General features: G+C 42.5%; 5 protein-coding genes across 11 annotated transcripts in view; 1 reads left to right on the top strand and 4 right to left on the bottom strand.

The window, feature by feature from the left end:
* Positions 1-17,641: 17,641 nt before the first annotated feature.
* Positions 17,642-19,681, bottom strand: tcap (titin-cap (telethonin)). The gene is made up of 2 exons (XM_071468083.1): positions 19,367-19,681; positions 17,642-19,095 (listed from the first exon to the last, which is right to left on the bottom strand). Exons 1-2 carry the CDS (start codon positions 19,513-19,515, stop codon positions 18,705-18,707), a joined length of 540 nt encoding a protein of 179 aa, XP_071324184.1. The 5' UTR covers positions 19,516-19,681; the 3' UTR covers positions 17,642-18,704.
* Positions 19,682-23,335: 3,654 nt separating this feature from the next.
* mreg (melanoregulin) lies at positions 23,336-26,901 on the bottom strand. Of its 2 annotated transcripts, none has more exons than XM_071468065.1 (6): positions 26,726-26,901; positions 26,244-26,559; positions 25,929-26,091; positions 25,501-25,591; positions 25,249-25,412; positions 23,336-24,233 (listed from the first exon to the last, which is right to left on the bottom strand). In XM_071468065.1, the coding sequence occupies exons 2-6, from the start codon at positions 26,336-26,338 to the stop codon at positions 24,024-24,026; spliced, it is 723 nt and encodes a 240-aa protein (XP_071324166.1). In that variant the 5' UTR covers positions 26,339-26,559; positions 26,726-26,901; the 3' UTR covers positions 23,336-24,023. The 2 variants fall into 2 exon arrangements, with proteins under 2 accessions (XP_071324166.1, XP_071324170.1); XM_071468069.1 differs by having other exon boundaries at positions 26,244-26,525; positions 26,726-26,880.
* Positions 26,902-27,564: 663 nt separating this feature from the next.
* Positions 27,565-37,459, bottom strand: stard3 (StAR related lipid transfer domain containing 3). 3 transcript variants are annotated; one of them, XM_071468040.1, is made up of 15 exons: positions 37,315-37,459; positions 35,335-35,576; positions 35,173-35,250; positions 34,764-34,841; positions 34,586-34,639; positions 34,130-34,247; positions 33,941-34,042; positions 33,785-33,840; positions 33,601-33,693; positions 32,153-32,215; positions 30,459-30,554; positions 30,291-30,370; positions 30,057-30,161; positions 29,823-29,916; positions 27,565-29,538 (listed from the first exon to the last, which is right to left on the bottom strand). In XM_071468040.1, exons 2-15 carry the CDS (start codon positions 35,545-35,547, stop codon positions 29,410-29,412), a joined length of 1,359 nt encoding a protein of 452 aa, XP_071324141.1. In that variant the 5' UTR covers positions 35,548-35,576; positions 37,315-37,459; the 3' UTR covers positions 27,565-29,409. The 3 variants fall into 3 exon arrangements, with proteins under 3 accessions (XP_071324141.1, XP_071324148.1, XP_071324157.1); XM_071468047.1 differs by having other exon boundaries at positions 37,055-37,321; XM_071468056.1 differs by lacking the exon at positions 37,315-37,459 and adding an exon at positions 37,147-37,298.
* Positions 37,460-39,201: 1,742 nt separating this feature from the next.
* ppp1r1b (protein phosphatase 1, regulatory (inhibitor) subunit 1B) lies at positions 39,202-58,540 on the bottom strand. 2 transcript variants are annotated; one of them, XM_071468027.1, is made up of 5 exons: positions 58,074-58,540; positions 46,135-46,218; positions 44,868-44,943; positions 43,448-43,576; positions 39,202-41,418 (listed from the first exon to the last, which is right to left on the bottom strand). In XM_071468027.1, exons 1-5 carry the CDS (start codon positions 58,185-58,187, stop codon positions 41,246-41,248), a joined length of 576 nt encoding a protein of 191 aa, XP_071324128.1. In that variant the 5' UTR covers positions 58,188-58,540; the 3' UTR covers positions 39,202-41,245. The 2 variants fall into 2 exon arrangements, with proteins under 2 accessions (XP_071324128.1, XP_071324124.1); XM_071468023.1 differs by having other exon boundaries at positions 41,234-41,418; positions 46,129-46,218; positions 58,074-58,534.
* An 11,514-nt stretch (positions 58,541-70,054) lies between these two features.
* Positions 70,055-71,025, top strand: part of neurod2 (neuronal differentiation 2) — a 4,119-nt gene continuing 3,148 nt past the window's right edge. For 2 of the 3 annotated variants that reach the window (XM_071468011.1, XM_071467994.1), the window contains exon 1: positions 70,440-71,025. This exon is cut by the window's right edge. The gene's annotated coding sequence lies outside the window, so the exon portion shown is untranslated. Of the gene's footprint in view, positions 70,182-70,439 lie in introns of those variants that run through there. The other variant, XM_071467987.1, reaches the window with a different exon arrangement.

Raw genomic sequence — 71,025 nt, 5'->3', positions numbered from 1 at the left:
GCATCTCAGAAAAACACCATGAATAAATAAAGCTCATTAGATAAATAGACTTTAACAGCCGAGAACAACTTTAGAGTCTGTTTTAGACACAACACGTGTCAAGCACACATTTAAAAAGTACTGCAGATTTAAAGGTCCCATATTGTATAAAGTGAGTTTTCCATGTCTTTTTTGATTATAAAGCAGGTCTAGGTTCCATATTAATACTGTGAAAGTATCAAAGTGATCAAACCACAGAGAAATGCACACAGCCTGTATTCAGAAACTGAGCCTTAAAACAAGCCATCAGGACCTCTGTAACTTTGTGATGTCACCACAAAGCAGACACTGCACTAAGCCATGCCCCAAGTCCAGCCACCTGGACCCACCATATAGCCATGCAGGATCTGGTTTCTCTTAGTGTTTACCTGAAATCTGCTATATTTCTATCAGATCACTCAGAAAACAGTCAGCCAATCAGAAGAGAGGCTCAGAGTCTCTCTACTGATTGGCTGACTGACATGTTGTTACTAGAACTCCAGAGAGAAGCCTGAGAGAGGAGACGCAAAACTACACTGACATGGTTTTTGGTTCCTAAAACCACAAATATATCTTCTTATGGATCTCAACACTTCAAATAAAACAAAAGTGTAAAATATGGGACCTTTAAACATGTTGACATGGTAACTACACTACAAAATGGCAAAGAGTAATTAGCATGAAAGCCTAAATTATTATCCGTCCTTACAGTGCTCTATATTTAAAGCTTCAGTGTCATGTTTTCTTTGGAAGCAGAACAACATGTGATAAAGAATTTAAATTAACAGGCCAATGATTTCACACACTGAAATATAAAGATTTTATATGGAGAGGAGGTCAAATGCTAAAGCTTTGTTGCAGAACACAGTCACTCTGGTGGAGAGAACTGCTATTATAATAATTTACTGCAGTTCTTTCTGAACCATTTCCTTTCTTTCAAAGCCTGTGATGTAATCCTCGGGGAAAAAAAGAAAACTGTTGTGGTATTGTTACCATGCACCAGCGAATGCTTGTTGGAAACAATAAGTATGCATGCTATTTTTAGAGGGAAGATAGTGAAATACTCCGTTCTTAACTTGTTGCACTAAAATTCAGTTTAAAGGGTGTAGAGCACGCACATCCAAAAAATAAATAAATAAACGTTCACAGATGCTGGATTAAAAATCAAATCAAAGGCATGAATCAGACAGAAGACCTATGATCATTGATCTCTGGTAGATCAAAACATTGCTTTATTAAAATAGCTGGGAGCTATTAGCACGGTGTGCAGATCTTTTGTCCAATTCTTTCCTAGGGTTTATAGATGTGTATTGTGTTGCTGTTATCATGCCCTGTTGGAAGTTTGCCTGGTTCCAGACATACACACATCTCAGATTTTTTTTGATCTGGGTGTTTTTTTTCTAATTAGAGCTTTGAAGGCATCTTACTGTGCCACAGCCAGAAAGATAAGCAACGATAAAAAGGCCCAGAAAAATGGTAACAAGTATAGAAGTTGACTTGCAGACATAACAAACCTAAAATGTCTATGATTAACATAACAAATGCAGCTGCTACCACTAACTATACTTGTATCAATTGAAAATGATATAGGCGGTATGGGTTATGTTACTCACAAGTTCACTAAGACTGCAGTCATAGAAACATAGCAGCTAGCCTCCACTGCTAGCCTAAGCAGAACACTGACCACATCACTGTGAACAAATCTGGCAACACTGATATTTTGCCTTTAACAAGCAGTCAAGCAGAATCTGCCTTAGTCACAGTTAAATCAGTGTTTGTCTGCAGAAGCCAAGGTGCAAAATGTTACTTGACTGTTTGCCTGTATGGACTACATATACACATTTATATATATATATATATATATATATATATATATATATATATATATATATATATATATATATAACACATGCAGTCATACAGTCACTGCACAACTAATAAATAGGAGACAACCAACTTATAATTTCTGTACATATTCAACTATTCTGCATGAACTACATTTGTGACACAAACCGAAGCTGCTGGAGTGAAATGCTTATATGCGAAACCATCACACCTTTACTTATCTCATATTGCACTAAAACAACTATTATTAGCACTGGCACTAAACATTCAGCACTAGTGCAAAAATCACATCACATGAAGTCCCTGTTTCTTTATGAGCTGATTCAATCAGGAGAATGCATTCAAACTACAGCATTGTTCTCTGATTCCCCTGTGTACGTCTCTCTCTCTCTCAGACAAAAGTCTCTTCTCTTTACTCGGCTCAGAGCCACTTAAATTACTCACCATCTTGTCTAAAGTTAAGCTTAAAGTTGCAGTTTTCACACTTGTGAGGCACTACAAGTCGCCCACTACCACTGAGCATATGCCAAAGAGTTTGCATGGAGCATCATCCATGTGTGCACAATCTGCTGTGGACACATGCATCATTATGGCGCCTCTCTTCACTAACTGCATGATCTTTGGATCATATTCTTTGAAGATGGAAGACATGTACTATTATAAGCTCACAAGTTGGACTACCTGATGAGAAGACACTGATATGATGAGTAAGACTTCACCAGCAAAGGTGGAGGTGTAGTTAATTATAATAAGTGTATGAAGAAGGCTAATGTTGCAGTGGCAGCGCAGGAACAACACGTTCACATGTTAACCCTTCACCCCAATCAACATGTGTGCAGTTGTGCAGGTTTGGTGTGTTTCAGCCTCTCCAACCATAAAGCTACTGTACATTTGCTTGTCAAGAAGCGTCATCACTGACCTTTTACAACAGAGCCCTCGCAGAAAATAATGAACCTTGCACTGCCTCTGAAATCATGACAGAAATAATGGTGATTAAACCAGCAGTGGCATTCAGGAAGTTATTCTGCTCTCCCATGAAGCTTGGCTTTGACTGAAAAAACCCAATAAATCACGGTGACGGGCTCATGCTCTGCTTTACTTTTCCACTGGAAAACTTTGACACAACCCAGGTTTGTCACCCCAGGCGACACCGTGGAGCGTTTGTTGTTCCCTCAGTATTTTTGATTAGAGGGCAAGATACACAAAAGATCTGTTTTCGATGCTGACACAGGTCCCACAAGGACGGAGTGGCCTTTCCCCGTCCCATTCAATCTGTTTCTAATGGGACGTGTTGTATTCAAAGGAGGATGCAGTAACAGTGCATGCAATGGAGTCGGTATCTCACATCTCACACAGGTGAGTGGATGTAAACACTCTCCTGTCTCTCTCTTCCTTTGCTCCACACACATGCATGCATGCTCACACACACACACAAGAAAGTGACATGACTTGCATATCACTTCAGAAAGTGTCACATTATAGCATATTTTGCTTTCATTCACTTGAACGCAGCCTGTTAAAGTAATTTCACTTATGTTGCCCCTAAAACACAATGTTCTCTAAAATGCGTTGTTGTCTTAAAGCAGTTCTATAAATTTTTATAGAACTGCTTTAAGACGACTTCGGTCCATTAAAACTGGTGGAATCTCTGAAAAACAAAAACTAAAAAAAACACTGTAAGCACACACAGACACCCATGCACAGACGCACACATACAGACAAACATACACACACCTTTGCTCCCCATCGCCCCAGGCAAATTGCGTCACATCCAATTCAGCGGGGAACCAATACTCCTTGCATTCAGACTCATGAAATTTTAAATAAATCTATTATGTGCAGGCAAATGAACAACAAACGACAAAATTGCCTCATTCTTTCCATTACCCACAACACCATGAAGATGAAAAGCTGGCGATTATGCACATACATACAATTGCGCACACACACACACACACACACACACACACAGAAACAGAAACACTTAACTCAATTAACACATTTCAAACCATCCACAAAATGATACACCTACATCATTTCACACTTGAAATGTGTTTGTGTGCTGCACATACTCCCAGCGTGAACGCGAGCATCATTTGCCAATGCGACTGCTGTTGATTTCATAACAATGCTGTGCCGTCAGCTATAACCCGGCGGCGTTCTTCAGTTTTTGGGTGATGTGATGTGTCACTGTGCTTTTTCACCTGCCCAGTCCTGAACTCCGCCTGTCAGTATGTCAGTGTGTTCTTATTCCAGCAGCTGTGTCCCGTTCTCTCCTGCTGCTTTTTGTCTGTCTGAACTTTCAAAATAATTTCTCTTTTTTCCATACACTGTGAACCTGCACTGCCACTGAATTCATACAAACTCACCTAATAATGGATGAAAGTAAAGTGAAATGGAAATGTGGCTCTGGGATTTAAAAGGACAAACAACTGAGCAGTGAAAACAGGAAACAAAAGCCTTACAGTTCAAGGAAATTAATTACCCTTCTTTTTATTTGCTTCTTAACAAATGTGGACACTTATTTATTTGTGTGCTTTGAAAAGTACAATGTTAATAAATATAATCTCAAGTAAGTAGTGGTTTGACACGTTTAAAAGGGGGGGAGGGGGGGTCCTAATGTTAATAAAAAAATACATACATAAATAAATAATTTTCTATGAGTCATTACAAACAATATGCAAATTAATAGTTAGTATTCACAGGTTTAGCTCTCACATGTGCTATTCAGTGTAACAAGCCTAATCACATTCGGAAGGAACAGATGTCTGCAATAACATGAGACAAGCAGAGAGAAAGCCAGTGGTAGTGGGATCTTTAGCAGCACAGGTGGCCCCACAGTCTGAATCTGCGCTACAGCTTATCTGCATTGAGAGCAAAAGAAGCAGGTCCATCGGTCTGTGAGTCACTGTTATTAAGAGTGACGTGCGCTTTCCCCACTGCCCGATCTCTCATTGAGGAAATCATAAACTATTCTAAATTCAATTATCTAATGAGCCTCCAACCTGGAGGAAAGTTTCAGATGGAGCATAATAATGCTGAGGCTCATTGTCTGTGCAGGCCTTCGGCAGTGAGGTTAAATCTAATACTCATGAGGGACGGCGAGTCAGAGTCATATGTTGCACTAAACAATCATTCATCTCCTTTCCTGTGTTTAACCGAGGAGCACGTCTGGGTCAATTCTGCATCTGGATACGCACAGAGATCCAGTCAGAGTGAGGAGACAGCTCGGCACTGGGGATCGGATCAAAACAGAAGGAGGGAGCTTGGCACAGGTTGTGTCTGATTAAGTCAGCGTTCAGAGAAAAAGCACCGGAGAGAGGGAGCTGAGACACAATGACACCAGCTTGGCTGTCTTAGATGGAGACGGTCACCATGGGACTAATCAAGTCCACAACAAACAAAAAGCAAACACTCAACAGAATGGGGAGCTCATTCTTTCTAAGGCAAATGGCATTAATATGGTTTTCTCTAATGGCCATGTCCTCTCAAGGGGACGGTCGGTGTCTCATGCCATTGATTTCCACTGACAATCACTTATATTGACTATAAAGTGGTGCACTGTCCTGCAGCATCATTACAAACCCTTCCCATCGCCTACGACACACCTCCCCCAACCACTTACATTTAAATGGCAAATGCAAGATAATTGGTGTCTGTGGCTAACCAGTTTATTATGTATTAATAAACTTAGAGTGTGCTTAGAGACGTGTTAATTGGCTCGAGATGGTGGTAGGCACTTTTCAAAGCTTGCCCACAGCCGGAGGAGGTGGTGGTGGTGGTGGGGAGTGTCTGTCAGTCAGCCCTGCTCCTCAGGGAGAAGAGAGAAAGAAGAGAGTGAGAGGAGATATATTCAAAGGCTTATCTCACAATGCTTGTCTGGCTGTCTGTCTGCTTCATCCGTACACAGCGGAGAGAGGACCACCAAAGAGAGGATCACATCCACCCTCTCCGCCCCGTCCTTCACTCTCTTTCAGCTCTGTCATGTCACTCTTGTGCTCTTGTCGTCTCCAAATATCTCTTTTCATCTCTACATTACTGGTGAGAAGGCTCCAAACTTCTGCTTCCCTGAAGGGATCAAGATGACACGGGATGGCCCCGGATGAGAAAGCACAGAGCCTCTCTGACCGTCCAGTCGTCCTTATCACACATTTACTAATCACCTGCCACAGGGGTCCAATCAGAGGGATTTACAACACAGCCAGACACTCACACTGGACTGCAACACATGAGCACTTGTTTTCCAAAAACTTAAAATATCTGTCATTGTACGGTGGCTTTTATGAAGCTGTGAACGGTTCACATTTATCAGTGACACACAGCAAGAGGAAGAGGACGACTTTAAACCTTGAAAAAAAAAAAAAAAAAAAGATTGATCACGCTCTTCACTGACATTATCTAAACAAACCTCAACACACCAGGCACATGCACACATAGCCGCACATGATCGTGAGCACACACACACACACACACTGCTATCACCACATAAGGGCTGCAGGGTGGTGTTGCCATAGGAACGGGGAAAGGTAATGGCCATGTTCTTGAGCTGATGCCGCAGGGGGGTGGTGGGCAAAAGAGGGGTGTGTGTGTGTGTGTGTGTATGCATGTGAGGGGCGGGGGGGTGGGGCGTGAAAGTGAGTCAGACTTATGAACTAATGATAAGAGCTTCAACTTCAAATTTGCCATCTTACTGTCACCATCCGCCGACTGATGGCGGCAACAATTCCAGAGAACCCCAGCGTACTAATAGGATAACATTCAAAGAAACGCAATAAGTTCGAAGGAACAGCGATAGCATGCTGTTTGCTTTTAATGCAGCCAGCTAATGTGGTTAATGCTTTTAGCTTTGATGTAGAGAGAACTCCTGGGCGTCTGGATGCACAGCCTTCCCTCACCACCCCTGGGGTATGAATAAATGATCCCTAATGCAATGAGGTAACCCTTTAACCAACACTGATGACCATTTCTGTGTGTGTGTGTGTGTGTGTGTGTGTGTGTGTGAGAGATTAAATATTACTGAGAAGTGCAAATAATTTAATCATACCTCAGCAGCTCAGTCCCTATAGAGAGCTATTCAAGTGTCAGGAAGCTCCAGGGTCACGTTCATATTTGACATAAGGTATATCAGCTATGCTGATGTGCCTCGTGAAATGTTCTAATAATATTCTACAGTGAGTTCGTAACATGACCTTTAGTGACCATGCTGTACTTCATGGCAGAGCAATATGGATGAAATCAACATCATGATCAATAAGATTCAGTATTTTCTTGTCATCATTTTGGACATCAGATAATTTTACAAAATGCAAACAATATTATTCAAATGAAAGAAAAATAATGATAATTATGAAAACATACTTACATACTTTTTGACATTATTTATGTGTTGACTTGATGATTTCATTAAAGACCCCCTCCAATGAAAATAAAATTTTTAACCTTGTTAATGTCCATATGTTTTTTTTTTTATATATACAAGACATATCCAGAGTAAAATAAGCAGCCAACACCATGACTGAGTTTTTCCACCTTGGACCTACAGTGAACCAATGACAGTTTCATAAAAACAGATTCAGACAGCCAGGGTTTCGTACGTCAAATAACTAAGGAACCAATCTCATCAAAGGAGGACAAAATAAAAGCAAAACACTGTCAGTACAGAGAGCACAGTTTGCATTAGCACAACCACAGTGTCAGCCACTGCCAGTTACAAGCTAACAAACAACATAAAGAAATAAAAGATGACTCCTCATCTGTGTCCGGATCTGACTGAGGCTCAAACATGTAGCTGAGTCTTTCTTTGTTAACCATCACTGCTCCTTCACCAGTCACCGAAACCTTGTCAGTACAGAGAGTGAGAGTTTGCATTAGCACAGTCACTAACACTGTGTCAGCCACTGCCAGTTACAAGCTAACAAACAAACAATATAATCAATTAATTAAACTTACCGTTCTGATACGTCTTCTAGTTGCCAATTTTGGTCACAACAAATTCCCCAAAAAACTCCTGAGTCTGGGTCTGACTGAGGCTCAGATGTGTCTCTCCCACGTTTCCTCACTAATCACCTTGATAAGTTTCACCTGTCAACCAAGCAAGCAGCGGTGGTGGGCGGGGCATACAGCCGGATCCTCATTTTTCAATGAGGAAGTAAGAGTGGAAGTACTTAAAGAACTGTACTTTTTTTCACTTTTTATGTGGTAAAACCACGTTAAACTAAATATTAATCATAGCAAAGTATTTTACATAGTTTAAACATGTTTGGAGAGGAACTTTAAACTTCACATTTAGATGTTTCATTTCTTTGGAGGCATTTGCACCACTGACGGGAATGCTATATCTCAGGATCGCCTCGAGGGAATTTCTTCAAATTTGGTGCAAAAATCAATTTGGACTTCGGTGGTCAAATTTCAAAGGTCGCTGTGACCTCACAAAACACATTTTGGCCATAACTCAAGAATTCATACACTAATTCTGACAAAATTTCACACAAAGGCCCAATAGGATGATGACATTTTATATCTAAAATGTCAAAGGTTTACTTTACTGTGATATCACAATGTTCTGCAAAAACACTTCTCTGGCCATTCAACGCCATAACTCATGAATAGAAGAGGAGATTGTGACCATATTTCACATACAGTGGGTTACTGAATTGATGACACTAATCTTGGGCACCCACCTTGAAACTGTGGTGATTGTGAAGAGCTTCTGCGTTTCTGGGTTGAAGGTTTTTTGAAACAGCCACGTTTCTGCAGCCTCTTTGCAGCAACATCCATATTTGAAGCTTTGTCTACCGTCATCACTATGACTTTGTGCGATGACAGTTTGACAGTTTGTTGTTTCTGTCTATGAACTTACACACTAACACAATACAGCAAGACAAGAACAACAACAACGTCAAGTCAAATTAGTTTTATTTATATATCCCTATGTCACACATCAAAAAATACACTTTTTTTTTTGATTCCTTCAAAGTGTTCACGATATTATATTAATCTGGACAGACATGGATGTAAACTGAAGCTTGATTGTTTGGCGGAGGCAACTGCGAGGCAGTAATTCTACTTTCTTTCTGTTTCTAAAAAAAACAATCTGTTTTCTCAAGGAGCTGATGTGAGGTGCGTGGGCTGCACTGGACAACAGAATGAGAATTGTCTTCACGCCACTTTGCCAATTAAACATAGTTTATTAGTTTCTTCATCCCTCATAGAGTTGGTCATCACCTGCTGCTGCGGTTGTTCCTACCCCCCCCCCCACCTTCTTCCTTCCCTTCTCATCCTCCTCCTCCTCTTTTACCGCTTGATGCTTCCCTTTGTGTCACGTTGCCCACACAACGACAGGGGGCTCTTAAAAATAGAGACGATCCACCCAGATTACAGCGTTTTAATTACAGAGCTAGAGATGCAGTGGGGGTGTAGAGGCCCCTTCCACTGACAGGGAGTGGGGAGGGTTGAGGAGGGAGGGAGGGAGGGTTGGGAGGCAGAGTGGTACAGTGAATGTAAACTGTGTGCTAATTAGTGTCGTCTGCCATAGTGAAGCTCTCAGGCTGCAGCCGTCTATTATACAAGCATTGTTGGCTGTGTCGCATTCTGAGCGCTCCTTAAACACACACCTGTGGCCACACCACATTTTAAATATTAATGCTCAGAAATCACCTGTGGGGAGACCGGGAGCAATCTAAAACCAGGACACTGTATCACACTCAGGTTCTACAGTCAGGGAAAAACTAGTGATGAGCTCAGTGCTGTTTCCTGTCAACCCGAGAAAATGATATAAATTTAACAAATATGGATTTTGAGGTATGAATGTTTTAGAGTAACATGATATATTTCATATAGCTTTTTATAAGCAGTAATAACAGTTCATAAATGGTTAACATTATAAAACACCACACTGGGATCTGGATTGATTTAAAAAAATAAATATTTATAGAAATTAAATATATCCACATAGTTGCTTACTACAATTGGATAGGGTGTAAATATTTCTTCAGTGATTATACACATGAAAAAGTTTTTTAAATGGTCTAGATATTCATCTTTTAAAAAATAATAATTTCTGAAATTTACATTTTGCCTTGTGACAACTTTACTGTGAATTATGAAGTGTTATGAATTTGTTTATAATTCATAAAACTGTTTATGAGTACAATTAAACATAGTGAAGACATATAACAACACATTTAAAGCTTAATTATGTGTCACTACTTTGTCATTAAGAATTCATCAGTTTTACACACCAGTTATTGGTGCTTCATAGGAGGACTCCCACACACATATGTAAAACAAACAATGATCAAACTACAATGATGTGCTACAAACCTTCTATTCACTGTTTATATACTGATAATAAATAGTAAATAGGTTGGTAATCTAAACATATATATCTGTTTTATTTCTTGGCTGTTGATTAACGTTACCTGATTTTATATTGTAGCCATTAGACAGCATATAAAAATATTATCATGTTTCATTATCCCTGCTGCACACCACCTGATGACAAATAACATACCTATAAATACCAGAATGCAGACAACAATCACTCATCTTTTGCTACAGTTCACTGTAATGCATGATGGAAATGTAAAAGCTTCTATCAGCTGATTGGAGAAATCTTAAATATGTGTTTGACTGACTTCTGCCCTTTTTCCTATCATTCCTAGTGAAAAAACATTACACCTTTTTCTTCACAGCTAGAATAGCACTGAGAACATAAAACATGCTGTATGCATACATTATAATGCTAATAAAACCGGTGTGTACACAGGCATGTACTGTGTGTATCATACTTAAACTAGAGTCTATATTTATGCTTTGTTCTCCACGTTAAATGAAAGTGATCCTATTACGTGTTAATCTGGATAAACATCTCATTAGCACAATATTGACTGGTACTTTTTAATTGCTTGTTGATTAATCGTTGACTCACACATTTGAATAAACAAAGTCTTACGTCATTTTAAGCTGTTAATATCTACAACACCGCCAGCACCCAGGTTTTTAAATTAAATGGAACTGCAGATATGTCTTTACTGTGACATTTAAGATTTTTTTTTTGTTTGATCACTGGCAGAAAAACTAATTACATCCACTGTGAGTCACTGTAGAAACAGTAAAACATAAAAAAGTCCAAAGTAGGTGGATACTTTTTATAGGCAAAGTATAATAAGTTTTAGTTCTTCGAGTTATGAACTGCTCTGCTTTTAAAAAGTGAGTTTAATTACACCAGTAGCCCGCACTGCATACTGTAGATCAATGTAGAGATCACTGACGGAGGGAATGTGTGTGGTTTTTTGTGTGTGTGTGTGTGTATATGTTGTGTGGGTGAGTGTGTGTGCTTACGCCTGTGCAGACTGTTGCATGTGTTTTGGCACCTTGGCAACCTGCTACTGTGCCTCTGCACTTCAGCAAACAGGTTAGAATTACATACTGAGCATCGTGTAAATAATATCAGCCGCGAGCTCCCACTTATGGCGTGGACAGAAGATATTTATCCACACTTTGAGCCGTACGATCCAAATGTTTTCCAGATACTTCCTGTAAGTGTGCAAATGTGTTCGTTCAGTCTCATCTGTGACGGGTTATTTGACTCCCAGCTAAAGCTCTTTATCTTTGCAGCAATTAACCTGCTGCTCTTTGTGTAGCTCAAACACAAAACCCATCACCGAGCTTGAGACTTACATCATAACACAATCATTTCTAGTATAAGAAGGAGTGATGTTTTCAATATTGTTTGCATGTGGGCAGATAATCTTTGAATTTTTCCCCCTCCTGTGGTGTACAGCTTCACCTCCTGTACAGGTAGATACAGCATCTTATTCTCAGCCACTGCGCCTCCAGGCACAGAGCCTCATTACAGTCCCATCTCTCGTCCCCAGGCTCCTCAGCGGCCCACCGCTATCCTGCAGCAGCTCCCAGCGACCATGATGCCTCCCGGCTTGACTCCTTCCATTAGGACAGGCGGTCACGTCAAGGAAGGTATGGCAGTCTGTCACTGCACACAAACTAAATCTCAAGATTTCACACTCACACCTGTTCCTGCCTGTCTGTCACATTACCAGCTTGCTAGCAAGCACTCAGATAAATTATTTATGGTCTTGAGTTTGGACACTTGCATAAAATGTTTGTGTATGAGAGTGTGTGTGAAATTCTGCCGTAGCAGGTTTTACCCCGACCTGTGTCCTACCTCTAAAGGTATCACTCAATTATTGAGTTTAGGTTTTGTAAGTCAGAGAAACTGAGTTCAGAGATTAAAGGGTTAAAACTGTTTTCAAAGAGCCTCTATTATACAATGTGTTCCCAAAATGTCACTGTGCATATCTACAGTTATAACGGCTGCTAAAACCCAGCTACTGTGTTCCTTTAGTTTGTGCTTTAACTCAATCTATCTGAAGCCAGACTGTTTATTTAGCACATAATATAAGCTGCATGAAGCAACTTTGCATTTTGCTTCAGTAATTGCTTCAATATTTGCTGAGTTTGACAAACTTTACGACACAAAACCCAGGTAATTTGATGATTTGTAACCAGACCACATGTAACTCTATTTTAAATACAGTCTTCTCTGACTGGAAAATGTGAATCGTTAAAACAATCTTTACGTTTTCTCCTATTACAGTTTTGTGTAGGTTACTTTTCATGTGTAATTTATATGCACTGAAAACAGCCTCACCTAACATTAGTTACCAGAGATGGGACACACTGTTACAACAATGCCTTGATGGCTGTTCAACCTTTAACATTAATTGTCTGCCAGTGTTACCAACACATTAGCTTCCACCCTGACATGTGAGGATTTGTTTATCTCATTTGCTTTATTATTGTGGAGCTGAAAACCAACAACACAATCATTTACACTCTTGTGAAGCATAGCAACAACAACAAATATATATATATATATATATATATATATATATATATTTTTTTTTTTTTTTTTTTTTTTTTTTTTGAAGAAGAAGAACAATGTGGATACAACCATGGAAGGTGACAAAGCTGCTTCACCAGAGATGATACAATAACTGATTATGATTGAACTGTTATATTTAAGACGTTGCCCATCAGGTTGATAAGTGCCATGTTAATCCAGCCCAACCAGCCACCACATGTTTCAGTCACATGTTCTTTACATGAATAGTTCACAGTCTTTCATTAGCTGACATTATTGCTATATTATTCATGAAACCCTTTCAAGATGGTGAAATATCACAAAGTTTGTCAAGTTACTGAATGTTGCATCACTGAGCTGACAAACAACTGATTCCCAGAGAAATCGCTCATATTGCCTGGAAAACATTTAATAATTCATCAGGGTGACAAATATTGCTTAAAACTGTAGTCAGCCACATAAGGAAGCTTTTAAAATTACAGTGGAATTACAGTCATTTGAATAGACTTTCTTAAACCTTTGTCGGAAAACATATTTATATTGCGAGGTTAGTCATTGCCAAATCACAAAAACAAATACTGAGTGACAAGGAGGTGAGAAAATTAAGCTTGGCACCTCACATTCACCCACTCAGTTTGACACAATGTGGGTTAATCACCCCATCACCCCAAAGGAAGAGGACAGAGTAACAGGCTGCTGAAGCAGATAAGAGGAGAGGACCCTCAGATAGTGCTGAGTGAATGTGTTCAATATATTCAACATGCAGACCTTGTCCAGCTGATGATGATCCAGAACACCCAGATGCACCAGGTCATCATGAACAACATGACCGTGTCGGCTCTCAGGTCATTCGGATACGCCGACCCTCCGCCGGGCCCTGAGGTGGGTGCCAGACACGAGTCAGGGTCAGTTCAGTCGATAAATATTAGTCAAATTTGATTCAAATGAGATTGGATTTTGAACAGAAAATGAGTTTGAGTGCATCACCCTTAATTTGATATAATTAAATATAGGAAAAGATCATTTAATTTACTCTGCTCCACTGAAAAATTTAATTCTTCCTCTCCACATTTACATACTCTCCCTGATTTTATTATAGAGACTCAGATCTCAAAATTTCTGGCCCTCCCTATTCCTTAAACAAAGCACCAGCTGGTGGGTAAAACAGTTTAATCTATTTTCATTTCATTTCAGACTTTTGTGAAGAATTTCCCGAGTCAAGAATCCATCTTTTTGTTTTAGTGTCACAAGACTAAAACTCCACCAGTGAAAACTTTGTAATGATGTTGGTCTTCCACTGAGAGATGAAGCTGAGCTGCTTTTCTCCTTCACTGTCAGGCTCCCAGAGATCTGGTTGTAATTCAGGACAATGAGCCGGTCCCAGAGATATACCACCACTATTACCAGTCTGACCCATACCTGTCCTGTCCTTCATGGCTCCTGCCTCAGGCCTCACTGGTCCACCAAGAAGACCCCAACAAACCCATTTCTGCTCCACCACACAGGGACAGGTGATCAGAGCATGACCATTACATCTAATATGTCAACTCATTTCTGCTGGGGCAGAGAAATTAACTATCAGAGTAAATAAAAAGTCAAAGGCACATTCACCACTCTGAAATAGAATGGATAACCCCTGAAGAGAAATCAATTTATTTAGGAGGAGTAAAGCGGTTTGTATTGAATCATCACCTGCTGGCAGGCTGAGATGATTTCACACGGTACAAATCCATGGGAAGGGATGTTTTATGCACCAAGGGTCCACTGTGTGAAGCAGATGCAACCGGTGTGTTCTTCCATGAAAGTCATCTTTAAATAGCTCAAACTTACTTGTGCTTTGGAAACAATAAAGGGTGTGAATTACTGTGGCAGGACCTCACGTTAAGTGAATCTCTGTGTGATGCTGTTGATTGTATCATTGTAATATGATGTAATATGTTGAGTGCAAAGATCAAGCAAAACTTAATCGTAATTTATTTGAGGATTTTTCTACATATATTTTTTTTTTACATCAGATGAAGGATCCAGGATCATTGTTTCAGGAAGCAGATTTAAAGTTTGATGGCGATTGATTATTCTTGCCATTAAATGTCAACCAATCAGAACACAGCTACAAATAAACCAATCAGAACATGGCTACAAACCAACCAACAAAAATGCGGATACAATTTAACTAATCAGAATGTGGCTACAAATCAACCAAAAAGAACGTGGCTACAAATCATCCAATCAGAATAAGGTTACAAATCAACCAATCAGAATGCAGCTACAAGCTAACTACTCACAATGTGGCTACAAACCAACTGCTAAGAATTTGGCTTCAAATCAAACAAACAGAATAGGGCTACGACACAACCAATAAGAATAAAGGTACAAATCAACCAATCAGAATGAGGCTACGAATCGACACTTCTCAAACCCAGAGTCTTTGTCCATTTTTATTTACACTCTGTTTCTCACGCACTTTACTCTTTTTTAATAGAAAAACTGTTCAGAATCTCTGCAGTGGGAATATTAGCTTTGCATCTGCCAATTTATAAGTTTCCCTAAATAAGACACTAAAAAGTGTTTTAGATTTTATATTGTTGCACTTTTTCATCATTGGGCTTTTATCATTGCTCATTCATACCAGGAAGATAAAAACATCCAGGAGACACTGAACATTGATGAATATTTTTGAATGTTATGTGATCAGGCCTGTTGTCCCCCCTCCTCCTCCTCCTCCTCCACCCAGCGCCAGTGCAACTGTGGGAGTCAACGTCGCTCCTGTGGCAGGTAAAGCAAACCATATGACAGCACTCAGCCAACAGCCAATTAACATGGTCTGCCCCTGTGATGTCAAAAGGGTCTGAAGTGGGGTGACAAGAGAGGTGACGAGAGAAAGCATCACAGTAATTATGATGAAAAGGGTACTGCTGATTATGGTGCTGTTGATTGTGAACGGCTGAGGAGATTAGTTCATCAGATGGTTTAGATCTGTGTCATATTTTATATTTTGTGTTGTTTTTTTTCCGTAGAGAACCACAGTGCTGCTTTTAATGGTCACCAGTATGAAAGAAACTATCTTGACATTATTCATCTTTGTTCAGATTTCATGATTTCACACTTATGTTCATCATTTTCTTCCTTATTATAATTAAATATCTTTTATGTTTATTTACAGGGGATGAAAAGGGCAAAAAATAGGATATTGTGCTATGTTAAAGGCATTTTATACCTTTAATTTGTTCAACATACATTACCCACATCATCCAGTAGGGAGCAGCAACAGATATTAATTGGCAAACAGGCCACAGGCTGTATTGACAGGCTGTATTGATGGTGACTCTGCACGCTATAGTGCTGATGTAGGCCATAACATACCACTGTGGGCAACAAGTGGGACACCACGTAAGACCTATTTTTGTGTGACACTGAATGACCTTGTCTTCAAATACAGTGTGATGAGTACTAAGAAGGATAAGAGGGGGTACACGACTCAATCCCTACAGGTGATGACAATAAAAGCAAGAAGATATAGAAAAGTGCATGAAAATAATGCAATTCGAGAAGAATTAAAGGGAATATTTTGGATATGCCTACATAATAAAATACAGGTGTGGTGTTTGAGTGTTTTATTTTTAATCATTGGTTCAAATTTAAGTGAAGGAAAAGGTGTTGAGTAAATGTACAGTTTGTGACCCAATTCTTTAGGTTTCTATGAACTTGCTTGCAATAGCTGATGTGTTGCCAAAAGGATAACACAGTGAGCGGGGTACAGCTGAGACAGCTGAGGCATAGGAAAGAATTTCAATGTCAATTTAGTAGATTTGTCTGTGACCACACATGCCATCTCAATTCCCACATTCTTGGCATCCACTGAAAATAGTTTCAGGGTTCGGAGGTTCATTCGGAGTTTTAAAACCGGATTGTACTGTGACAGTGCAGGGTGGGGTGGGGGGGCAGGATTTAAGCAGCAGTGTGGGAGGGTAATTTTAAAGATAGGGAGTGAAGGCAGCACACCCAAATCTCTGATAAAACACTAGGATTAAGAGCTCAAATGAGAAGAACGTGCCGATACGGCTGTCTCTCCACCGTCTCCTGGGCAATGCCATTGTTTACCCAGCTATTAATATCAAACCACCACATGCTGCCTATCGCAAGTGAGAGCACAGAGAGAGAGAGAGAGAGAGAGGCAGAGGCACAGCAGGTCAGAAGGGGTTAAACCACAAAAATTATTCTGAAGAGGAAGAGTCCTCATTAGAGAAGGGAAGCTAATGGCAGAAGTAATAATTGATAAGTGAGACCAAGGCTGTAAACTGTAGATTTAGAGAGCGAAAGAAGGGGAGGTGAAGCAGTGCATCCATCACAGCTCTGCACACAAACACAGTGGGGAACAGTGCGTTCCGCGTTGAGAACAAACACGAGAGGCGGAACGTGAAAGATAGATGAGGGATGTAGGGTGGTGATGTGGGGTTTGTTGAGAGGGTGGGGGACACTGTGACAGTATGTAGGTAACCAGATTATGGGAGACAGATACCCAGCTATTTTTATCAGCGGACTTGTCATCACATTCCCTCATAAAATGCATCATTTTCCATATTAAATATTGATATATGTCTTTCATATGTTCTAATCCTTTCACTCATAATTTATTACATTAACATATATTTCAATTTACTATCATGATATATTATGTCATTCTTGATGTCGTAACCCCTGTTAGCTGTATTGATATTATCCCCATTTCTCTTTGTTATATCTCATTTTCTTCCATCCACCAGCCTTTATCTCCAGGGATCATGAAGTTTTTGCGTCTCAACCTATGACACAAAGCTTCTTCACTTCAACATGAAATGTAATCAAAGTGTGATTCATGTTGCGTCTCGGACAGAAAACATAACGACCAACAAGTGATGAGCAACAGCTTTTATTTATTTGTAAAAATAATAAATATCTAAGAAATATTTTAGCATCATTGCACACATTTCAAATTCATTTACACCACTAGATGTTCTCAGCTTCTACAGTTTCTGTTCCTCTACCATATATGGATATGAGCTGCCACTCAGCTATCAAGGTAGATCAGTTAATACAAAGTAAAGAACAGCTGATTCGTTTTCCTAAGTCCTCCTGATTAGAGGTGTCAGCAGGCACAAACACACACATACAGCCGCAGTGTGTGATCGTGCCGGAGCATTCTGTTCTCTTCACAGAGATCAGAGACTGTCAAGGGCTTCTGGAAGCCTGGACGCTGACCAAAGCATGTTCCCTGAGCCCTCACCCCTCCCCTCTTACTCTCCCTCCCTTTTTTCTATCTTTTTTTTTTTTTTTTTTTTTTTTTTTTTTTTTTTTAAAATACAGTCTGCTACCTGCCTCCACCTTTGCCATGTCGTTTTCCATCTGTCACTTTCTGCATCACTGCAAGCCTCCACCACCTGTTACAGGTATAACCCACGAGTCAGATGACCACAAGAACACTTTCATTTACCTTATGAGGATATTTGCACGTATCAATACAAAAGAAAGTCAAACAGAAGTGCATGCAGCGTGGTTAAGGTGCACCAGTGCATGCAACACTTGGGTCACAGTGATTCCTCTGAGACATCAGCAGATATGATGAACCCAGCCGGCCAGCTCAGGCAGAGATTAGCCCGTGGCACAGCTGAGAACACACATCCTGACTCCCCATCACCATGCGGATGCCTTTGCAAAACCCTTTCTAATACCACTGACCACCAAATGCCAACAATGACAAAGCGTGACATTTACCTGGTGCTGTGCTCGCCAAGAAATACAGACAGTGCTACAAATCTACAATACGTAGGGTTTATGACGAATGTCACTTGAGATAAATCTATATACATCTTGTCATGCTCCCTCCTGACACGCTCTGCTCAATGACTATCCTTCCCCATCTGTCATCCTTCTCGTCTCTCCCTAACATCCACTCTTTCTCTTTTTGTCCTTTTGTTCTTCACCCTCTCTGAGCCTCCAGCGACATGGAGCGACCCAGGGCTTTGGGTGCTTTGGCAAACTCCATGAGGGTCGGTTTGACTGGGGGAAGATCTCTTGTGATCTCGTCCACGGTCCTCTTGCTGGGGCAGACTCCATCCGGATTGGGGAAGGGCAGCAGGTCCTCCTCGGTGTGTGGGGCTCCGCGTCCAAGCCTGACACCCAGCTCTGCGGGGGTGAAGATGGGCAAGGGGAGGGTGTGTCTCTTCGGCAGCAGCTGGTGCTCCCTCACTCCTCTTTCCACTGTGCCCACTCTGAAGACACCGAAGGGGCAGGTCTGTGTTAGTGAACGGGCCTGCCACTGCCGGGCCAGAGTTTCCCTGCGAGAGTCGTCGTTCATGTTCATCGTCTGCCTGCAGGAACCAGAGGACAGTTGAAGTGAGAAACTGTGGAAGCAGTCACTGTGATTTACCTGCTTAATTAGAAAACAACTGTTGTCCAATATGAGAGCAGTTCTACCAAGAACTTGCCAAGTAAATCAGAAAGTAGATTTACATTTCTTATTAGGAATAGGGAGCTTTTAAATCAAAGTTATTTTATAAGTAGAAACAAACATATTTCCTCTCATTTACTGGTAACATGTGCCTAATTTCTGGGACCTCTGGTTGGTCTATGAGCTCTCACCTGTCCTGAGGTTGAGTTTTGAGACTGACGCTGTGCCAGTCGGCGCTGTAGCTTTCCCTCTGAACCTTGTTCTCCTCCCGTACACTGCAGGTGAGCTCAGCTCCCACCACCACACCATTACGCTTCTCCAGGACGGTACAGAATGGCATCTTCTCTGCTGTGTGAAGATCTGTCTCAGATTTATCGTACCCAATGGGTCGTATTGATCAGTCCCGAGGTCTGGTCGTGTGTCTGTGATCAGGGATGCTTCAGCTGGCTGTATCACCTGGCTTCCTCTGTCTCTCTCCCTCTATGTGCTGCCTATGTCTGGGCTCGGGTCTGTCCACATCTTTTATAGACGTCCTGTTGCTATTTCTGATCCATGTTGTCACTCTACAATCAGTGCGCAGTGACATCCGACACCAAGTGTTCCATGTTTCCCTCCCTGAGAGCTGGAAGCCACTCTGAGGAGGGGTTAAGGGTAATTGGGCTGAAAATCCCCTGATTCTCAAATTGTATGCACCGTCACCTCTGTAATCACTCAGCCCAACATTTTCCACTTCAGCTGTGATCGTAGTGTCTTAGAGGGAACAGTGTCATGGAGACACTCTGATTATATAAGAATGTAAACAGGCACACACAACAGGTTCAGTCGCTGGAGAGGAATCTTAACAAGGTTTTGGTCTTGATGTACATGATGCTACAAGTGACACCTCGCTAATGTGGAAAGATAACGGTAAAGCAGCTGTTCTTCATACACAAAAGTCATTTCAGGCCTATACATGGATGAGGAATAACACATCTGTCACTTGGAGATAAAAGGTGAAAAGTCAGGGAACTTAGTGGAGCGGCTTCATCATGTCCTGCTGACTTTTTATTCACAATACAGGATATAATATAAGGAGTTTCTACAACAGCTGCGCTTTGTGACAACATCCAGACCCCCTCATTAGATGCCATTACAGTGCACTGCCTCACAGCAGTGGCGAGAACTCCATCCCTGATGATTCATTACTGCGGTGACAGAGCAACACGCAAGCCATAATCAGCTCAGGTTACAGACTAAAGTACACACACACACACACACACACACACACACACACACACACACACATACGGACAAGTACCCAAACATTCACCTCTGACAGTTGTCTGCTGGTGTGATGTTACTACCAGTCCCTGCCTCTGACTCACTCATCCACATCAGGTACTGGTATCATCGGATAGCATGTATCGGATGCATCAGAATCACAAGGATGATATCCACAGTGACAGGAAGCTGATCACTCACACTGTCTTTAAAAGTATTTTACATTAGTGGCACGTGGAGTCATGGCTGAATTATACAGGCTGCTAAATCGGCACCAAATTATGATATTAAATCATAATTTAGTTGTTTTATTATGTTGTTATTCATCATCTGATTCCACACCAACCTCCACTTATGGATATCCACAGGACTTATAGTTGTTGACAGACACATTACAAACTCTTATATCTGGATACAATTATATTTATACATCATTTATTAAAGACCCCCTCTGTCAATGTTTTAACATTGTTAATGTTCATATTATGCTTTTTATATAATACAAGAAGTATCATGAGTGAAGTAAGCAGTCGACACCAAGACTGAGTATTTCCACCTTGGACCTACAGTGAACCAATGACAGTTTCATAAAAACAGATTCAGACAGCCAGGGTTTCATACGTCATATACAATCCCATCAACTTGTGGACGAGGGATGGGACAAAATAAACCCAAAACACTGTCAGTGCAGAGGGCACAGTTTGCATTCGTACAGCCACAGTGTCAGCCACTGCCAGTTACAAGCTAACAAATAGCATAAACAAATAAAAGATGCTAACTACGCTAACTGTGATACCTCTGCTCGTCGCCGATTTTGGTGCACAACACACTCCTCATCTGTGTCCGGATCTGACTGAGGCTCAAACATGTAGCTGAGTCTTTCTTTGTTAACCATCTCTGCTCCTTCACCAGTCACCGAAACCTTGTCAGTACAGAGAGCGAGAGTTTGCATTAGCACAGTCACTAACACTGTGTCAGCCACTGCCAGTTACAAGCTAACAAACAATATAATCAATTAATTAAACTTACCGTTCTGATTCGTCTTCTAGTTGCCAATTTTGGTCACAACAAACTCCCCAAAAAACTCCTGAGTCTGGGTCTGACTGAGGCTCAAACGTGTGGCTGAGTCTCTCAGATGTTTCCTCACTAATCACCTTGATAAGTTTCACCTGTCAACCCAGCGAGCAGCGGTGGTGGGCGGGGCATACAGCCGGATCCTCATTTTTCAATGAGGAAGTAAGAGTGGATGTGCTTAAAACCCCAATTTTTGATTTTTTTTGTCACTTTTTACGTGGTCAAACCACATTAGACAAAATATTTATCACAGTATTTTACCTATTTTAAAACATGTTTGGAGAGAAACTTGTTCCATTGCTCATAATTTGGTCAGCAATTATTAATGTCCTGTACACATCATGCAACACTGAAGTGCTTTTTTCCTTCTGCTTTACAAATACATCAGTATTTCAGTTTCCTCCCTGCGATTTCTCAGCAGAGTGGCATTGCATATGCAAAATATTGCCCACTATCAGAGAGAAAAGAGGGCAAGAGCACCGTAGGCATCCCTGCGGTCATGCGTTCAGTCATGTTATGACACCATGGCAACCATGAAATACCAATTCAGAAACCTAGTAAGTCACTATGCATTGAGATCATATCTCTTTAAAATCAACTTGCCGCTGAGCAGTGGGGTTTTAAACTAGTACACAGACTGATGCCTTTAATCTGTTTCTGTAATAATTTGGACGTTCACCTGCTGCAGCTGCAAGCGGAAACCAGGCGGTTTTCACCTCTTAGCTGTTTTTGGGTGAGTCATGCTATGCTAATGAAGTCGGGGATGTGGAGGGTCTGTAAAGGTGAACAGTGATGAGGTGAGCCCTATCACAGTGGTCACGCCCTCCCTGCTCCCCCCGACCTCCATGCTTCCTCTTCACCCCCCCCCACGCCACACTAGGCCCGGCCAGGGAGAACTTTGTGTTGCATAACAACACTGCCGCAGCTGCCGGGAAGTGACATTTAAATGAGCTGTCACTGAGAAAGAGATGTGGAGTGGGAGGGGGCGAGGGAGGGAGGAGAAGGGCAATTGCAGGATGAAGCCCAGGCCTGTCAGGAGATGGTAAATAAGATAAAATATTGTGAGTGAAAGTTTGCTGGATGTAAGTTGAATTTTTTTTTTTTTTTGTGACAGATGAGTGAATTTGGGAGGACAGAGCGGAGCGTCCTACGCAGGTCAACCTGACACAAAGTGCTGACACAAAGAAGAATCTGAGGGGAAGTTTTTAACTTTCTGTTGATTCATGTGTGGACACACACATTAGCACAAAATCTACAGCTTAACTCTATCCAGCGCCACAGAGCAGCACTGGCATTATGTCCGTGTGCCAGTGCTGCCAGCAGGCTGGTGCCATGTGCCTCGCCAGCGTGTCTCTCTTACATAACAACAACAACAACAACATCCAGCTGACCACTAAACTCCATCACCCATCTATCTTTCAACCCAGCGTCTGGTCAGGTCTCAGAGGGATGGTCAGATGCCGGACAGGCCGCACCAGGCCAGGATTTGTGCCATGTCTGTGGCTTCGGAGTGTGAGCCAGCCAGGGTACACAGGCGGCAGGCCACGTGAGGGCACGGGATCAGCCTGAAGAACACACTTGTATTCCACTTCACAGGAATGTTGCTCCACAGTTTCCGTGGAATCACTGCCCGGTTCTCATTTGACTTCCATATAGCAAATTCTATCTTTAAGTTTATATAATAATATATATAAGTTTGGGACTGCCAAAAGCTGTGCAAATTCCTCTGTTATTCTTTGTCATATCAGTAATTGTGGAAACTCATATTCCTTCACACGAGGCAGCTGAACGGAAGACATCATACCAACACTGTGCACACAACAGGCTTTAGGCTGCAACTTTATTTAATCATGAACTGCACCGTAACACAGACACAAACTTCCACCAGTTTAGAAATCTTTCACATTTTCAGCAAATTGCTGGAGGAGAAAAAAAAAAACATGCTCACATCCCCTGAAAGTCACACACACGTTAAAAGTTCAACATACTGCTCTCACTACGCTGTTTCCATCTGCTTTTTTAAGAAATATTTGAAACAAACACTGCAGACTTTAATCAGTTAAAAGGATTACTAATACGGGGCTGTTTTTTCAGTGTTGTTACCAATCATGTGATTGGAGGAAATGAGTGCTGATAATCATAGGACAAAATATAAAGAGGGTCCGCTCAAAGGAACATTGCTACCCTGAAGGTTCACAACAGCTGAACAATAAACAGGCTAGGAACTTTGATAAAACAGGAAAAAAAACCCAAAAAAAACACATACACAGTTCACACTTTTGCAATATTCACCTGCTAAATCCTTTTAGATTTTGACCAGACAACACACAGTAAGAGTCAAGCTGTGCAGTTGGGGTAGAAAGGAAAAATTCTTCAGCCTAAAACTTCCAAGAAGCTGCAGCAACACTGTATGAGGCATCAGACACTTGCAGAGAGCAGCCATTCATCCAGGTCTGGAGGGTTGATGACTACTGCCCCCTGCCTTGTGTCTTTTATTATTACAGCCACGAGACCTTAGGACCTGTCACTCAAGTCTCCATCTGATCTTTCGCTGTCATCCTCTTCTTCATCGCCTCCTCCATTCATGGCCTCCACCCTGGCCAGCAGCAGCGGCAGGTTTATGTTGAGGCCTGTCGTCTCCTCGTCAGAGTCGTCCTTCGGCGGATAGAAACGCTTTGCCTTTGCTAAAAAATCTTCAGCTATATCAAGATACAGGAGACGATCCTGTGAAGAGGTGGGGGGGAGAAGGAAACTGTGAGTGTGATTATTGTCAGAATAAAGGGTAGTGTTTTGTTTTTTTTTTAACTGAAGTTTTGTTTGTAAGTGCAGAAAGAACTCTCCTACATGCTCGTACTACATTTAGTTAGGGTAAAACATATCCAGTTATAAAGGAGTATGATCATGTACTTTTAACTACTGTGAAAACTGCAAAAAGACAAACTTTGTGTATTCTCCTTCACTACCCAATTAATCCTCTCACGACCCCTCAGATTTATCTTATGACCCTTAGAAGGAGCCTGCCCCCCAGTTTGGGAAACACCCTGAACTACTTTATAATAAAAGTATAAGCTACAGCTTCAACTCAAAAAATCTTACAATGAAATATATAATAATACATCATCCAGTGGGACATTTTACTTTTAATTTTGATACTTTAAGTACATTCTGCTGGTAATATTTTGTACTTTTAACTGCAGGCATTTTACTTGTAAAGGAGTATATATACATTTATATTATAAGTATATATTTTTAAACTGATACTTTTACTTGAGTAAAAATTGTCAGTGCTTCAATGACTGCTGTGCACTGGGCTGGATCTGTCCTCCCCCTCTAAAGAGGATTCACCGTAGGTTCATCCTGAGTTCATGCCTCTTACCTCACAGTTAAGAAAAGACCATAAAATTCAGGCAGAAAATTACTCATTTTGAAGTCGTGTTTGTGGTGGGACAAACTTGTTATGACATATCTGGTCTGGAAGGAGGCAGCATCTAGAGTTGTTTTCCACTGGTGACCACAGCACTGCAAGTGTTACTCTGCTTCATAGAGGTAGAGGAAAGTACCTCTCACTGCGGCCTGGAGCACAGGACTGGGTAAAATCATGTGATGCTGGGATACGTTAGCACGTCCAGCATGAGTGATACGTCTCACAACCACCTGAGGGTGTTTTTTAACCCCGAAGCTCCAGGTCACAGCAGGGACACTCTCACTTGGTTCACAGTTGACAGATCTCTGCCCTCACCAGGATGAACAGATATCTCTCTGGTGGCGGTTCTCTGCTGTTGAAGATGGAGGTCTCGGAGTGGAGCGTGTGGAGAAGGGCACGTGCTGCCGGGGCATTACGCATGCGGTCATGTGAGGCACCGGCAGACACTGTCAGCAGCGAGTCTGCCTCTGCCATGAAACCTGGGGAAGAAGACAAAACCATCTCTGGTACCCTCCACACACAAGGTGACACAGTGCCTCGCATCTCATCTCATCTGTCCAGCCTTACCCAGGTTCTCCAGAATCTGCTTCCACTTGTCTCTGACCTCTCGGCGGGTGTCTCTCATGGCCTCGATGTCGACGCTCAGACGGCGATAACCCTCAACAAGAAAAGGACAAAGCTTTTAAGAACTATTTTCTTTCAGCTTTGTGTCATTTCTTGTCGACTTCCTCTAACATAAACTACTCATTTAATTTAATTTGATCCTCTAGTCATCGTCCTGCTGACTCATAACTGGTTTAAATAACCAATCACAATAACTTATCATTAATGTTTTCTGTCTTTTGCAATTATTTGACACTTTTGCACCTTAAATGAATAAATTCAGCCCTTTCTCCACCTGTCAGCTTCACCTGGAGCTCTGTGCAGCTCCTGTGTCCTCTGTTTAAGCCTTAGGTTAATACGACTCTGTTTCTGGTAAAGTCTCCCTCACGTACCGTGGATCCCATGCGGGTCTTGTTCCTGGCCTGGAGCAGAGTATAAAGGGTCCGGTCATCATCTCTCTCAGAGTGGCTGGGGTCTCCCGGCGTACTCCACAGGTTGGTCTCCTCATCACGACGCTTCTGGACTTCACGGTTAAAATACTCCAAAGGGTCTTGACTGTGTGGTTCAGCCAACGCACACAAACACAGTTATTACACATTCATACAATGATTAATCACAGCACATCACTATTACTGTGATGATAACAACAATAATACTATTAAAGCAAAATGTGGTGCAGAACTTTTCTGGTCTGGTCTGTCTCTTACGGTACTAATGGCTGCTTCTCATCCTCATCGTCTTCATCACCGGTGCAGCAGCAGCAGCAGAACTGCATGCAGAACCTCTTAAAGGCTGAACCCATCTATTAAGAACAGAGTCACTGTGCAGCAGGTGTTCACAGTGTCAGGTAATCCAGGGGGAAGTTGTGTTTCACTTTCCTGGTTCTTCAGTAGAGAAGGGGACTCCAGTGCTGAGTCTGGCCTGATATGTGTGCACTCAGCTGGCTTGCTTTAGCTCCACAGCGTCCCTGAAGATGATCTGGAGAAATGCTACTCTGAAGAGAAAGGGGACCTTATTCACACCCTATATGTATTTAAAAAAAAAACATTTGGCAAAGTAAGAAAAGGTAGCTGTTACAACATTTACATGGTCTGCTAACTTCTGGTAAAAATGATCAGAAAGAACAACAGCTCAAAAAAAAAAAAATTTAAAAAAATAGATACAAAGGTGACTGATTCCTAAACTCTACCTAATTTTCAGCTTCCCATTTTCCAGGACCCCACCACAGCTCCACGTCCAGTAGAGGTTCGTCCTCCAGATCATTGGCCAGAGCCCGTCTGGGTAGAGGAGCTCAGGCATACGGCAGCCCAGGCACTGGTGCTTCTCAGCAGCCTTACATGAAGGACAATGAGAACAGTGAGACGCTCACTCTCTCATCGTCTCGAAAACAGACATATTCATACCCCCACAGCCTCAGAAGACAGTCACAGCACAATCATGTGAGCTGCTCCATCTTGTCCTTAGCATTGTGTTTTGCCCTGAGGACAACACATCTCTTTCTCAACAGCTGCTCCGATTACACACTCTGTATGCCACGGCTGTATTGATTTAAGGATTATTTCACTTTATAGTTTGTGGCTATTGAGATTTCTTTCACCATGAATCTGTGTAAAAGTGGTTGAATTTTTATTTCTTTGTGGATGGCTTTGAATTTCTGAACAGATACAGTTTATTTCATTTTTTGAGAAGTTTGTTAAAGAAAAAGCAGAATTCTGGTAAAGCATTGTGAACAATGTGATGTTATGGGATAATAATGACCATGATGGTCACTCAATTTCCAGCCTAATCCTAGAGGTCAGTGATGGTTATTTTACAAGAGTAATGAGCTGAAGTCACAGGGTACTGTTGTTTATGACACTAACTACTGTGAGTCAGTTAAAAAAAAAAAAAAAAAAAAAAAAAAGACCTGTATTATAATGAAGATTACTGATCTGATGTTGGTAGGATTTTATGTGCAAAATAAAAACAGCAAGGATTCTAATGATGAACAGGTTCTATCTGTAAGTTAAAGGATGTAAAACACATTCATGAGTTCATATATTTTATTAGACGCTGGTTAAGACTCAATAAAAAAAACTGTTGGTCAGTTGTGATGATTTTAAATTAACATGTTTGATGATCTACAGACAAATACATTCAAAAACCAGAATAAAGGAAACTCAAGATCTCTACACAGGGTTCATGTTTATACAGTATAACTTTGTTGAAGGTATGAAGCGTTGACCAAACAGTAAAATAAAAGGCAGATGTGTAAAATGTTGCTGTGATAAAGGCACCAAATTGTTGATATCATTAATTAAACTTTCATCTGACATTTCCTTTCCTTCTGTACAGTAAGTAGCTAAAAAATTATCCTGACAAAGAACCCGGGTAAATCTCGATAAGCACGTGTTCTGCACTTCATGAAGAGGAATCGTTACAGAGTAAAATGCCTCAAGGCCATAGCCATGCTGTGAGTGTGATGTGTTCATTTACCACTTCAAAGTTCCAGCCGTACATATGCTCTGTAGAAATATGAACAGTTTGACTGAATGTTTCTCAAGACTGAAAAGCACAATAATTCGCTCTCTTTGGTTCAACTCCACATAATGTGAACCAGACTTCAGACTTTCTTCTGAGGTACATCGTAACACTGAGGTGCAGATTTTCAAACAAAACTAAAGGTTAATAAGCTAGACATGATATCAATTAATGATTAAACACTAACATAATGCTTCATATGTGAGAAAATGATAGATTACCCTCATTCAGCACCACATCTTGGGGGGGAGCCCAGTGCTAATGTCATATCATTACAGTAACAAGTTTTGATGACAATTATTGAGCTTTTTTTTTTTTTTTCCCCTCAAACCACAAGGCCACTTGAGGTCAATGGCACAAAAGATAACTTAAGTGAGCGCACAGCCTCCTAATTTATGAGCAGTTTAGTTATACACAAACTAAAACCAACTCCTGATTTGACGGCTGGTTTGACCTCCTGCCCGATTTCAAAGTGCAAAACAAACACAGCATTAAAAAAACAGTAAAAGCTGACAACTAATAATGTTAGCTGATAGATAACTGCACGCCGAGACAGGGGATGAGGTCAAACTAAGAGGCTTTCACTGGGTGGATCAGTGGCGTCTCCCTCTAGTGGCACTTTTTGACAGCAAGTGACGTCTTTCCCCATCTATCACAGTGAAGTTCAGGAAAATAAAATGTGTGGAAAACAGCTTTTACCTATGTTTCTTGAAGATATGACAGTGAAGTGTGGGTTTGTTTCAGGGCAGATGCACCAGAGAAACATATTTAAGCCATTGCCATGAAAACACACAGACAAAATAAAAAAAAAAAAAAAAAGCAGCAGCAAATCAATGGCGAACAACGTGTGCAGTAAGATAAGGCTCAGTCAGGCCATTGCATCAGTTCTTGTGTAACAAGTAAGACGGATGTCCAGACACTGAGGATCACCTCCATCTTCATCCCAGTCTTCTTGTTTGAGTAAAGTCCACCCTGCCACAAGATGCCTTCAGGGAAAGTTCCCATTGCGCGGTGAGCGACATAATGACAGGTCCACCTCAAAAACATGTTTGTGATCACACTTTTAAAAAAAAACAAAAACAACATTGTTGAAGTTTAAGAATAAGGAGGAACTTCGTCGTTGACAAACACATTATTCCTCTGCTCATGTGACTGAAATGTGTGGTCACATGTCTCACATCTCCAATGCTGAGAAGTGCAGTCTTTTCAGTTACTGTAGCACATCCCGTTGGCTCGGATGCATCACAAGGCTACGGCTAGGCCCATTTCTGGGGCTCAATATATATATATAAAAATAAACACAGTAGTGACACCTCCCAACCAGCTGTGGCACAGTTTGATGTCTGTCCTGTTTTAAGTGTGGTGGTGGTGGTGGGAGCGGAGAGAGGGCCGCAGGTCGGCGATACGTTGGCGTAAATGGGACATGAATTCAAACATGGTGGCAGCCAGGCTCTGGTGGATGAGGTAGCGGGGCAGGCGGCCCTGATGAGACAAAAAGAGATTGTTAATTGTTTTCTCCTCTCATGTTATAATTTATTTTCTGTGATTCATGTGCTCACACTTGTTATTTATATATTTCTGTTAATAGACTCTTGTATAATTACCAACTGAATCATGTTTAAAACCCCATATTTGTTCTATCCTCTTTCTATTTTTCTGCATCCTGTCACTATTTGCAAATTTTCTAAATACAGACAATTCAAATTATATTAATCTCAAAAGGAAAGAACGACCCCTCTTGTCTCAAACTAGAAATATGTTTTCACCTTCAAGTCTGTGTTGAGGACCCAGATGAAGGTGCAGACGGACGGGTTGCTGCTGGATTTAAGGACAACAAATCCTCCTGGACCGTTCTCTCCCCTGAGCCGTCAACAGAAGAGAAGACAGAGAGGTTAAAAAAAAAAAAAAAAATCAACACAACTGAACTTTTACGAAAATCAATATAATCCTCAAATTTACTGGATCAGTGACAGAGAGCCCAGCCAGAGGCGTGTTCTGACCTGACGTAGCGACCACTTGGAGGTTTGGCATCGTGTTCAGTTGCCATGCCAGCAGACAGGTAGCAGTCTCGTTTGCGCTCCACCCGTCGAACATTTACAAAGTCCCTGAAAGAAGAAAAATCAATCAGACAATCAATGAATGCATGGGACAGAAGACAGAAAGAAAAGATGACAGATACAAAAAAAAAAAAAAAAAAAAAAGAAAAGGCCTCATATTGAAGCCTGCTGATCTACCTCGCAGACACAACTCCCCCTGCTGCTCCGGCAGAGACGTCATATGATACTAGAGTGTTGTCGTCAACTCTCTGGAGGATCTGAGGAGAAGGCAGGAGCCACTGTTAGACTTTGGCACAGCTATGAAAAATGTTCAATAAAAAACAAAAAAGTCGTCCAAGTTGTCACCTGGCAGACAGAAACTGTTTTGTTCCACTGGACCATCTTCTCTGGTTGCAGAATGACCTCCTGATACACGAACTCAGCAGGACACTGCATAAAGGCCTGAATAAAAACAGTAACACAAAAGAAAGTTTGATCACAGGCTAAAAAAAAGAAAGAAACAAAAACAAACATGTGAAGATCAACCTTTCTCTCTGAACTGGAATAACTGAAACAACAGTTTCTGGTTTTCTGAGACAGTCTTTTCTTTGTTGTTCACATGATCTCCGGAGGCAGAGGTCAGCGCTGTGGATTTCAAACGCCTATTTTTAGCCTGTAATAGCCATTTCAAAACCAGTTCTCACGTGTGTTTACGATCATTGTCCTGGTGGAAAACCAGGTTGTGTTTTCTTCTGCATCTTATGAAGGAGTCCTCTGTTCCAAGACAAACTGGACTTTCAAAGGCATCCTGGAAAACTGCAGATGAGCTTGGGAACAGTAATTTGCACAGAGACAGTCCTGGCCTGTGTAACACTGCAATTTACTGGCTCACACCACAGCTTCATAACACCACTCTTATTATAATGACTGTAGCTCTACATGTTGTACTGTATCTAATCATATCCACCAATAGAAAGTTTAAAAGGTGACGTCACTGAGCTATGGTGTGGAGTAATGTTTTAACGTGTGGGTCCCTGTTTTGTTTATATCATACACATGCACGACCACACAGGTGATGTATTTTCATTCCTGCCATCAGTTTCATGTCATTTTGTTGCCAAGAAAATGGCAACAAAGGCCGTGAAGAAGACTTTTAGGAGGTAAATAGTCCAGATTTAATATATTTCAAGAAGTGGCTGTGAAAATGTTTTAAAGAACAGAAATGTCCATTTGTTAGCCTTCAAGGATACACACCATCACTTTGGTAAGAAAAACTGAGTATACATGTGATTGTTTGCTTTTAAGAAAATGCCCCAGGGGACCTTTAATAACAAGTATGTATATCTATATTTTCAGAAATGCAAAAACAGTAGTTTTTTTAAAAACAGAACTAGTGGTAGTTTAGTGCAGCAGCTGCTTCGCTCCTTGTTTTAGAAGTTAAAAAAACAAGACAAATATTCTTCAATCAGCAAAATGAGTTTTTAGGTTAGGTTGATCAATAACATATCAATACACAGGCCTCGTCAACAAAGCAGACGTGTGTCTAGGGCTTAAAAAAAAAGGCTTTGTTTATCATTCACAGTCATTACTCCTCAAGTTACAGCATCAAACCGTTTCAAACGGCCTTCAGTCACGGAGCGTCCTCTATGTAGAAGGCTTCCTCTCTGAGGAATGACACACGCTAAAGCAACTCTTCCGTAACACAACTCTAGCTCCTCTGAAGCTGGTGACAGAACCAGGAAGTCTATTTATCGTCCGATTTAATTTAACACCCATTAGTCTCGATTATGTCGCCGCTGTACCCTCTGGAGGCTGCGCAGATCCAGCATACTGTGAAAGCTGCTGATGTACGAGCTGATCTGCTCTTTAATGTGACACAAAATCAGACTTATAAATAAAATATCAGGGAGGCAGAACATATTACATAATATATGAGGTTTCTACACATGATGCCTACTGTATGTACAGTATAGTGAGTCTAAACATGATTCTCTTGGATCACTACTGGATGTTCTGGTTAGACACGGTTTCACAGTGAGTACACGAAGGGGCAGCTGTACCTTGAGAATGAAAGTCTTTCCATGGAAGGGAATCTCCAGGGTGTAGACAGAGTCTCCCATTTCCTGACACGAGACAGATGACTGTTAGTATCTTTTGCTTTCATTTTCAAGGACAAAAAAACCCCCCAAAAAAAAAAAACCATAAAACTATTCACTTCCTCAAAATACTCAATGAACTCTTTGGTCAAGTCAAGTTTATCTTTATAGCACATGTCATACAAGAAGCATAGAAACAATGAGCTTCAAGATAAAAAAGCAAAAAAGGAAGGCAAAGATCATACAAGACAAAAATATATCAGACAGTGATGAAACATAGATCCTGTTTTTTTTAGTTCTCAAAATGCATCAGAAGAATTTAGTTGAATTGTAAATGAACTGAAACCAGCTCTGGAGGGAACAATGTGACACAGCTAGAGTCAGGTTTCAGTAGGTGTTTCCAGTGGTTGCAGGTTACTGACATATCTGGTTTGACTGAGTTCAGTGTCAATCAGATATGATTATGAATCCTCTATCCCTTCTCTGCTTTTCGTATCAGCAAAGAACTGTGAAAATATGTAATTATGTGATGTATCTGGCAGAGAGTTATAGTTTTCCATTTTTTACCTTTACTTCTTCCCCTGAAATCAGCCACTTAACAACATCTGTACACAACAATTCATGATCAATAAACAGTCTGATTAAGGCTGGATATCTGAGGCCAATACTGATATAGTTATGTGAGAATTATATTTTCACCATAAACAGCTAATCCCCTTGTTAGAGTTGTTGTTTTTTTTTAAAGAACTGTAATTAAGATAGATACTAAACTGGACTTTTTGTAGTTGAAAAATCAACTTGGCCAATTTAGTGCCATCTTCAGATTCATTAAATTGCTATTAAACCCTCAACCTTTCATATGGCTTATAGCAAAAAACAAAAAAAGTTTAGCTTTTGGTGGCTTCAAAGATTGAAGAGTCTAACACTTTGTCTACACTGACTGCAGAGCAAAAGCAGCACGACATCAGTGTTTCAAGTGCAATTTAGCAGCACTCACAGCCAAATATTTACCGTGGTTTTGCACATAAGCACGGTGCACATAAGTAAAAAAAAATGAAGCCTTGAAACCTGCAAAAGATTCACAGGTTCACATCCACAATGTAGACAGATGTCCGTCCTGATTAAAACTTATGTGTGTGAGACTGAAATCGACAGCTGGAACGCGGCAGGTGTAAATGCAGGCAGGACACACTGGGATCAGAATATGATTGGATCAGACAGACCACATGGCTCGCATCCTGATTGGATCTCAACCAGCTGTAAATGCAAAGACCTGCGGATCAGATGTCATTATCCAGATACACATCACATGTCGACACCAGGAGTGAATGTGGCTCAAGTCAAACCAGTGAGACGTCCTTGAACCTGCATCTGAATGAACCAAATTCAATAAAGAAAAGTCAAACACTCACATTGTTTTTTTCAAATTTCCAGTTTTCCTCCTGGGCTAGGATCTGCTCCACCACAGACATGGCCTCACGACCCTGTCTGACGTACTCCTTCTCCTGCGGGGAGAGAAATGAAGGAGGAGAGAGTCACAGTCATCATCAGGTGAAAGAAAGCTGATACGAAGACTTCTGAGACTGACGCAGGTACCTGAGCGGTGACAGCTCTGCGCCCGAGACCCTCCTCATCCAGATCTTCTTCAGAGCCTGCAGACACAAGTTCAGGGCCAAAGCTCAGTTTGTAGCTTGGATGAGAAATGTACAAACATACCAGGTAAAAATAAAAACCTGCGACATCTGACATCACCTGCGACAGATTCAGGTGGAGAGTAGAACTGTCCATCTGAAACGGCGCGGGGGTAGATCATAGGGGCGCGTTCACAGGCTGCATTCACCACTGCTAGGTAGGCTGAGGTAAAAGATGAGACTGTTAAAAAAGAAGAAACTTATTTCTGTCAAATCTTGTTTAGACTTCAGAGCAGCGTCTTTCTCTCACCCCTCTCGTCATCCGCCTCCTGTGTCAGCACCTTGAAGTCGAGAAACCAGGTCTCCAGCCAGGCCACCACAAAGGAGGTGATGGGCAAAACATAGCCAAAGGCATTCTGGGACAGGAGCTGTGCAGAGACAGACACTATGTCATCCTGAGGCTTCACAGCATTAAAACAGACAATCAAAACATCCACAACAGAAGTGAGAGTTGCATTTTATGCTGGTTTAATTTGCCTTCGTTAAATATAAAACGTTTACTCAGCTATATTAAAGTGTTTCACAGAAATGACTTGATTCCAAACAAGGGGGAACAACTCTTTGATTCTCTGTGGTGCATAAAACTGTAAACTCATTCAAACGCTCACATTACTGAGATAAAGCAGAAGTGAAAAAACTGAAGTGGTTTTACCATCATCTGCCTGCACCACAAATAAACACACAACAGTTAAAGTGTGACACTCACATTAGATTCGATAACCTTGACAACAAGGAAGACACTGGTCACTAAAGTGGTTATCTGCAGAGGAGGGAAGATATGAATTTCTGTTATCATTCATGTCCAGCACTGAAAATATGAGATTTTACAGTATTTGATCTGTGTGTGTGTGTGTGTGTGTGTGTATGTGACTAAGATCACTTACCGCAATGACCCACCAATGCTTTAACCGAAAAGCAGCGTAACCCACTTGTAGACACAGGAAACGAAACACAGCAAGGAGCTGAGACAAGGAGGAAGACAGAGACATGAAAAAAGGAGCTCAGGCGTTTTATGTTATCACATGTTCCCGACATGTTGGCTAACATTTAACATTTTAACATGTTAACATTTTCTCCTCATGTGTCAATAAATGCAGACATGTGACCAACCTCGCCAGCTCATTCAGACACTATAAATCAGGCTGTATAACAATATAAGTATCTTCTCGTAATGACTGGTCATCAAGAGGTCAAAGCTTTCAAAATAAGATCAGGATTTACAATCTAAAATGTTATTATTCTACAACGAAATCAAATGAAATGTAGACAACAGACTTGGATTGACCCACTTACAAAGATGTCAAAGAAGGAAGACCTGAACTTATAATGGACAACCTCATTTTCCAAACTCTCCCAGATTGTGCTGGAGTTCTGCAGGAGAACAGATCAGAGTCACTCTGAGTCTTAAGCATCACTGCTGTGGCCAAAAAAAAAAAAAAAAAAGTCAACACTCACATTCAGCTCAATAATCCAGAGGAGCGAGATGAACAGCAGGTCGAAGGTCACAAAGAGACAGAAGGTGCGACGGACGTCAGAAATGACCCTGCGCTCTGCAGGCGGTACAAACAGGTACGGGGAAGGGAGGGACAGTGACGTAGAGTAGGAGGCATTCAAGGAGGCAATGGCAGGGAGGCTGCCCCCGAGCTCCCCATAGTCTCCACCCGGCATTCCTGCGGTGAGACAGGAGACTCCCCCTGCTACAGGGGAGATAAAGTTGGTGAGCTATGTTGGTTTCATTTAGTATCACAGTCCTTCAGTATTAAGCAAAAATTAGGAGAAAATGCACAAAATAAAAAAATAAAATCCTAATCTGTGTTGCAAAAGATTTTTTAATCTTAATTAAAAAAAAAAAAAAAAAAAAAAAAAAAAAAAAAAAAAACAGGCAGCATGGAGCCAACAAGTATAGATCGTTATCACTGCTGTCGAATCTTGATTAAGGTACAACACACAAGTCCTCTCTTGTCCACAAGTTTTTAACTACTTTCCACTGAAGCTCACACTGGCCTGCGCCTCGCTGTGTGAGAGTTTCCACAGTTAGAAAGAGATAAGAGCAGCAAACACAGCGACACATAAATATCCTTCAATTCTCTCTCTGCTCTGCATGCAATCTCATGATTTCCACATCCAACCACAGGCCATTTCACCAGGTTTTACATCCACAAGTACACATCATCCATTTGATGCTATTTTATGGTAAAATGAGTTCTCCGTTTACTGTTACATCATGTAGACAGTTGTGGTTAAAACGCTCTTTCTATTCAAAGAACCACAATCTGTCATCTGCAATGTTACATTAGATCTTGTCCTCTGTTCGGCGCTCTTCTTTTCATAGTTTCATCCAGATATTTCATGCTTTAATTAATTTACTTATATCCTTTTTATTTGCTTTTAATAATAAATCAAATAATCCAATAATGCAGTCTCTCAGTAAATCCCTTTGGTCAATGTTTGTTGTTTTTAAATGTGCTTTATAAATCAACTGACAAAAATAAACTGATGAAAATTGATAACTGTTATACTATTACATTAAAACTAGTGTTTATTGAAATCGTTATTGCAAAGCAGTCAACTCCATGACAGGAGAGGCAAATATCTGGACTACACAGAAAATGAAGTGCTCTCTGTGTAAATAAATGTATAATAAATAATAATTTGTGCTGTCAGGTTTTTAGAAGCTGCAATATGATGCAAGATTTGATGTCAGTTTAAGACTTAGCCACACATAACTTTAAGTATATACTAGTTGTGGAGCCTTTATTAAAGGATGCTTGCACTGTAACATCAGATTCTTGACAGAACAACAAGTCTGACTATTGTTAACTCAGTGACCCACAACCAGACACTGAGTGAGTTTCAGTTGTTTCAACTTAACGTCGACATGCATCATGAGTCATCCCGTGTTTATTTATTTACCTCTCGAAACGGTTGCATAGGAACTCTGTTTAAGGTTTAAAACTCATATTAATTTTAGTTTTAGCGGTTTCAGACCCCATGACTCCCCCCTGTCTCCCCCCTCACTTCTGCTAATAAACAAACAACTATGTAGGGGTTGTCTCTCAGCTAGCAGGCTAACTTACCGTTGCTCACAAGACACACACACACACACACACACACACACACACACACACAAGACAGACAGAAAATAATCACCAGAACCGCTTCTCCACTAATTTACCTGGATACTTGTACACAAGCGCAGATGACACGAAGGGGCAAAGGGGGAACTATTTTTTAGCTACCCCAGTTAGCTTTAGCTAGCTAACTCACCTTCGTCTCTGTGCAAGTTAGTTTCACTGGCTAACTGACACAGCGTACACACGTCATGTTTCAAGCGGACAATTACGGGAAGTGACGCTAAGAAACAAGAAAATACAGTCAACTTAGCCCCGTTTTCAATTATGTCATGAAACCCCCAAATTAAAGCATGAAACTCACTGGATTTATCGCATCATCATCGAACAACGAGTCTTCCGGTTCGGACCATTCAAAGACGACACATCGCGGCAAGATGATTCACTGCCTCTCTTCAGCACGGCGAGAACCGTGTGACCGCGGCCCCCAGTGGCCACCGTGTGTAACTACACCCCTGCGTCTCATAAAGTTTTTAATGTATTTTGAGTGGAAGACAGAAAGAAAAGGAAACTAAAAGTTTAACTTAGTCTCAGACCACAACAAAATTACCATCCCCTTATAGCAACACATGAAACGCCTTCTTTCTTTTTACTTTGTCTACGGTTGTCACCATATCAATTACAACCTGTGGGCCTTTTTGTTTCATTATAATAGCTATACTATGCAATGTAGTACTCTCCTGCACATTGCACAGTGTAAATATCTATACAGAATATATTTATATATTTTCTATTATTCTATATTTTTTGCACTACATTCCCCAAGTCTTTATTATTATTGTTAATATCCCACATCTTTGTTGTAAACATTTTATCCAAATGTTATTTTAATTTTTAACTTGTGATTCTACCTTTGATTTTACTGTAAGTCTATTTATGTCCCTGTTTGCACCAAACACCAGCACAAATTCCTTGTATGTGGAAACATACTTTGGAATAAAACTGATTCTGATTCTGATTCTGATTCAGTGTTTTACAGTGTACTTGAAGTGGTTCTCCAAGTGGGGTCTGGGTCCTTGAGGGGGTTCCTGGGGGTCCCAAACAAGAAGGGGAGTAATTTATTTTCAGTATATTTCCATCCATAATTGTAGTATTTTGGTAATGGGTTTCAAATACTTTCCGTTAAAACAAAACATGTAAAAGCAAAAAAAGATCAAAACGGTGACCATGAGACTAAATCTTATGAAATGAAGAGTCATGGTCTAAGTGTCAGTCTGGGGGTCCTTGATGTGGAAAAGTTTGAGAACCCCTGTTATAGAAGATTTAGTGTGCTGTTGTTTCTGCCTGTGACATTTAATAGAATCATTTACAATCATGTGCATACACTGCCCTTCAGTGTCCACAGCACGTAACTACATCACGTTTATTGTTTTATTTTGAAAGGATAATCGGAGGTATCCCAGCTATTTTTGTTATCAACAGATCTAACTTATTTGCTGTATTAATTAATTTTTTTCAATCATAAATGTTTTGAAGTTAATCAGAAATATTATATTTATTTGCATTTTAAATCATCCAGAGGCAGCAAAAAAAAACAACACAAAACAAAACAAAAAAACAAAAAAGAAGAATAGTTTTACCTGCTTTACACACACTGTAAGTTACTAGCTACACCTTTAAACGTGTCAAACTTGCATACACTATAATAATTTTAATATTTTCTCATTTGTCTCTTTCACTGTATTAGTTGCAGAGAATCTGAGAAAAAGGCAGCAACCAGTAAAAGTCATTGTCCTGCTTTGTTATTATATAGCTCTCATTCATTACTGGGGTCCCAGAGAAGAATGAATGAATGAGATGCTTGGCACATGCTTTTGAAGTTGATTAATAAAATATCTGTTGTCACTCAACACTAAATATGGTATTAAATATGGCGTATTTAAATAAACCTTTGCTTGGCCAAGGTAAATCATGTGCAGCTATTAAATTTATTCTGTGCTGATCTTTTTTGTGGACATTAATGTTTTGAAATAGCACAACCTTTAATAGGGGTCGAAATAATTTAGTAGAATATAATTGTGATTATATTGTATGTGCACTGTTAAGAGTGCTAAGGCATTTGTGCAGTGAAACAAAACTAATGAATCAATGAATTCAGATCACACACACACACACACACACACACACACACACACACACACACACACACACACACACACACACACACACACCATAATAAGTACAGCTCAGGTTGAAGGAGAAAAAGGAAAAACGGTTTATTTTGATATCATATTGTTGCTCACTTTAAAACAACCACATCACATTGAGAAACAAGAGGAAGGAAAAATAAAATAAAAATAAAGACAGAATAAGCAGTAAGAGTTCATACATGTCTTTCCATGGTTGCTTTCTTCTGACCTGGGAGGAGAGGGGAGGTGGACGGAGAGCGGAGGCGTCAGCTGCAGAGCCTCAGCACACACAGCCTGCTCACCCAGTCATCCAGCAGTTTGGGCAGGTCAAAGGTTAAAAAAAAAAGTTTCATACAGTTTTTTTATATATATACAAACAGCAAGATTTATTCATCCTGTGGCACAAATGGAAAACTTCTTATAATCAGAGCCTGTTTCAATAGTTAAAATGGAAATTAAATTAGACAGATGCTGAGTAAAAACATTTCAAACTGTTGTTGACTCTGTGAAAAGAGAGAGACCAAGTGAATATCTGTGGTAAAAAGAGTGCAGAAAGTTTCTACACAGCGCCTGGGTTTAGCCTCTCTGTGCTGCACGCTACATGAAGGCGTGTTTGAGTGTTTGGATAGAGCCAGTAGAAACAGGACAGAGCTGAGCTACTCACACACCAAACATTAGATTAGAAAAATAGCTCTTACAACAGCTCCATGACGTACAAATCATGAGTGAACGATTAAAAAGACGACAATAGAAAAGTGTGAGCACTGAGAAATCCCAAATGAGTCGACACTATTGGAAAACATATTTCAAATTACTTTTTTTTTTTTTTTTGATTCCTTAACAGGGTGTCAGTTCACAATGAATCGAGTTCAGACGCATGAGGCATGGAGGAAATGGCAGGGTACTGTTTTTTAAAACAAATTAGAGGTAGCTTTAATTTTAAGTATGCTCAAAAAAATGAAAAGTATGGTATGAAATGACGACACACACTTGCTCATAAGTTTACCACAATTATAGACAAACATGTTGGTGCTTATTAATAGGTCATACTTAAAGAGATACTCCAGCCCAGATATATTTAGCACTTACATTTTTATGATGGATGGATAGAATAGAAGCAGATTATGAGACAGAAACAGTTTCTATCACTGTTTTTGTATATTTTTAGGCTTTGAAAAATCACTATAGGAATCAGGTGTAAATGAGTTATAATCAATGTGGTAACTTAACACAGCTCTGATGCTTTGTTAAGAGCGTGAAGAGTAAACAGTGAGATGAAATTAAAAACCAACGCTGCAACTTTTCCCCCTGTGGAAAATACTATACAGAGAGGTAATTACTGAACGTGGATTTACTAAAAGACTGTTTATGAAAACATTAGGGTTTATAATTCAAAAGTACTTTGTTCAGGAAGTTCTTGGCTGGAGTATCACTTTAAATCTGTCATTCCTACTCTATACCACAAGATGGCAGTATATGCACATTTAATCAAAGGGCTAACTGATGAATGAGAGGGGAACATGTCCCCACCCTCATTTAAAGACCTTCAAGTACTTTAGAAAGGGTCCTATGAGAGACAGTGTTTGTTAAAGTTATTGCCCTCTTTAAAGCAACATTTCGCTCTGAAGCGTTAAGGAAGAGAGAGGACGGGTCCTACAGGATATTTGGTCACCTTGACCTTGGCCCCCTCTACTACTCTCATTATAAACAAAGGGACATTGGGCCGATGTGGCGTCTGCAGTCTGCTCTGTCAGTACATCACTCCTCACCTGCTCATATGGGATGACTCCAAACACACAAACTCCCTCTCTGTCCTCTCCTTAATCCCCCTGACCCTCAGAGGTGAAGCAGTTCAGAAACCTTTTGCTCGCTCACATGCTCGAGTATCTGTCATTCATTCGACCCCTCTCTCATCCCCACTTGTGCACTCAGCCTCCACATATTCACACATCCACAAAGCACCCATTTCTTCACTTGTTTTTCCGAGTTCTTCATATTTTAACGATTTGAAGACAACAACACCTTCACTCTCCCCAAATCTTCCCTCCAAACGTTTTCCCCCGCTCTCTCCCTCCCTCTCCCTCCCTCTCTCTCTCTCTCTCTCTCTCAGTTGCTCCCTCGGCTGTTCTCCTCTGTTGTTGCCTTGGCCTTGTCCCCCTCCTCCTCCTCCTCCTCCTCCTCTTCCTCCTCCTCCTCTTCCTCCTGTGCTGCTTGGATCTGCTTGGCCGTCTCTCTCACGCTGGAAAACTTGTCTGACTGCTCAGTGGTCGCTGTCTGATCTGAGGAGACAAAGAGTGATGTCAGAGGAGGCGGCGGTTCGATCATCACACCTTGTTTTTCTCTACCAGTGACGTCAGTGGCACCATAAGTGTGTGAGGTTTGGATTAAGATATTTGTGGAGTTTATTCTGGTTAAAGAGATGCCTGCTGGGATGGAAGACATTCGTACTGACAACAATTAGTCAATTAATTGATTAGTCACTAAACACAACATTAATTGATGAATTGTTTTCAAGCCTGTCAGATGTGAGGATTTCCTTGTTTTCTTAGACTTATCTAAGATCTATCTTAGATTTCTTAGAATATCTTTGTGTTTTGGACAAAAAAAATATCTCAACAAATCATCTTTAGTTGTGGGAAACTGTGCTGCACATTTTAAACTTTTTTTTTCTGAAATTTTATAGACCAGATAATGAGCAGATAATGAGATAATGAGAATAACTGTTAGTTGCAGATTTTCTCTCTGTACTTGAAGTCAACGGTTGTGTAATACTATCGATGACATTTGTCAAGTGTTTATTTAGTGTTATTGAGACACATATTGATTTATGCATGTTGGTGATTTTACATGAAATGCCCTTTCCACTCTTCAGAAACTGGATGAGAATGAAATGAGACTGTTTATTCTTATTCCTGAAGAGCTCATACGTTTAAGACACTAGGTTTTCAACCCTCATCAGTCAAGTGAAGATTAGTTAACAGTTCATTTTCATCCATTTCAGTCTGTGACAGCATCGATCGAGTCCGAACCGTGTCACTGAAAGCCTGAGAGAACAGATGAGCTTCAATCAAAGGACCCAGGCAGGATCTCGGCGCATCCTGCCCGGGTACTTTGTGTTTCAGCAGGCTTCCACAAAGGGATTTATTGAGAGCGCCTGTCATCTGGGCCAACAGAGCAATAATTCTGAATGAAATGCTGCTGTTCTCATGTGATATCATGGAGATTAAAAAACTACAATTTTGAAGAAAAAAAACAAAAACAAAAAAAAAAACATAATAAGGGTGTATTTGCAAAAAAAGTTCAGATTTGTGTACTACTCTCTTAACTTTGCTTTGCTGGTGATCAAATGTGCACAGATGTTGTCTCTCAAACCCTGTTTTAGAGGAGAGCACTGACCAGCACCACAACCTTGCTTATTAATCCTGTCTGACCTCTCTGACTAGTGTAGGTGTTGGTGCTGGGCCTGCAGTCAGAGCGGTGCAGTGTACCCTCTGACAGATTGGGGGCGAGAGATAATATGACACTGGGGTTGTCTCTCAGCACACAGGGCTTCGTCTGTGCTGCTGGTCGATGCACAGAGGAGCTTACGTTACCCTGAAACCGGCACAGGGCTCTTCCTCTGAGAACAGCAGCTCTGATCTACCAGTTGTCATGTAATCTCTGTTTTTCCTTTACATCCAATTGTGTTTCATCATTTATGATGACAGACAAACTGATGGTGATGTAACAAGGAATTTTCAAAGCTTTAACACATCCTGATGGTTTTTTTTATGTGATAGTCAGGTGATACACCATCAAGCAAAGCGTAATATTATGTGTTATATTCAGGAGAGTGAAATAACAATAAGACATAAAATTTGACTGAACATATTAAGGCTTAAGTTTTATTTTGATAAGTTATTATTTATTGTTATTTTTCACACTGTTCAAGGATGAAAAGCAACAATGGCTCCTTGTAATGAGAAGAAAATGAGCCTGAGGTCTCAAACTGTGGGAAATGTGTGCAGACACCATCAGGATAAATATGAAAGGAAAAGGGCAAACGCAACCACTCACACAACCCTAAAGGAAAAATACACCTTCATCCAACTCCACTAACTTTTAAACAAGTGAAATCACAGAAGTAATTCTGATTTATCTGATTTAAAAGTGACATCATGCATCTTATCTGTTTAGGAAAATTCAAGATAAGAAAACCAACGCCAAGGTGTATTTTTCCTTTAAAGAATGAAAACAGCAGTGTTCTCCTCGCTGCCACTGTGTGCGGTGTTGTGGTCCCGGCCCGTCGACAGAGAGCCTCCCCCTCACCAGCAGCTTTGGTGGGAGATGTGTCCTCTCCCTGCCAGTCCTCCTCATCCTCCTCCCCTTCACAAGGGTCTTCCAAAGGAGGGTAGACACCTAGGTTCTGCATATGTGCTTCAGCCATCTTCTGCACAGCTACACACAAGTAAACACAGCACACACACACACACACACACACACACACACACACACACACACACACACAGGGAGACGGCCACGCAGACACATGGACGCAGACACAAGGATACAAGGATAGAGGGATATGTTGTTTTGGTTTTACCACGCTTCAACACTGTCAGTTTTTTATCAAGCCTCACGGGGGTTTTTGAAAACATGCCAGGCAGGCAGGACACCAATTAAACTCATGCACTGACGGACAGGCAGGCAGGCAACTGCAAAGCGGTGTCCCACACTGATTTTTACAGTAGAGCTTTGGCTGTTGTTGTCTGTCCCTTCTCTCACCCTGTTCTTCCATCTGTTTGTGTGCACCCTTGTCTTTCCTCGACGGCCCGCCCTCCCCGGCGCTCTCTCTGGCAGCGCTGACTCACGCTCTCTTCTCTTTTACCTCAAGTCCCCCTCTCACTCCCTCTGGGTCACCTTGGCCTCTTTCACACCCACCCTCAGACACACAGCGTGGCACTGAGGCAGGTCACTCTTTGGAGCTTAAGGTAGGTTATGTAATTAGAAACGATTGTGAGGTAGCTCTCTCTTTCCCTCCCTGCATGCAAGCTGACGAAGGGCAGATTTCTGCTGCAGAAACAAGGCTTCCTGTCTCATTATATCATCACTCCACATGCAACACACACCCAGACGCCCCCCAGGAAATGAAGCTCTGCTGAGAAGCACAAAAATGCCTGCCACATATTTTTCCTTATTATTTAACAAGCACATGCAACAAGCAAGAAGCCACATGCAAGTCCATGTTTGTGGTCATGTGTATGTTGTTTTTTTTGTCTTGTGTGCTGGTGTTCATGCTTGTGTGTACGTGTGTGTGTGTGTGTGTGTGTGTGTGTGTGTGTGCCACAGCTGTATACACAACTGACTGTAATCCTGGATGATCCAGACTTTCCTAGACTCACACTCAGTGTCTCACAGCTGTCACACTCTAATCTCTCTCTCTTTCTCCCTTCCTCTCTCTGTCACACACAAATATACAGATCCTGCTGCTGAGCGCACAATAAGACCAGAGATATGTCCGTGCATATCACACATGCGCATGCAGAGAATAAAGAAGAAACAAAGGCTTTTAATGCACATCTACCCATCTGTCACATGCACTGTTTTCTTTCTCTGCTATTATGAAGCATGGAGAGCAAGGAGGGAGTCGACTGCAGCGAAGCACGGTAAAACAAAGAGGGCTTAAACACAAGGATGAATCACGACACACACAGCTACCACCTGTAGTATGAGTGCTGCTCGTACCGACCTTTGAGTGATGGAGGCTGGTACACGTTTGGATTTACACGTTTTGGTTTGAGCACCCCGTTCTCTCCTACGACCCACTGCAAACAGAGAGAGAGAAAAAGAATTCCCCTTTAAATTCTCCTTAAAGACACTTTTTAAGACATAAAAACGCTCCACCTGGAATAATCATTTGTGTCTGATATGTTTTTTTTTTTACATTTGCTCTTTCTCCCTCATGGAAAGATCCAGAATCTATGAATCTGCAAATATTATCTCAAAAGTCTATCTAATGGACTGAACACATCTTCTGCTGCACTAAAGAGTCCATTATCAGTGTGTGTGCACTGCAGGCTTTGTGTATCCACATCACACTTGTGTTAGCTGCATATTGAACCACGATTGGCTCCCAGACTAAGTGCGATGTTGCAAAATCATACTCCTGCACATACACGTCTAAAACTTTAAGGCGTAAAAAGATAAATGTGAAAACAGTCTGTGTTGTCAAACTCTGCACAGACACCACATCATTCTGCACAGTGAAGGTCAAACATCCAGGTGAAGTAACGATGAACGAAACACAAAGCAGAGGAGACTTTAAGTAACCTCACAGTCACAGTGTTCAACACATTTACATACAGGTTATGTAGCTGTTCCACTTCAGAGAGGAAGGCACAGTGTAGTAAATACACAGCACAGTTAATACATAATGGCAAATTCAACTTTAAACTTTACAAATATTCTAAAAATAATGCAGTTTATGACATGAACACATTTTTTTCCTGGCTGCACATTTACATCAAATAGGTAGGTTGTCTACTTCACAGTCCACAGCCTTCGTAGGAGTGAACATGTCTCTAAAGCCCTGTTTGTCACTGAGTTTAAAATTTGGCACAAAAACAACAAAAAAAAATTCCTGTGACAGGGCTCAGTTATTTTCAGCTTTCAGCCACATCCTCTGGTCTTCTTCAGCGGGTAAGAATTTACTGTCAAACTGTTCATTCTAAGGAAAAGAATGAAACTTCAATCTCAAAGAATTTAAAATGATTAGAAAGCTGCTGAGTTGGAACAATGGTTCACACAACATGAGTTTGTGATGACGGACACTTCATCACAAGTGATGAAGACAGGGTAGAAAAGTTGAAACATTACAAACACCAGTAGATGATGTGAACACATCACAGCACCACAATGGTACTTTGTTGTGTCATGGGTGGGGGGAGAACTGAAGGAGGGCAGATGAGGATGCACAGACACGTATTTGTAAAAAACTGTTTTGACTTCACCTTTACCTGATGGGTGGACTGATCATCCTCAGGAGACGATTGTTCGGCTACTCTAAACAGCGTGGCGGGTGTGGGCCTCCTGCGTCGGATCTATGAACAAACACACGCAAACATAAAGGGCAGCCATAAATACACATGAATAATTAAACCAGCCAACATTGTATTATTAATAATGCTCAGCTCAAAGCCGCATCAGTCAAATGGAAAAATGTTTGACAGTTCACGCTGGTGAAAGGCATGCTGGGTGCTCACTGACACTGACAGCGCCAGCGGGTTGATGGGTCAACAGCCAAAAGCAAGTTTCAGCACCCGGTGCCGGTCGGGTCAGAGTGAAAGCAACGGTCAGTAGAGCAGAGGAAGACTCATTATGTAAGTTTCTGATTTCAAGGGCAGATACAGCCCACACTGAAAGTAATGCAGCGTAGAGCAGGAGCTAAACCGATGCTTGCTTCTCATGTCTGAAATCAAAGTGTTCAGTTTTTTGATACAGGACTGATTTGAAATGAATGACCACCTCACATGACACATAATGTCTTAAGTGTGTTTGATGACGTGTGAGCACCACATACGGCCGTGAACACCCTCACAAACAGAGGGACCATGGAAATGGGAATTTAGACTAAAAGAGCACCGGCATTCAGCCTCAGACACTCCCCTCCGCTGCCCGGTCTCCCTGCAGGCTGGTCCCTGGAGGCTGAAGCCAGGTTGCTGATGGCCTGGCAGACTGCAGGTCTGCACAAGTCACTGCACACAGTGAACTCTCTGTCCTTATAGCAACAAATGCCCAGCTGTGCCCATACATCCAGAAATCAGCATCGTGCCCTGCTGGTGGGAATGTGCCCCATAGTTTTATTTAAAGTGAAAAATGCAGATTAAATGATTCATGATGTCTCCAGATTGACTGCTGATGAAAATAATTATTAGTGTCCACCCTGAACAGGTTTCTGTGGAGACCTTTGCAACCAAAACCAGTTCAAGTTTAGCACAGCCTCTGGAGTAAAACTGCAGACCCTCCACAAGCTGCCGTTTAAGCAAACAGGAAGTGAGCGTTTGATGGTGAGAAGATTGTTTTGGGGGTGGAGTCTCACTTTTATAACCATATTGATAAGCCTTGAGCAGAATGTGTGGGGCCTTTGCTTCATGAGGACAGATTTGCAGAGCTCAGAGCTTTGACTCACTTTCCAACAGATTAATAGCTAACATATGTAGAATTGCCTCTTGGGTAAATGTTGGATAAAATAAAAAGTACACAGAATTTAAAAAAACCAAACTGTGCAGCTAAGTGGAGCTGGCAGGTCAGACAAACAGGGTATTGAAAGTGTCCTCTGTGGAGGAGGCCAACCTTGACATGAACCTTGGAGCCGCTGTTTACGGCAGCACATAACATCACAGGAAGCGAGTTCTGGCCATATTTTGCGTAAAGCTGCTCCACACTGAGCGTTGTGTTTGTGTTCGGTTCCCTTCCATCTTGTTAAGCGAGGTGTGCGTCATCAGAGTGAGGTGCGTGTTGCCAAAGCAGAGGCTTGCTGGGCCTCGTTGTGGAAATCAAACACGACAACACAGAGTAATCGAGCGTAGACTTCACCCTTATTGATAACACCAGACACACACATTTTAATCTCGTCATGCAAACATCCAGCTTTCCCGTCTCCCCTGAACCTCTCACGCTGTCTGTCTCTCTCCTTCTCCTCTCATTTCCATCTCACTTGATCCTCTGCTTCCTCTATCCTGTTTGTTTCCACATCCATCCTTCATTCCTTGACAGTGACATTACCCTCATCCACTTCTCATCCTCTGTCCTCCCCATCGCCAGAGTGCGTCATAAGTGAAATCATAATCTAATCCTTTTGTTTGCCATCCTTTCCTCTCCTCAATTGATCTATCTCTCTCTCTTTATTGACAGGGAACATCCACAGGGCTTCCTCTGAACCCCCTCCCCTCTGTCTCCTTTATCTCTCTCCCTTGGCAAGGTGTGGAGGCCTGGGGCTCCACGCCGCTGTGAACCCTGCTGCCTCTGTCTGCCTGACACCTGCTACCAGCATTGCAGGGCAGCCTGAGGTGGCTCACACACAGACCCACGAGAGTGAGCAGACACCAGATGTTGCCATGACCGAACCTATGCCAGAGTCCTGTGGCAATAAAGCCATTAAACTGGGAAAACCACTGGATTGTTCCTCTGCATTCGTGTCATGCAGACTTGTGAAGAGGCTGTGGGGGCAACAGGAGGGTATAAGAGAAAATCCTGTGGTTCTTCCAGTTGATTTATTACCTATCAACAGATTAGAAACAGTTCATCAATTAACCAAACAGTTGATGAACGGAAAAATAACTGATTAATATCAACTATTTTGATTATTGTTGAATTATCTTTAAAGCAAATGTGCTACAAAAAAAAAATCCCAAGTTTCTAATTCTCATTTTCTTCATTTTATATCATTGTAAAATAAATATCTTTGGGTTCTGGACTGTTGGTCAGATCAAATAATATTTTAATGATCAATTAAATGGGACAATAGCCAGTAGATGAATCAATAATTAAAATAAGCTGTAGTCATTAACTCTGGTGAATGCAAATGTTGTTTTTTTTACAATAACTTAAAAAATTTCACTTACCTTTTACTTTACAACAAATTTCCAGTTTCATCTAAAAAGTACAAAATAGCTGCAACATCTCTTCTTTCAGTTTTTCTTTCTTCTTGTCTTTTTGACCTTTTGTTAGGTTACATTCCTCTTAGGTCATTGCTCTCTTTATGTAAAATGCAGCCCTGGATGAATCCACAGCTCCTGCTCCTTTTCTTAAAATATCTACACAAAAACATTTATCAGCTAAACATCAAGTGCAACTTTCCAAAGCGATGTATGTGATGTCCCAGGCTTTGTGCCTTCATCTATTATTTTTCCTGTGAAAATTATGATACAAAAGCAAAAGTTTACAGTTACTACTACTGTCCAGAATCCATCAAAGCTTCTTTTTTTTTTTGTCCCTTTAATGAGGCGTCATTGAAAGAGACAGTTGCACAGTCAAAGCTGGGAGAGACTCAGAGGAGCAGAGTCGAGGTTCATTTACTGAGATAGAGATAAAAATAGGGATGATGAAACAGCTGGAAGGTAAAATGACTGGGTGGGATAATCGAGGTCAGTGAGAGGCATTATCTGATGATCTGTTTACCTAATTGTGTGCTTACATGCAGTGTGTGTGTGTGTGTGTGTGTGTGTGTGTGTGTGTGTGTGTGTGTGTGTGTGTGTGTGTGTGTGTGTGTGTGTGTGTGCAGTAGGTATCTGCCTACCCAATGTCACCAAGGTTATCATCATGGTGGTCTTATGAAATGCCAAGACTTGACCTCCTAAACCAGGGAAAGGAGAGCAGTCCACCTCTCAGCCCGGCTGTAAAACACTACACCAAACGACATGAAAATGTTATGATCATGGAGTCAATAAACACCAATGCATGCAGGAAACACAGGTATCTATTTCTCTGTTTTATGACATTTATAAACCAGAGGTGATGATGGAGGCGATGACGTGCGCTGTTGCTGCATGACATTGCCAATGCCAGTGACATAAACACGCATAGTGACTCTAGTAATTTTCCAGCCTTAAAACCTCCCCACTCTGCCCAAGTTACATAATATTGTATGCAACTTCCTCATTTACGCCAACACTGGGCCACAGCATGTGAGATTACTGCTGCTATGCTTTATCCTTTATTCCCCTCCCTCCCTCCCTCCTCTACTCCTCTAACCCACCATGCCCCCAATCTCCCAAACCTTCTCCTTCACTGGCAGCCACTGTTTTTGCACCGAGATCAGTGGAGCCGCTGTGGACTGTGCACTCAGGGGCTCTGAGCTGGCTGCTGAGGTGGCCTTTCAGCGGCTCCACAGGTGTATGCCTGCAGGCCTCCCCGGGAGGCAGCAGCACCTCATTAGTTTTCACACAGCACTGGTCTCAATAAAAGCATTGGCTCGTGGATCGTAGCATAGACAGGAGATACATCAGTTTATCTAAAGCTCATGAGTGAACGAGGGTCCACACTGTAGGACAGAAAGAGGAGGTAGAGGGAGAGAGAGAGAGACCTCTGGATTCTCTGAAAGATGGCTTGGCAGAATATAAACTCGAACGCACCTCAAACACCTTTATATGTATGATTCAGTGTAATATCCTTTTGTTAAATTGACATTACATTCAACGTTAAATTGATGATGATTTCTTAAACCTGTGTTAAGTGTGTCCAGAGACATAGGATATAAATGAAAACCATGCAAATAGTTGTATTTTTATAACTGTCAAATCAAATTGGAGGCAAAGAGGTTAAGTAACAAGGAATGACTCCAATATGAGACTCCAGCGCCTCACTCTGTGCTGTGTGTGGGGTACGAATCATTGGTAAATGTTGACTTTGCACGTGTGTGTGTGTGTGTGTGTGTGTGTGCACAGGTATGTGTGTCAGCTCAGCACAGTCTTGCGTGGCAGCCTGTGTGCAGACCGGCTGATATGGGTCTGTTCCCCAGAGACCTTCCTCTAAGCTGGTGCTGCTGTGGCCAGGCCTATAAAAAGCAGCGGCAGTAGGACAGCGTAAACTAGATCGGAGGAGTCTCTAGGGGCCCAGACAGAAAAGCTCTGAAACTCTGCCCTGCACCAGCGCTAACAGTCAGGCATCTCTGGGGGAGTCAGGTGTGCAGTCAGGTGGCCTCGACGCCAAGAAACACAGCATAGATCTCCTCCCCTGTCAGCTGCAATCCCTTGTGTCTAGTAGCACTCTATTACATCGGGCCATCCTGTCAAGCTGTGGGAGTCAACTCGCTCTAACAGAGGTGGGAGCATCACTTAGGTCTATATGAATCTCTCTCTCTCTCTCTCTCTCTCTCTCTCTCTCTCTCTCTCATGGCCCAGCTGTAACCCAGCTCCGGATGGATAGATATAGATTTGAACAAGATTGATTTGCAGTTGTTCTGGTATCTGCCCACCGGCAGATACCACTACATCACTCAGAAATAAGCGCATGTGTATGTGCAGAGAACATACAGTACAGCACAGTGATGGGAACACACATAAATGAAGGAGCAGCACATGGTTTTTTGTTGTTTTTTTTACAGCTAAAGAGATGCAAAGAAATGTGGGATAGCAAACCAGCCAACAATAACAGCAACACAAAACTACAAAACAGACAATATGACAAAGAGCTAAATGTGAAACTGGAAGACATAATTACTTGTCTTTTCTCATTTCTTTGTGTTTCCACTCTTTAAATTTCTGTAACCCCCTGTTTTATTTCCCCACTCTCTTCCTGCCTCTTCCCTAACAATCCTCAGGTATGTCCACTGAGACTTTCCCTCCCTCTCCTCAAAAGCCCATTCATCTCAGCTCTACCTGTCTCTGCTCTGCTGCAGTTTTGTTCCCTGTCTCTGTCGTCGTGATCATTTAACGGTTTCCCTTTTTTATCTGAGCCAGCCCACCCACTCACCACCCACCCACTCCTTCCTCCTCCCAGTGAGCCTTTTAAAATGAAGTGGCAGAACCCCGTGCGGTGCCCTAAGTGCAATCTACCAGTGAGTTCAATAACACAATAAGGTGAAAAACGATCCCTCTTAGCATGAGCTGAGTGTTTTTTTTTTGTTTTGTTTTTTAGTGTGTTAATGTATCTCGAGTGCAGACAAATAAAGTACCTCCTAGGTTGCATAAATAGTGGAAACAACATTGCATTGTATTGTCTTTGCACACATTGCACGTCATTCCAAACATGTTTAAACTCTAAAACGTTGATGTATTTTTGCTAATAAAACAAGAGTGCAAGTGCACAATTTCAAAATAAAAGTTTTGTTGCCCATATCTTCTCTGGGTTCTGTGCATGGCAGTGTATCTATATAGATTTTGTTGTTGGGATAAAAGGTAACACACCAGATGTGTTAATCGACATCATCATATCTACTTGCTGTTTTGTTCGTGAGCATATTCACACTGAAATTTTAGAAATTTCTGTTTTGCCTAAAGTAGTAGACACACGGTTCATTGTTGCCTGAATTAAACCCAATTACCAGGCCAGCGTGTCCCATCCTGAAGACGCCGGCAGGCAAAATGTTTCCTTAAGCACGAAAGCACGACAAATAAACAGCCACAGGCCAGTGATCAGCTCTATCATGTGACAAATCGCTCCGTCAGACACATTCAGGCTACGCTCAGCCATGACTCACAGACGGTGCTGCCAGGCGCCTTCAGCAGGGCCTCACTGAGTAACACCCCGCTTGCCCAGTTTCCAGCTGTTTCAAAGGGGGTCAAGGACGTGGCTCCACAGATTACAGCCCCACCTGCAGCTCACTGAGGTCCAGGGTCGCTCATTCCTATTCAAATGAACAGCATTGCTGAATTCCCATTAGTCCTAGATGCTGCTGCGCGTTGCTTCTCAACATTCACGTAACACTTTTGTGGTGACCTTTGACCCCACTACTGGCTAAGTGAATAAACAGATGGCTGGAGAAAGCATCTGGAGGGGCTCTCCAGTGACCCCCAAATAGGAAATGTAATTATGCTGCACCCACTGGCAGAATGATATCATACTCAGACAACCACCCCCCTCCCCCCTCTTTTTCTCCCAATCCTCTGTCTCACAGTAACCCCCACCCCCCCACCCCCCACCTCCACCCAGCATTTATGTAATTAGCTGCTGGTAGCTGTTTGGCCCGTTGTTCCAGAGACTGTTGGAGGAAAGGTTTACCATCACAACACAAAAGAGATGATGTGCCAATGGATGATGAGTGACGGGAAGCCACCTGCCAGGCCGCGGTGTACACTGGAGCAGCACGCAGGGCGAGGCGACGACAGGGGAGGTGCCAATCAAAGCTTTCGCAGAGACGGTGGCATGGCGAACAGCCTGCAAACACTGAGATAATTCTGTTTTCTTTTATTTTTTTTCTTTTCTTGCTCATGCACTTGAATTCAGTGTTGTCACATTGTGCTGCTGACAAAGAGCAGTTCCAGAGGTCAACAAGGACGTACAAACAAAGTACAGAGTAGCTATAGTTACTCATTTGCAATGTCATATGTACCAACAGGTGATAAATGAGAAAAGGCTGCTGTTGATGGTTGCTGTGCAGCTTATAGCTCATTGCTTGGATGCAAATGGTATGAATAAACTCACCTAAGAATGCATCTCAGCATAACCAAAATTTATTAGCACTAGGTTCAAAAGCATCTAAAAATGCCTGAATTTATGATCTGACTGCGTAAATTAAAGTAATTTGTTACTGGGACATTTCTACATAATCTTGTTTCTGCTTGGAGCCATTCCCCCTGAAACATATTGAAGATGACCTGCTGTGCCCCTTGTGCAAGCTCATTAAGTTCCAGGCTGATAAACATGAAAAAAAAAAACCCAAAAAACACAGTCTCAACCACAGTGACGAAAATCACAGCACAGCAGCAATAACACACTGTCATGTCTTCTCTGTGCTGGAACAGGGATCGAGACCAATCCCATTAGTTTTGAGTCACGCTTCAGTGTCTCCTCTCAATATGTGTGACCATCCTGTGGCTCTTTAACAAGAAGCTCAGAGGTGTCTAGGTCGGTTCGATAAACATACTGACGTCTGAGAAATCAGCTGCAGCCCCTGTCCATCCCTTACCGCCCCCCTCACACTCCCCATTTCTCCTCCTACCATGTCACTGCTGCCCCTCTGTCTCTCCTCTCATCACAGATATGGCTGCTGCTGTTAAAAGATGAAGGGCTTCAGATTCACTGATTTCTCTGAACGATCGCAGACAGGGGAAAACAAAAATAAAGTGGATAGAGATGAATGAATGTACATTAAGGGGGGGTGTCTCTTCATACCCTGTAACCAGGCCTGACTTGGTTTGATTAACAATGATGATGATCCCTGAAGCGACGAGCGAGTGGCTGATGGCACCAACTGATTTGTTGACCATAACGCTGAAAGGCTAAGGGCGAAGCATCGCAGGCCCCTGTCAAGTTTCGTAGTGCCTGAGCCGCAGGGGACATTATGGCACATTTTCAACTCACTGTGTACAGTGTCATCAGGCGACGAATCACTCTACCCATGGTCAATATATCTGTGTTTTTGTGCTGTTTATACATCACACACATCCACGCACACACGAGCCAAGAGAAGATGATTGAGTGTTAAGTTAATTACCATAAAGAGAGCATGATTTTAAGAAGAAAACAAATGATTAAATGGGATTTCTTGCACAGAAGTTGCACCACTAAGACTAAAAGTGTGAAAGGAAACTTTGTGTTGAACTGCTGTCGACAGATACAGGCCATGAACATGTTGCTTCACAGTCATTAACTGCACAAAACGCCCGGACTGTCAAAAACAGGGAGGAACAAATACATACACAAACCTGCAGAAGACAGAGACCCATTGATTGTGTCCAAACTGCAATTACAACCTGTGGTTTTCAGCAAAGCAATTAATCTTCTTTAAATCATTTATTTCCCAAATTTTTTTGCGAGCAACTTTGAAAAGAACATAGAAACTCATTTTCATAAAACCTGACAGGTCACGTCATTGGGCAAACTGAGTCACACCACTACAGTGACATTCCTGACTGTCACATGCAGGGAAAGATCACTGCGCCCTCTTGCCCAGTCCCAGCATGCTTTGTGCCATCCAACAAGATGTCCTATCTGGGAGTGCATGTTGACAGTCCCCCAGACTGCTAATGTTTACCCACAAACACACGTCGCATCAAAGGTCGCTGTTTGATGTTTAACCCAGAGACTGGACTGGGGAGGAGGACCGGGGGGGGGGGGGGGGGGGGGGGGGCAGGAGGATAGTGGGCAGGGAAACTGAAATCATGTCCTCCATATACCCATAAGGTTTTACACAGATTAATGTGGAACTGTTTGACGTTGGACTGACGCTCGTTACCATCCTTTGATATTTCCTCCGTTTCCTGTCAGATCAAAGGCTCGACACGAGACAGGAGAAACACAGAGAGAAGTCTGCTCAGTGAATCCACAGGGAGGCCGACTTGGTGGAAATCAGAGATGCAGCGTCTGCACCGTGACCCTAATCTCTGTCCATTATGCACATTACCCCACGCCACTTGCACAGGATGCAGGGTTGGTGTGCGTGTGGAGTGGGGGGTAGGGGTGGTAAACACAACCATGTGCTCTCTCTGTGTTGTCGCAGACAGTGACAACATCGCTCCTGACCTCTCAATGTGAAGATTACTAAAGAACGGTAATCTTAAAAAGTCATTTAGTCTTGAAGGTTTTCAACAAGACACTCTGCTAGTAATCATCAAAGACGCCAAGGATGGCAGTGGAAAGAGAGAGAGGAAATAAAATCACTTATTGGAGTGTAAAAACTTCCAGTAAAGGCACTTCAGGTCTTGAGAGAATACCTCTAATTGGAAAGAAAGGGCTTACACAATGATGTAATATAGCTGTGGGCCCACAAATCTGAGGAGTGAGAAAAGTTTGCTTCTGTTCAAAATTTCAAGAAGGTGACGTTCAGGTTGGCCTGAATGATGCAGGGACCACGCTGAGATCAATGGATGATTGTTTACGAAAGAGAGGCTGCTTCTGAATCGTCATTTACATCTTTCGATGTACAGAAGAAGACAAAAACAAATGTCTCAAGACTTGAATAAATAAAACCAAGACCATATGCAAGTCTAAAAACCACTAGAGGGGAAAATAAGAAAAGGCTATTTGGGTATTTTTAGAGTAGACACTGCAGACATATGAAGGAGAATATATCCCTTCAGAGTAAACAGTCACAAACAGGTAAAAGGTGTCAAGATTATCTAACACCTTTGAAGGACAAACTAATAGTTACTGTTTTTCAGTATGCAGCATTTCTCTGTGTGGGAGGAAGCGTGGAAACGTCTCTCACATAAACACCGAAGCAGCATCCACACATACATATCTACAAACATACAACGGCACCGATATAAACAACCTACCCAGTCAGACAGAGCTGTCCATTAAAGTTGACCTTTTAGATGCCAACAGTGGGAGACATAGTTGTGCAGCTCATCTCCATAGCAACAAGACCCCAGCAGCTCGGTCAATAGCGGTTTTTGGGGTTTAAATGCCATCGGAAACAACAGTAACTAAGGAGTTACTAGTTGTGTAACAAGTTCTGAATGGTATAGTCATTAGCAACTCATTAGCAAAGATGGACTTGTGGGCGACAGTAATTGCCGTGGGAGTGGAGGGAAATGAAATGAGTGTCTTTAACCGTTATCCCTGCCCACCCACGCGTCCCTGGAGGCTCCCATCTGCCCCTGGTAGAAGCTATCTGCGTTTTAAACACACATAAACACATCCTCTCCTGAACGCCCATTCAGTTTCCCATACTCCCCCTCCAGCGCATTTGTTTGCAGCATACATCGACTTGTACATACTCACATACACACAACCGATTTCTCACAATGGAGCTATCATCAACAACCGACCCATGGCTTTATCTGTTTAATGCTCTTGAAACATTTACATCACATGAATGCTGACACAGTACATGCAGCCTATATGAAGGTAAAGGCCCGCTGGAGGAGAGCCAGCCAACAAGTCTATATATAGCTGATTACTGTGTGACCATAAGGTGATTGAGCAATAAGGTCCTCCCCAAACCAGAAGGAAGTGAGATTTTTTTTTAACTGAGGGACTAGCTCACATATGGTTGATTGATATCCTGTAGTTTCTTGGAAGAGACGATAGAGATCAGAGCATACGGACAGGACGTGAGAGATAGAGAGAACTGGGGGGAGAGCGAGAATTTGTGTGTAAATGTGAAGTGGAAGTCTTATGATGCATTGCAAAACGTTTCACATTTAGCAAGTCATCTCGTCTATAACTCTCAAAACTCTCAAGAAAATGAGATTAGGCAACTTGTTCTGTGGCATGAATTTGCTTAAAAGTCGGTAGAATGAGGTGATGAAATCTCACTAGATTCAAGAAGATTTGCTTTGGGATAAAGCACAATTATTACACTTTGTCGGTAACCATGGAGGAAACATTTTCTCAGCTGTATCTACAAACTTGTTATAAGATGATGATCACTCAGGGCTAAGATGGAGCATGATTGCAGGCCGCTGTAGTTCATGTAAAGCCTCTTTTATGCAAGCAATGAAACAAGGACGTTCACTGAGGGAGCTGACCCCAGACAGGTGAACCTGGAGATCAGGTTGTGTTTCTTTACTCTCTCAGCTTCCCTTCATATAGCACAGCTCTCTCTTGCTTTCCCGCTCCACCTCTCCTGAAGCTCTCAGGGGGGATGAGCCATTGGCCTCGATTTACCTCGGCACCAAGCGGTTCCTACTTTGGCCCACTTTCCCCCCAGTTCTAAAATAAGAGCCACCCGCATTAGAGCCAAAAAGAAAGATCAGAACTGTCCCGTCAAAAATGAGTATAAACATTTCAGAGAGAGTGACAATCAGCCAAAGGCAAAAAAAAAAAAAAAAAAAAAAAAAAGTAATTATTAACAGTGGCCATTACATCAAACAAAATGTCAACAGTTTTTTGTTGCTGCTGCAGTTACAAAAGAGGGATCAGGCTTCAAACACAAGACAGTGCCTTTCGTGTCAATGTCATTTTGCTAAACGGGTCAAAGATGATACAGCAAGGCATTAATCTCATGAGGAAACAGAGGGAGGGAAATGTCATCATAATTTCTCAACTGTGTGGCAGACAGGGCCAGAACATCCAGCCCTGCAGAAGAAACTTGTCAAACATGAAACAAAGCAGAGAGACAAGGTGATGAAGAAAGAAAGGTGTTCTGAAGTGGAGAAATCGGGCCAGTAATGTCACAGAGCTTCACACAACAATGCGCTCACTCTCCCGGAGTGACCATCAATGGTCAGTAAGAAACAAGTCTTTTCACAGAAACAAGTCAGAGCTAAAAGCTAAAACTAAATCCTCACAGAAACAAAACTGGTTTCCCCCCATGGGTCAGACACTAATCTGCCCACCGCCTGCTCACCATCTCCACTTGCCGGGGGTCCAGGTTGGTGGGCGCGGAGGCCGGCACTGCAAAGTGGATCTTCTTCCTCTCCTTGGACTCCCCCTCGACCTCGGTCGACACGGAGGGCTCCATGGCTCTGGATCCTGGGGGTCTGACTCCCAGTGGAGTGGTGGGGTTGCTGCCGAAGAACACTATACCTTCCCTGGTGGAACCTCCCACTGCTGGGTAGTCCCACACCTGAGACCTTGTCCGCTCTCTCCTGCCTCGCTCCTTCTTCTTCTCTTAGAAAAACATCAACGTGAACAGACTCTTTTTCACCACCTGTCCTCTATCTCTTTGAAGCAGTTGCTAATGTTCTCCTTTACCTCTCCTGGTCTACCCCTCTCTCTTTCTCTCTCTCTTTCTCTCTCTCTCTCTCTCTCTTTTCTCCCTCCCTCACAACCTGTGCAGCAGGAGTTGAATGAGGCACATCCGTCCTTAGATCTGGCTGTGAGGGAGAGAAGTGGGTGGGGAGGTGATGGAGGGGAGGGACTGAGAGCCAAAAGAAGGCGGAGATATTAGGGGAGAGGGGAGGGGCCAGAGCAAATAGGGGAGGAGAGGAAAGAGGATGTTGCAAGGGGCAGAGCTGGAGGTGGAGGGTGGCTGGGGGGGGGGGCTCTGTTTTTCTATCTAAGCTGAGGTTGATTTGTTATCAGAAAAAAAAATAATAATCTCATCACATCAGCTGAGCCTCTTTTGGCCTCTATTTGTGAATGAGAGATTTATGCTGATAGAGGGGGGGTGCAGGGAGGGATAAACAAGAGGAGAGATGTGTGGAGTATGCAGGGGGAAAGTACACAGGCAACCAGCGGCTAAGCCCATTGCTCCTGACATCACTAGATTTATTAGGCTCGGCAGTGTTAAATACGTGATGCTATGGCCTGTGATTTCCAATGACAGCCCCGTCATGGTTACAGTGAAAACACCCGGGCTGTCCATTTGTCTTCCACCCTGCAGAGATTCATCAATAACCGGGACAAATCCCATTAATATGTTTTTAACCTGCAAACACCATAAATAAATCACATGGGCGAAAAAGTGTAGGAGCTGAGAGTGAACAACTTGAAACACGGGAATGAGAGGAAATGGGACATGAAGATCTTTAAATGAAAACTGGAGACAGATTGGTGGCTGTAGAGGGAAGGAGAGAAGAAGCAGATTGTTGATAGTGATGTAAAAGGGAGCAGAAAGAAAAGGGCAGTTCCAGTGCTCTATTTTCAGGGCCTTGCTGTTATTTCACTCACATGGCAGAGGGATTTGGACACTGGAGAGCAGTGGATTTGGCCTCTGGGCAGAGTTGAGCTTTGGCATGGGCTGGAATGAAGGAGATATCTGCAATGGTGGTAGAGGAGGAGGAGGAGGAGGAGTATACAGGTGGCTGGAGGGGCTTGGTGAGCATAACAGAGAAGAAGGTCGAGGTTTCATATATGGTGCTCTGGGAGCACAACTGAGTCCAGAAAGACATTAAACAGTCAACTGAGTGTTTATCCCGCCAGTCAGAGCAAGCCGTACATGCCAGCATGTTATTTATTCACTGTTTCCATGCGGGGGTGGACAAAGGGGGTGGGGGTTTGATTTTTAAAGGGTTTGTCTGGAACCTGCTACAAAGCCACCACTGTCTAAAGCAAAGCGCCACCTCCACATGCCTGCAGGTGGCAACTCATTATTGCAGCTCTTCATATGCATGAACTCTGAAAGGCTGTGGTCTAGGTTTATGACATGTTCGACAAAATACAGACTAAGCAGTTGCTGAATGTTTCTAAAGAAATTAAAAAGCTTTTTCACTCACTTGCTGCCATTTGATTTTGATCCAGAGTGGTTGCATAACGCGCAATGTGTTCGGCAGGAATTGTGCAATATTTCATGAGGAATGTGTAATAGGCTCTGTTCAAGAGGTCGGATCACTACAGGCTGCAGAACTCCATCATTTAATGAAACCAGTGGCTGAGGGATTTTTGTCAATTGATAAAGTGATGTTTAAACAGACAAATGTTTTTTTTTTTATTGTAAAGTGCGAAATTCAGGGAGGGAGGAGAAACCACCTGTGCTTTTGTTATCCATGTAAACAAACTACTGACTCAGGACTCAACCAGATCTCTGTACAAATATGCTTGACATGTCGTTGGTTTGTGGGTGAGAGTCGAGATATTACCCTCATTAATACCAGCAAGACAAATGGATGAGTATCAGTCAGAAGAGAGTGGTCCTCTCTATTCTACCTGCAGCACCTGAGGACAGGCGAGTGGAATATTTTAAAGTACAACAGGTCAGGCACAACAGCAAATATATCTGTGAGGCTAAAACTAGAAAAGTAAACCTGCCGCCCACATCCATTACTTTGGGGCTCCAGAATATCCTCAAAATGAAGTTCTACTTCTGACTATGTCCAGGATCACTTATGGGTGTGGTCAAAGGTGTGCTGGAGGTACACTTGTAAATCACTACAGGTGCATTGTGGGAAGTTAAACATATATATATTTTTTTAGCAGGTGCTACATTTCTCTTTAAGGAAATCTGTTGCGCAATCGGCCATTTTCTTGCAGAATTCCTCTTGCAAGTATTTTTAGCTATTTCAACAATTTATGCTGATCAGTCCACAGCCTCTGTGTACTGTCTGTTTAAATTTACAAGTTTGGACAATAAAAAAAAGTTTCTGCTCTTTTCCATTCAACTTTGTTTGTATAACTAAATCAAAAGAGTTTGGTCTGCAACCTCAATGAAAAAATCTGGGAGGAGAAGCCAAGATAAAACTGGAAAGAACATGAAAATCGTCAAACACAGGCTGAACAAGCAAGTGCAAGGCTGGCACAGTAAACATAAACAGGATGATCAGCTGTGATCTGAGACGCCAGTGTAAGAAGAGGCAGTTAATCTCCAAAAATAATCACAATTCTCTGGCAAAATAAAATGTGTCTTTCAGGCTTGGTTTGAGGATTTAGAAGCAGAGTAACTACATATAAATATAAGGATAAATGAATAAAAAGAAAACTAAAATGGATATTTTATGGCCATTTATAGTGTTAATCACTTTATTCTTGGTATCTTCTAAAATATGTTTCAAAAAAATAATTTTCTTGTTTTCTTGTTTTTCTTGCCGCTGTTTATTTTATACTGTACTTCATTCACTCCCTTTGTGAAAAGCTTTGTTACAGCTCTGGGCTCTTTAAGGCCTCTTTCTGAAGCTGACCAATCAGAGCGTACAAGGCTCTGAGCACGCTAGGCTCTGATTGGTCAGCTGGCCAGTGGCAACTACACTCCACGTCAAGCTTTCTCTCTTAGCTGCAGACAAACTGTTGTGGCTGTTACAATGGTGTCGGTTCCGCCTTTTCAGTCTGAGCCAGAGTCAACACTTATGGACACTTACAGACCAAAGGAATATAAATAATCGAAGGATTGACAGACAATCTGACTTTAGGTCAGCTTCAAAGGTAGAGAGTCACCACTGCTAAGCTTAGTCTTGCTGGTTTACAATGCTGATCTGGATGAATTTTAGGTCAGTGCCCATAGTTACTGAAAAATGAACTGGAAAGTTAGATCGTAGAGAATTAATCCAAGCTAACTAGGTATAGCATGTAAATAATTAAAAACGTTATCATGTTTATCATTGTGCATGTTGCTAAGCTGATTTGCACTAATGCTAGTCGCCGGCAACCCGGTTAAACATCCCAAATAATAATGCATTGTACTTACAGGTTGTTAGCCTGAGTCTCCCATCACGAGACATGAAGTGGCAACTGCTGCGTTCTTCAGGAATAACTGTTGCTAGCATCAAACTGCACAGTCCTTCAAATGTTTGGAGAGAACCATATTCCAGCCACTGAGGTCCTCATGGTTTGTGCAAAGTGGATATCTCCTGGTTTTTGAGATCACAGTATCTTTTCAGCATGGCTGCAAAACTTAAAAAAAAACTTTCCCTGTCCTTCATGTGAAGTAGCTGTGCTCTGTGCTGGTGTCAAGCTTGCAGGGAGGGTCCATTGTGTGTCACCGAGGGACATATTGATGTCAGTTGGTGGAGGAGGTAAGGCCTGGACCAAGAGGCGTTTAAGACAAATAGGAAAATGATTTTTTTGCCTTGTCAGAGTTAATCTATATAACACACTATAGGAAAGAGGAAACTCAGAAATGCACAATAGTTCCTACATTTAGGTCACATAATAGGTCTGTGGAAAGTCTCGCTGCCACCGTGGGTTCCCCTCCTGTGTGTGTACCAGTGTTTGTGGTCCAGCGCGATACTCAATTAAAGAAAGAATGGGATTAGATAATGAGCAACAGCTAATCAATCAACTCACCTGGCAGTGCTCTCATAAGCCATCCCCACGCCTCTCTCCTGCAGCTGCATGCCGACCATGCCCATCCACACGAGGTCATAACAGTCTTTAACAGGTCACATGTGTTAATAAGAAATTAGCTCACTTAAACCAGTTTTGCTGCATATGACTTAATTTATAGTAAAAAAGAAAAATTTTAATTCATCATGCTTCATAATACATACTGGTTGGATTAGGGAACCAGAAAATCACATTGTTTAAAATTCAGACAACACATTCTGTTCTTGGGGAAATCCAACATTGTTTACTCCTGGGGGGGTTTTCTCAGCCCCGTCTGCTCATCATCTACAGCTCCATGAAAGCAGTTAGGGTTAGGTTAGATAGAAATGTGAGGCTGTTCGGCTGTCTGTCACCACCACAAACACGAGCGGCCCCCTCTTCTACCTGTATGGATTACCACAGTGACAAATTGTCAGATAAGCTTTCAAATCTACTAACACAGAAGTGTCAGAGCAGCCAGGCATTGTAAAAATCCCCGGGCCTGTCTGTCATATTAACAAACTCACTCCACATTGCTGACACACTGACAAGTACAACCAATTGCTCTCATTGGAAACCAAACTGAACAGTCTTCACTCTATGAACTCATTCACGCATATATGAATAAGAAAAGAAAATCACATCAATTTTTATGTCCTGTGTGAACCTCATCACGATGTTTCCAGTGTCCGGATGCTGTAGCACTTTAATTCACTGGTTTATATTTGATCTGCTCTTTGTACATTGTTATGTAATAGCCTCCCTACACTGTGCTTGTGGGTTTGAATACCCCTGGGGGAGTCTGTGTTTGTTTGTACCTCTAATTAAGCCTGATGTGTCACTTGTTCTGCTCGTGATGCTGCTCTGTGTATTTGCAGATACTAGTTATACTTATCTATATGTGGGCCCACATGTGTCTCCCTCTATTTTTATTGTGCTTCTCTGTGTTTATACATTTTATTTCAAGCACGTCATAAAAATCACTGCGTTGGCAGACGCAGAGGAAAAACTTCCTGAAGATAGATCACACTCGCAGCCCGAGAACACCAAGCTTGATAGCGACTCCAGCAGCAAGTGGGGACATGCTGTACAAAATGTGTGCCATGTGGGCTATACAGCATGCACGCGCGCACACACACACACACACGCACATATGGGAGGCCCTCCAAACTAGCTCCAAAGACAGATTGGGAAAAAGTGTGTAATCCTATCTACTCCATCTTGCTGCATGTGACAGTGGAACAAGAGCTGACAAAACCCTCCCAGTTATGACAGACCCCTCAGACCCCCTACAAATGATACTCCACTCACCATGGAGACCAAATGCTTTCTGAGTGTGTCCTCTGAACAAAGTATGGCTGAGAACAAAAGGATCAAGAAACAATACTGGGAGGAAAAAGCAAAAAGAAGCATCTAATGTAACAAATATTCATTAGAGTCCACTCCCAAACCCTTCTCTTTCACACGACCTAATTCTCTCCACCTCTGCGCTCTGGCAGTAATAAGCCGATACCTTCACAGGGGATTTCAGGGACAAACATCGCTGTAAAAGGTGAAATATTCCATTAATCAGGATCACAGAGAGGCTTTGTACTGTCATAGCAGGTGTCCTGGTAATTCTACTGAGGGGCACAAAGAGCCACTGCCTGCCAGTCAACACCTCACTTGACTTCTCACTCATCCCCCCATCCTCCATCCAGTTATATAACATACCATCACACAATAAGTACATAGTGCTCACATGAACGGCTATAGACAGCTACACCTGGGAACGCTGCACTTGCCTGGCAGGTTGAGTATCATCTTCATCCATGGTTACGTTGCATTGTGTTGGTGATGATGGATGCGGATGCACCACCTGCTGTCCTGCTGGTGTAACTACAGTTTAGGATGAGCCGGTTTGGAAATCATCATGATATTTTATTGATTGGTTTGATCTCTTCTCCTCCGACCAGAAGTCAGACACAGATACAGAAATTTTTACAAGTTCCTTAAGGCCATTACATTTTTTCCCCTCAAAGGCATTTTCTTGATCCTTAACTTTCTTATTTAACATTTTCTTGTCCTTGATTAATGCACTTTTATTAATTGATTGTGATTGATTGACCTTTTCAAACCAGGCTCAGTAAGATCCTTCTTATTGAGTCAGCATCATGGATGTCTGACTCAAACCCATGTCGTCTGATTAAAGAACAGTTTCTTCAACCAGTAGGTCATCTCTGCTGCAGCGCTGCACACAACAGAAAGACGTGCTCCAAAATGTTCCACTGAGCACAGCAGGCGAACAGAAAGGGGATTTGCTCCACAGCTGTAATGTTGTCACTGCAGCATCAGTCACCCAGGAACCAATATCCATCTAGAATGTGTTGGGACAACACCGTGGATGATGGGATCATCCCTGAGAAATCAGAGAGAGAATAAGGAGAGAGGAGATATCAGAAAAGAAAAGTTGCATCCTATTATAAAGAGGGTTTATAAATTAGAAAGAATTAGAATTAGAAAGAAGGTTTCAGTCTCTCAACTGAAACTACTACAGATGTGGGCTGGAACAGATCCTTTAGATATAAATGTGGTCCTGTGGTCTTGTGAACACAGGCTGCCATGGAAACTCCTGCGTAATGCAAATAATGTTCTAGCTCTTCATGTGAGCACCCTGACTGTAAGGGGAAATGACATAAAAAATTATGTCATCACTCTCAAGTTTCTGCTTTCCTTCTTTGGGTTGCAAGAAAAAAAAAGAATGCATTATACTCTTTAACAAAAAATCTACTTGGTATAATTTAAGTTTTTCACTTTTCATTTTGGTCAGTTTTATATTTAAGAGCATAAAGACATATTTGATAAAACATAACTTACAGATAACCATCAATACCAGAGTCATGAGTGATAAACGTGACAGTTCTTCATAATTCCAGTAGATGGCAGCCTTTAGTTACATTTGGCTCTTAAAAAAGGCTCACCCCATGTTGACTGGCCAGAGCCTCCCTAATGAGGTTGAAATTGAGACTGAGCTGCTCATTTAGCATGAAGGCAAATTTAAAACCTGCTACTACTGAGGGACATTGAATAGATGGATAAATCTTAACAGGACGTGGCAGCGTGGAAACAGATACTACGCAGACGGAGAGAAAAGCTTCTGATACATGACCAAGAGTCATGAGGGTGAAGGAATCACTGAACTGAAGTGAGCGTCCTGAGAAGATAAGGGAAGGGAAAGATATTCTCAAACTTCAATTTGGACATTTTGAACAACAAACAGACGGAAAAGCAAAGATAAATGCGACAGCAGGGGGGTGAGTGTTTGTTTGACTCACTCTATATATGTGTGGGTGGGTGAGAGGAGTAAAGTAGGGTGGGGTGTTGGAGATGTAGCAGGTGGAAGACATGGTGGAGGCAGAGACAGAGAGGACGTGGCAGTAGGGCAGTGATTTAATTAGCACCCTCTACCCCCTCCAGCCCTTCACTCATAGCATCAATAATGCATGCCCCCTTGTTTCCACTGCCATAATTAATCCTCTCTTACTATAATTAAAAGCCAAAAATCCCACAAGATGGTTCAGCTTGGCCAGGCACGGGTTGGGTTGGCACGGGAACTGATGAAAAACTCCAGAGCCTCACACACACACACCCTGTGGGCCGACAGATCGACAGACAGACAGACAGACAGACAGACGTGTTGACAGAGAGATCAATAGTCAGCCCAACTCCAGCACAGGCAGAGTGAATGAGGCATGAAGGCGAGACACATAATACATGGAGACTGTGACATGCAGGCGCATTAAATGAATGAATCTGACAGACTGATGACAAGAACCACTCCTTGAAAATGTGCGTTTGCGTCTCGCATTTGTGAATGAGTGAGAAAGTGAGGGGAGAGCCGAGCACAGATCTACCGACCCCCAGAAAGGAGGACGGGTGTACAAGTGCACATACACACACACACACATACTTACGCAGGCATCCTGCTCCCAGATGAGGTTTGTCTCCGCTGCAGCCAAGCCAGACGAGAGGGAGAGGTGGAGCTTTCTGATGCTGCAATTAGGACCACACTGTCTGGGCGAGCAAACAAGAATGAATATTTCAGTCCGGAGATCTCCATGGGTACCTATGGTGGGGGCCTGGCACACCTACAGACACACACACACACACACACACATAGGCAGATACACAGCTTACCACGGCTGCCAGAATTATTCACCTCCCAATCACAGATGCCACAATTATCACATCAGTATCGCTGCGTAAACGATGCCAACTGTTATGCTCATTGAACTATTGTACAAGGTTTACAATATCAGTATAAATATGCATCAGCAGGCACAGTCATAGCATGAAGCTCATGGTTCCTCCTTTATGAAAATAGGTGCAATGAGCATCCAGGTTTGGCCACATGCCAGGAAACAACACAATTGGTAGAGCAGAGGTCACATCTCATACGCAACCTAATTTTTTTTTTTTAACTCCTCCTCTCTCTCTTCTTTTCTCACCCCCTCTTCCAGACTTTGAAATACTCACCTCGCTCAGTCACCTCTCCGGGCTCTTCAGCAGCTTTAAACGGTGCTTCACTCCAGGAGCTCCAGTGTGCACACCCTCCTCCACAGCACACACACTCCCACTCACACACAGGACATGTACAGTAGGAGCACTCCCTCTGGTGTGGGTTCATTGTGGATGCTCCGCGCAGCCCTCCTCCTGCCCCGCCGTCCTCGGCCCCATCTCCACTTGATTTATCGCTCTAAAATACCACTGCACTAATTAGTCAAGTAATTAATTAATAGGCATTTGCATTTGTGCATATGCAATTAGGGGGCTGGAGAGAGGAGAGTGCAGATGGGGTCCGGGAGTCTGGTGGGGGTGGGTGGGTCCATGTATGTGTGTGTGTGTGTGTGTGTGTGTGTGTGTGTGTGTGTGTGTGCTGTATTTCATATTTGTGCCAGCAGAAGTTTGCACTTCTTCCAGAAAGACAAGTGAAGTGCAGGTCATCACCTCACATGTCTGACAGTGAGAGAAGGAGGAAGGGAGGGGGAGGATGACAAAGGTGTGGAGGTGTGGCTTGATGACTTTGAGAGGCTATTGGGTGTCATTTGACCATAAAGGAAAAAAAAAAGAGTGATGGAGATTTTGATATCTTAAAGGGGAAGGGCTTCATTTTTGCATTTTGATTACATGCATTTAGCCTATGAGAGAGCACAGCAGGTGGCCCTTACTTAGGACTAATCCGCATACAAACAGGATGCAAAGTCATTCTGAAATATCATAATTCCAAACAAGCTTCTCCTTCGGCGTTTCAATATCAGATCAAAGCCTCCCTGATTGGAGTTGCCTTGAGCCCAGTTCTGGCTAAAGCCACACTGTTGACATTTAGCATTTATTTTGGCAAGGTGACCTGAAGGTTGTTTGGGACTTGTTGAGAAGCATCAACCCCCCATGGCCGCAGTCCTCGCCCCCCCCCCCCCCCCCCCCCCCCCTCCCTTCCTGTCAGTGCAGCTGAGGTAGGATAGGGCACTGATTTGGCTAGCAGTGAGGCTTGATGCCCCCCACCCTTCCACAAACACACACACATACACACACACATAAACAAACAGGGATACATCACCCCTCCATGGTTTGGGGTAGTGCCAGGTTACCATCCCCTCATCCCATAAGGGATGAGACACATTAGTGAATGTGCAGCATCACGGCTCCCTAGCCACAGCTGCCACACCACTGGTGACCCCAGGGATGACCCTGCCACCCCCCCTCCCCAAAACACTCCCTCGGTTGTGGCTGCGGAGGAGACGTAGGGGTGATTCAGGCCCAAGGACATGATGAGCTCCTATCAGCTATTTCTCAGCGTTCAGGTCCCTGGTCCCTCGGCCCGATGGGTCTCCCTGTGCCAGGTTGGATTTGGTGGTCATCAAGCTCATTTCCTCCACATTAACTCCACTAATGTCTGTTAAATAGAGAGATCTCTGAGCTGGGATGGACACAATGCAGCGGAGCAGACATGCTGGGGGGACCAGGATGCTGATGGCGAGGAATTCTTGCATGTATGCCGCTGATGTGCCAACATGCCTCCTCCTAAATCTTGGGCACCTCTGCCAGCTCGTACCAGCACCAATAGCCTGTCATCTACTGCCACACACACCCCCCCCTTCCTCCTCATTTTTCATACATCCCTAGTGGGCCTGCACACCTGGGTCCCGCTCTCTCTCTCTCTCTCATCCTTCTTCTCAGTGTGTCTCTATGTCTCTTTCCCTCTCTCTCTCTCTTGCGTTGGCCCCTGCAGGCGCCCCTCACTCAGCGCCGCACGCTGGAGACACCAGCAGCAGCTCTGGCAAATCTCACACATTCAGACACAGCTACCAGTAAACATTTGATCTTCACACTTAACCACATTGCACTAGTCCACGCACACACACACACACACACACACACACACACACACACACACACATGCACCATGCATGCAGCAGAAGCCTGTGTAATATTATATCTTTTAATCTGTCTCATTTGTGGCTTTGGCAAGAGGGTCATCTACACCCGGAGTGATGCCCACAAGAGTCAGAACAAATCACAATTGGTTTTGGTTGTCGTTCCTCTGAATACATGGAAGCATAATTTGATCCAATTAGGTAAATAAATAAACAATATGCCTTCTGTTCCATGGCCTTAATGCACTTATAATGCATCCCCATCCCCCTACCCCCACGCTGCTTCTGAACCGGAGATGTGATGGAGGGTAAACCTTGCAACTAAACCCAGTTTACCCACCTTTCATGTGCCAGAAGAGTTAATTAGTGTAATTTCATAACAGGCTTTATTTAGTATTATTACATTATCCTCTCTAAATGATAACCTGTATATGAGAATAGAGTCTTTGGCAGAAGATAAGTGATTGATTGCTTGTGCGGATGTGTTTTTATAGCATCACTTGGTCTGGAGGTCATAGTGTATGCGTTTGGTCACTAAATGCATTTAAAGCTACAGTATTTTATAGCTTCCACACTTCATGTGTGACTCCCAGGTGTAACCACTACGACGCTCCTCCTGGGAGCTGGAGGGACTGAGGCGTACTCACATACACCTCACTGTATGTTCACCTCCTGCAGTGTCACCGCCCCCTCCTCATGGTGAGGGTCTGAATTATTACATTAAACACTGACCGCCGAGCTTTGGCAGGTGAATGAGAAAAAAAAAAAAAAAAGAAATTTCCTTCATCCCCTGAAGCAGCAGCTCAGGTCAACAATGATGAGTTTTGTTGTTCCACCATTTTATTTTCTCCCTCTCTCTCTCTCTCTCTTCTGTTTTTCCTCCTTTTTTTCTGGCTGTGTGAGCGCTAGCGTGGTGACAGATGGCGGAGCCCTCCTCCTCCTCCTCCTCCACCTCCTCCTCCTCCTCCACCTCCTCCTCACTCTCTCTCTCTCTCTCTCTCTCTCTCTCTCTCTTCCCCCGGGAGGGCAAATCTCTCCGAATGCGGGCGCATGTCAATCACCGGGCTCATGTGATGGCTCTTGCCGGTGACGCGCCGGCCATATGGGCCGGTATGTAACCCGGTCCCCGGTAGCTCCCGGTCGCCACTCTCTCTCCCTCTCTCTCCCTCTCTCTCTCCCTCCCTCTCTCTCTCTCTCACACACACATGTACATCTGACTCCCCTCGCGCAGACACCGCCAAGACGCACGTTCGCTCACGGGCTCCGGTTGTTGGGAGTGCGCGCGCTGGGAGAGAAGCACCGCGTGAACATGGTGTGAAACTCGAGCGCGTGCTTTTTTTCTTCTTCCGTGAAGAGCTCGAGCTGAGGTAAGTTCTGAACATAAACACCTGAAAAAAAAAAAAAAAAAAAAAAAAAAATGGAGGAGAAACTGATCGAAGAAGCGGATTCGATCTGTTTGTGAGTCACTTTAACCGGACGCTGTGGTGAACGGAATGCGGGCTGAGAGGCTGGTTTGTGGGATCTATAGTGACTTTATCCTGCTGTGTTTGTATCGATCCACTAAGCGGGGGGGGTGGGAGTGGGAGTGGGGGTGGGGGGTGGGGGCACCTTTTCAAATGAAAATGTCCTAAATTGATGCACGCAGCATTTTCATGTTTGTCAGTTTATTGGATTTTCTGTATAGGCGCGCTTGGACAAATAGCTCCTCTCTCTCTCTCTCTCTCTCTCTCTGCCCTTCAACTTTTGACATCCAAATCTATCTGGATTATAAAAGCTAGGCTCAAATACCACGGTCCAGTCTAAAGGCAAGTGTGCTGCGGCCCCGGCTCCACTCCTCAGGATCCTCCACCAGGAGCGAGCCCCGGAGCCTGGAGCCGCCTCCTGCGCGGCGGCGGCTGTAAATAGATCATAGCGGACACTCATTTCATTTAGAGATTCCTGCGTCTGGACCTCGAACCACAGAAACAAAAGACAATGAATGTGCAAGATCAGATTTTGCGTGGGAGATTTTGGTCTCGGCTCCGCTGCCTCAGCGAAGGACGTCCCCGGCGTTAACGGGAGCTTTACTGGTGGTTTTTGTCGATGGTTTGCGTGTTCAGTCTCGGAGCAAATGAAAAGGGTGGGACAACGCCACTGACGGTGACAGGCGGTGTGTGCAGCAGTGATTTATCTCTGTTTGTCCAGTTCCATCTCCAGCAGTCTGTCTCGGCG

The sequence above is a fragment of the Trachinotus anak genome, unplaced genomic scaffold (genome assembly GCF_046630095.1).
Source record: "Trachinotus anak isolate AG129_WGS33_773 ecotype Australia unplaced genomic scaffold, CSIRO_AGI_Tana_v1 ptg000003l, whole genome shotgun sequence".
In the NCBI taxonomy this organism is placed as follows: Eukaryota; Metazoa; Chordata; class Actinopteri; order Carangiformes; family Carangidae; genus Trachinotus; species Trachinotus anak.
Note: the sequence above shows the minus strand (reverse complement) of the source record. Positions and strands in the feature narration are given on the sequence as shown.

What these genes read in the sequence shown, in the direction of transcription:
- mreg (XM_071468065.1), bottom strand. Translation starts at nt 26,338, where the DNA reads ATGGGTTCAGCCTTTAAGAGGTTCTGCATGCAGTTCTGCTGCTGCTGC. An exon ending in AGACCCGCATGGGATCCACG is followed by an intron (nt 25,592 to 25,928) that starts GTACGTGAGGGA and finishes TTTCTTGTTGAG; the next exon opens with GGTTATCGCCGTCTGAGCGT. An exon ending in AGAGATATCTGTTCATCCTG is followed by an intron (nt 24,234 to 25,248) that starts GTGAGGGCAGAG and finishes ACCTCTTCACAG; the next exon opens with GATCGTCTCCTGTATCTTGA.
- ppp1r1b (XM_071468023.1), bottom strand. Translation starts at nt 58,187, where the DNA reads ATGGAGCCCTCCGTGTCGACCGAGGTCGAGGGGGAGTCCAAGGAGAGG. An exon ending in AGTCCACCCATCAGGTAAAG is followed by an intron (nt 44,944 to 46,128) that starts GTGAAGTCAAAA and finishes CTCTGTTTGCAG; the next exon opens with TGGGTCGTAGGAGAGAACGG. An exon ending in CCAGCCTCCATCACTCAAAG is followed by an intron (nt 43,577 to 44,867) that starts GTCGGTACGAGC and finishes ACTTGTGTGTAG; the next exon opens with CTGTGCAGAAGATGGCTGAA.
- tcap (XM_071468083.1), bottom strand. Translation starts at nt 19,515, where the DNA reads ATGCCATTCTGTACCGTCCTGGAGAAGCGTAATGGTGTGGTGGTGGGA. An exon ending in AAAACTCAACCTCAGGACAG is followed by an intron (nt 19,096 to 19,366) that starts GTGAGAGCTCAT and finishes TGGTTCCTGCAG; the next exon opens with GCAGACGATGAACATGAACG.
- stard3 (XM_071468040.1), bottom strand. Translation starts at nt 35,547, where the DNA reads ATGCCGGGTGGAGACTATGGGGAGCTCGGGGGCAGCCTCCCTGCCATT. An exon ending in TCCACCTGAATCTGTCGCAG is followed by an intron (nt 33,841 to 33,940) that starts GTGATGTCAGAT and finishes TTGTGTCTGCAG; the next exon opens with GCTCTGAAGAAGATCTGGAT. An exon ending in GAAAGACTTTCATTCTCAAG is followed by an intron (nt 30,555 to 32,152) that starts GTACAGCTGCCC and finishes GTTTTTATTCAG; the next exon opens with GCCTTTATGCAGTGTCCTGC.